Source organism: Physcomitrium patens, chromosome 9, assembly GCF_059467195.1.
Source record: "Physcomitrium patens ecotype Gransden chromosome 9, ASM5946719v1, whole genome shotgun sequence".
Taxonomy (NCBI): Eukaryota; Viridiplantae; Streptophyta; class Bryopsida; order Funariales; family Funariaceae; genus Physcomitrium; species Physcomitrium patens.
Genome location: NC_143418.1, coordinates 10,926,691 through 10,998,779, shown reverse-complemented (window position 1 = coordinate 10,998,779; position 72,089 = coordinate 10,926,691). Strand labels below are relative to the sequence as shown.

Sequence of the window (72,089 nt, the reverse complement as noted above, 5' to 3'; positions counted from 1 at the left end):
TGCCCTCCCCCCTTTTTATGCTACTTGATGAGCAAGCTTTAGCAAGAAGCTATCGTTGAATCGGCTTAGGTTTATGAGGATATCGTTGATGAAATTCTTGTACCTTTTTTGGTGCATTGGCAAGATTTTTGGCACGCTCCCACGTTCGTTCATTGATGTCGTATCCACTCCAATGCACTAAATACTCCAATTTTCTCCTATTACGCCGTGAATCTAGTACCTTTTCCACCTCGTATTCCTCATGGTTTTCAATTTCGATACTTGGTGGCGGACTTTGTACTCTTTGGGGAAAAGCTGACTCTCGATAAGGTTCCAACAAAGACACGTGAAAGACTGGATGTACCTTCATAGTAGTTGGTAACTCCAGACGATATGCCACCGGATTGATTTGCTTCTCGATAACAAATGGCCCTAATCTCCGATAGTCCAATTTGTCACATGGCCGCTTGGTCTTGATATTCCGTCGAAGAAGCCATACTTTACTTCCAACTTTAAAAGTAGGCGCCTCATTTCGATATTTATCTGCAGATGCCTTGTAACTCTCTTGGGCAGATTGCAATTGAAGCTTCAACGTCGCTTGAAGCTCCGATAGTTGCTTCACAAATCCTTCAGCTGCTGGGTTGTTATTTGCTGAAGAACTCAATAAATCGAGCTTGGGGTGGTATCCGTAGTTGGAGAAGAATGGTGTTTGTTGAGTTGACGCATGAAGAGTGTTGTTGTATGCGAACTCAGTAAGCGGTAGATATGCAGTCCAATCATCTTGTTGATAGTTGACGCTACATCGTAAATATTGCTCCAAAACTTGATTCATCCGCTCCGTTTGACCGTCAGTTTGAGGATGAAAAGCCGAAGAGAGCTTAATATCCACCTTCAATATCTCAAAGAGGGACCTCCAAAACTTCGATACAAACTGAGTACCTCGATCTGACACGATATCATCTGGTAGGCCATGATAACGATATATGTTATCAAGAAAGAGTCTTGCGGTGTCTTCACTTGATGATGTTTTCTTGCAAGGCACGAAATGCGCCATCTTTATAAATCGATCCACCACAACAAAGATGTTGTCAAATGAATTCGATGGCGGTAGGTCCGTAATGAAGTCCATAGAAACTGAAAACCATGGTCGGTGCGGAATAGGCAATGGCTGGAGAAGTCCATACGGACAATGTCGAGGGATCTTGGATCTTGAACAAATATCACAAGAAAGGACAAATTCCTTCACATCCTTCCACATTTGGGGCCACCAAAAATCTCGTGAAATGAGCTCCAAAGTCTTGTTGAATCCAAAATATCCCGCAGCTGGAAAGTCGTGGCGAGATTGAAGTACTCGGAGTCGAGTTGGTCCTTTCGGGATATACAACCGCTCCTCAAAATACAGAAGATCTCCCTCCACCTTAAACTTGTCATTATCGACACGTTGTTTGATGTCAAGAGCTATAGAATCCTCAATGGTCGCAGTACGTACCTCGCTGAGGAAGCCGTCATCGATAGTTGCAACAGTAGCAAAAATCCTGAATTTTTCTGGTTTCAACAATGTTGTACATTGTTGATCAAACGCTGCTTCTCCAGCCTTTGGCGCAAGATACGATCTCCTCGATAATGCGTCAGATAATCCTTGCTGTTTTCCAGGGCGGTAGGTGATAATAAAGTCAAATCGTGATAGAGACATATTCCATCGAGCTTGACGATGATTCAAAATTCGAGCTGTCATGAAGTACTCCAAATTCTTGTGGTCCGTATAAACAGTCACTGGATGTGCAGCTCCTTCGAGGAAGTGACGCCACTCTTGGAAGGCATCCACTATAGCAAGCAGCTCTTTGTCGTGGATCTCGTAGTTGATCTCAGCAGCAGAGAACTTCCGTGAATAGAACGCAACTAGGTGAAGCTTCTTGTCTATGCCCATCTGTGAAAGCACAGCTCCCAAAGCAAAATCTGAAGCATCGGTCTCTAAATAGAAAGCCTTTGCAAAGTCAGGGTGTACTAAGATTGGAGCCGTAGTAAATGCCGTCTTGAGATCTTGAAATGCTTTTGCTGCTTGTGATCCCCATTCGAGCTTGTCTTTGCTTGTTAGACGCGTGAGTGGTGCAGCAACTTGAGAATAATTCTTGATGAAGATCCGATAGAAGTTAACAAATCCAAGAAAACACTGAACATCTCTAACCGTCTTCGGAACTTCCCAAGATATAATTGCTTCTACCTTTTTTGGATCCATCTTCAAGCCCTCTGTAGTCGCAATGAAGCCCAAAAATTCCATCTCATTCTGGTGAAATTGACACTTCTCCAACTTGGCGTAGAGTCCTCGTTCGCGTAGTTTTTCAAGAACCAAACAAACGTGCTTCTCATGTTCTTCTTCATTCTTGGAAAATATCAAAATATCATCCAGATAGATGACAACAAAGTCATCGAGGTACTCCCGAAAGATGTCGTTCATCATATGCTGAAAGACCGTTGGAGCATTGGTAAGACCAAAAGGCATGACATTGTACTCAAAATGGCCATACCTTGTACGAAAGGCTGTCTTCCATTCATCTCCTTCTTTGATTCGCACAAGGTTGTAGGCTCCTCTTAAATCAATCTTTGGAAAAATCCTTGCATGTCCAAGTTGATCTAAGAGGCCGGAGATCAAAGGTAAGGGATAGCGATTTTTCTTGGTCACCTTGTTGAGTCCTCGGTAGTCCACGCATTTTCGCAGTGAGCCATTCTTTTTCTTCACGAATAGGATTGGTGCTCCAGCTGGCGACTTTGAATGTCGAATAAAATTCTTGGCTAGATTCTCATCGATGTACTTCTGCAATTCTGCCAACTCCGTCTGCGATAGGTTGTATATTGGACCAAAAGGTGGTTGCGCTCCTTCCTCTAAGTCTATGACGCAATCATATGGTCGATGTTCCGGTAGTATATCGGCGTTCTTCTTCTGAAACACGTCTTCAAAATCCCTATATTGCTCTGGTATATTCGATGTTGAGATATTCTCGCCGCTAGTTGGAGCTGCATAAATGACAAATGGTGCGCCTTCCTTGGACGATCTTAGCAACGCTCTCGCTCCAATAAACATGGATTTCTTCATGTAGGTTCTACCAACAGGTTTATTATTATTTTTTTCAGGAAATGTTATCCTTCGTAGTCTCCAATCAATGGACGGATTATGATCTTCTAACCAAGAAAGACCAAGGATAACAGGGCTTGATGGGGTTCTAATAATATTAAAAATAACGTGACTACTATGGTCCTTAAACACCACTTCTATAGGTTCTGATTCGTGGGTAACGTTGCCTGATAATAAGGGTCGTCCATCTATCACCTCTACGTGAACAGGTTTGGACTTCTGTACTAAACGGATCTTGTGGCGTTTAGCAAACTCTTCATCTAAAAAACAAGTAGATGCCCCCGAATCCAATAAAGCTAAAGTTTTTTTGTTTTTGAGGGCCTAAAAACAAAGGAATTGTAAAACAACGGGCAGATTGGACAGAGAAGGAGGAACCTGATTGTTGTCGTGATATTAGATTGTCCAGCCGCATGGTTCCTACTATGGCTGGGCGTCGTCGTTTTCCGGAATCATCGCACTTCTAGTCTTGACAGGGTGCCAATTTTGCTTCTTTGGGCAATTTCCAACCTTGTGACCTTCTTCTCCACAGTACAAACATAACCCTTCCTCCATACGCCGTTTCTTCTCTGTTGGAGTAAGAGATCGGACACGCACCGTGTCAATTTGCATGTCTGTTGCCTTCGAATGTGAGTTTAAGCTATTTGCAGACATAGTCACGTCGTAACGAGTCATTTGGTGTCTTGGACGTTGGTCTTGGCGACGCTGGAATAGGCGGTTGTCACACTTTACAGCTTGGCTAATAGCTTCGTTGAGCGTTTGAGGATCAGGAAGAGATAACAGCAAGTCCTTCACATCATCCTTCAAGCCCCAATAAAACTGACTCACCAACGCCTCTTCACCCCAATTAATGTTACTTGCCAATTGTCTAAAATCCGAGGCATAGATTGATGCAGAGCGTGTTCCTTGTCGTAGCGATCGGATCTTTGTTGTAGCCCATCGAACTTTATCATGCTCGCCAAATGCTTCTGCAATCGCCTCCAAGAACGTTTCAAAATTGCTCAGGATTGGCGATCGCTTCTCGAAAAAGGGAGTAAACCAAGACAGAGCTTGTGCTGTAAGCAAGGTTCCAACAAGCCCAACACGCGCTTCCTCCGTCGGATAACGTTCGGGCTGTAAAATTGTTATCAACCTGATTTGGTTGACAAAACCTCGAAACTTGGAACGAGTTCCATCAAACTTATCCAGAAGACTAACTCGAGGCTCCTTTCGTTGTAGGACTACTCGATCTTGTTGAAATGGAGGTAGAACTGCTTCTTCTGGCGCAGAAGTTTGAGGCTGATATGCTTTAGATGGCGCTATCCCAGATGCTCCATTGTTATGGAGTCTTACCATGACTCCTTCGATCTCTGTTGTCCTATGTGACAACGAGGCAAGAGCATTTATGATGGCGTCTAGTTTGGATTCCAAACTTTCAGCCATTTTAACGTCTTAACCTTCGGCTAACCTTCAGAAAGAAGAAAAAAGAGTTTTGACAAGAGGACAATATTGGTTCAGAGGAGAGTACTCCGCAACCTCTAAAACGCCTTAAGACTCTAAGATGAGGGGTAATCCACTCTCTCTAAGAAGAATAAGGCTCTAATATTGAGAAAGAAGAGATATCAGTTTAGAGGAGGGTAATCCGCAACCTCTAAAACACTAGCACACCTTCAAGAAGAGGGGTAATCCACTCTCTAACAAGAAGGAACTAGCTCTGATACCAGTGAAAATGTAGTCTCGACAAACTGTCACGGACACAAAATACAGACTTGAAATCTAACAAGAAGTTCAAGAAGAAGTGGCAGAACTAGATTAAACAGATGAGTACAAGAACAACACCAGAAAGGTGAGCTAGAACTCCAAGAGATGTGTTGTTGAGACTGAAGAACCCTTCAGCCTCGACTCCTATATATACTACTGAATAGGAAGCTTCTCGAGCTACTTCCGCTAACTAGGATGCTTCTCCAACAACTTCTACTAATTAGGAAACTTCTCGAGCAACTTCCTAGAATCTATCAGAATATTCTAAAACCTTCTAAGAATATTCTAAAATCTTCTAAGAGAATCTTTAGGAAATATTCTAAGAATCTTCTAGAATCTTCTAAAAGAATCTTTAGAGAATCTTTAGAGAATATTCTAGAAGAATATTCGAAGAATATTCCAATCTATGTCCATGACACTAGGTCAAAATTAGTCCCTGAGGCACAAAACCGAGCACCTATGTCAACTTTGGGATTCTTTTAGACATCAAAGAATGGAATTTGAAAGCAAAATTGATAGGATTTATTTAAGGATTTATTTTGAGTGATTTGAATGTGTAATGAATTTGTAAGAGTTTGTAAAGATATAGTTGTTTTGAGTGATTCTAAAATTTGTGAAATAAAAAGGATATTATGTTTTAGAGAATTTTATAAGTTTGATAGTAGATCTATGGTTTAGATTTTGAGAACTTATGTAAATAGTTATTTGAAGTATATGTTGTAATTTTGAGCTTTATCAAATAGTTGAATTGAAGGTTATTAAATTTCAAGTAGGTTGAAGTCTTGGAAATTTGACTTTGAAGGGCAGTTAGGATTTCTAAGATCTTTAGAAATCTACTAATCGGATTGGAGTGAAATTTATGTGTGAAGGTAATATAATTAATTTTTTATATATTTATAAAATTTAAAAACAATTAAATGGTTTAAAAAGGAGATATTGGCACTAAAAATTCAATATTTAGATTAAAATAAGATGTCAGGCAATACTAAAGTGGATTTTAGGATTTTTCTTTTATTTTATAAATACGATTATCTTCAAATTTTTTGTGCTTATTGCTAACTTAATTTTTGAAAATTTTATAAAATTTTAAGTAAGATCAATGATTTAATTGATAGATGTTAAGGTTCTAAATTATACTAGGATTATATTGAATTAGTTAGGTTTTGGTTAAGGTTTGGTTTAGAATTAAGGTTAGATTAGGATTTAGGATTAGAATAATGTTTAGAATTTGGTTTAGGATTTGCTTAAGATTTAGGATTTGGCCTAGGATTTGATTGAAGTCCATTAGGATTTTAACTAAGATTAAATTAGGATTTAATTAAGATTTATTTAAATTATATTGTGATTATTCTAATATTTCTTTAAAATTTCTTAGAGATTCTTTAAGAATTTATTATAGATTTTTTTTGAATTCTTTAAAGATTTCTTATTATTTCTTTTATAATTTTTTAAAGATTTTTTAAAAATTTCATTAAAACTTGCTTAGTATTGTTAAGGTTTAATTAAAATTTATTTAATATTCTATTAGAATTAGGATTTTGTTGTTATAATTTCTATTCTACCTTTCGTAGTTAGGTACTCAATGTATTCTTGAACAAGAATTCATGTAATATAACATCGTTTTAAATGATCAAATTCTAACTGAGTTCAAATAAATAAACTTAAATAGAATGAAGATCAAATACTTTTGATTATTTTACGTGGAACCATATTATTGAAAGAAAAGTTTAAGCTTCATGAGTATAAAGACTTCAATATATTCTTTGCAATATTAATATCAATTATAATATATTTTATATAGATATAAGCTTAATAGAATAATTTTAATATATGTTCTATTTGATATCCGATATTATCAAGGTCATGAATTTTAAAGAAAGAAATCCTCAATATACTCTTGTTTCACTAAAAAGAATTAGAAAGTCACTCAAAGATGATATAATATTAAATTAAAATGGCTATTATCAAAAATAAGAAGCTTAGAAAGTTTTGAAAGAAGACTAAGTACTAGAAAGGTATTAATAAGATTGAAGAAGGCTTTACTCTTGCCTCCATATATATTCTTAATTAGAAATTACATGACAATGTCCTATTGGACCTTCAAAATGTGTTGACTTTGCAAGACACATATCTTAACTTGCAAGGCAAGTTTTCTATATATACGCCACATATATAGCTTGTTCTACAAGCTACTAATATATGGTTAACTTTTTGACCAAGTTTCTAATCTATCAATCAACTACTAACACAAATAAAGTCAAAGCAGTGTCTATGAAGCTTCTAAGAAGTTTTTTTAGAAGGTATTATAAATACATTTTATTTTTATCTACTTTTATTTATTTCTAATTAATCATATAGATATTCACTAGAGTATATATGTATATCCATGATATTATTCCTCCTTTTAGGGACAAGTTCTACAAGAAAGATCATCATATGTTGATGAAATTCAAGATGTGGCAAATTATATTTGACACATATTTTGATCTTTGTTTTCTTTGAAGATGGTTGATAGGTCCTCTCAGCCATCAATAGTTATTCCTACCAAGGCAAAAAGACCACCTTATTATTGATCATTGTTGAGGCCTTTATAACTTCCTTCAAATAAAATAATTGAAATATCATCAAGAATTGTTCCTACCTCTAATAAAATCACCAAATATTAAATCTCTTCTAAGGTTATGATATCAAACAAGTTATATTTCAACATCTATTTGAGGAAGGATATGTCATTCTTAAGAATCTTCATCTTGATTATAATGTCTTAAAGATTGTGACAATTGTAATGTCTTATTTAATAAGTCAGCAAGTGAAAATTCTTGAGTCAAACCTATTGGTTGTTGGTTCTCTATCTCCTTAGTATCACAAATATATAGAAGTTACAAAAAAAATAGAAGATATAATGTTATTTTTTTTGAATATTATTTCTTTTACAGCAAAGCTTTGTTATTCTTCATCGTGATTTTGATAGATGACTTTGATAAAAAGTCTCAATTCTCTTTGTTGCATTTGTAAGAATCTTTGCTAGCTTCTATGTGTATTCACTAATATCATATTTGTGCCAATGAACAAGATGTTTTAACTTTTTTTTGGCATCACCTTGAATCTTCTTTAATCTTGAATTCTTGATTATTATCCACTTTTATAGAAAGAAGTGGCATTTATCTTCTTCCCAAGATATTCATTGTCTTATATGGCTTAAAAACAAACATGTGAAATATAGAGTGGACCTTCATAGAATTTGGTAGATATAATCAATAAGCAAAAAAATTAAATTGTTCATTCATAAAAAAAAGGTCCAAGCCGATGATAATTTGGCTTGTCACAAGGATAGCTAGTCTTAATATTACAATAAAGTAACTATATCTTGTCACCCATGATGAATGATTTACCAAATCTTTTGCTGCATGATTATCAACTTTTAAAAAGTCAAAGGCATCAAATCAAGGGTGATAACCATAATTGACAAAGAAAGATATTTGTTGAATGAAAGAATGTATCAAATTATTATATGCAAACTCTACCAATGGTAAAAAAATTATCCAATCATCTTAATGATAGTTAATGATACACCTTAAGTACTGTTCTAAAACTTAATTCACCTATTTTTCTTGCCCATCAATTTGAGGATGAAAAGCCAAAGAGAGCTTTATATCCATATTTAATATCTTGAAAAGAATTTTTCAAAAACTTATTATAAATTGAGATATAATATCTTTAGATAATCCATAATAGCTATAGATATTATTAAATATAAGCTTAGTCATTTCTTTACTTGTGATAGATTTTATATATAGTATAAAATGTGCCATTTTGATAAAATAATCTACTACTACCAATATATAATCATATGAACCTAAGACTGGAAGATTGATGATAATTACCATAGAAACGGAAGATCATGGTTGTTTTGGAATAGGTAATAGTTAAAGAAGTCCATAAAATCAATGGCAAGGAGTTTTGAATCTTAATCAAATATCATATGATTGTACAAAGTCAATGACTACCTTCTATATTTGAAGTGACTAAAAATCTCTCAATATTAACTCTAAAATCTTCTTGTATCCAAAATGTATGGTTGTTGGAAAGCCATGAAGAGTTTGAAAAACACATAATCATGCTCTACCTTCTAGAATATATAATTGTTTCTCAAAATAGAATAAGTTCTTCTTGAACTTGAATTTGGAAGTATCATGAGATTTAGAAGAATTATTCTTAATATCATGGGTAAGAGTATCAAAAGACATACTTGATTGAATTTTCTTGATAAAAGTTGAATCAAGAGCCAATATCAATTTTTATTGCTTAAAGGTGAAAATTCTCTAACTTTAAGAGAATCATTCTTTATTGATCAAAAGATGCATCTTCTACTTTTGGTACAAGATAAGAATGTCTAAAAAAGGCATCCAACAAATCTTGTTATTTTTTGGTATTATCTTATAACATGACTATATGATGAAAGATAATAATATGGATTTTATTATAGAAGATCCAAGTTAAAAGATAAAATAGAAAAATATAGATAAAATATAGGAAGGTATTAAAACTTTTAGTAGTAATGCTACTTTTTTAGAAAAGTGACTTCTATTTACTTTGTAGGGCCATAAATAAGGCAGAATAACTTAGATTAAAAAAATAAAAGATATGAGCATATATAGGAGAGATTTAGAAGTTTTTTTAAATAAAAATTACTTAAATAAACCAAATATTGATATCCAAAGAGGGCTGGTTATGAACCTGAGTTGAAAAAAATACCTAAGGTACAAAACTAAGTCTAGACAATGATTTGGAGGTTCTTTTGCAGATTAAAGAGTAAGGTTGAAAGAAACACTTGATAAAATTTTTATAGGCATTAATACCTATAAAAATTAATGCCTATAAAAGTTAATACCTATAAAAATTTGAATTTATAGGATTTGAATAGATAATGACTTTGTAAGAGTTTTACAAAGTTGATGTTATTTTTGGTGACTTTGATTTTTAGTAAATAAAATATAGCTAACATTTTGGATAGTTTCAAGAGTTTGGTAATAGATCTATAAGTGAAATTTTTTAGATTAGTAGGTATAGTTGTGCAAAATGTGTGTAGTGAATTAGGATTTGATCAAACAATTAGATTGAAAAGCATGAAGGTTTTTGTGGATTATGGTCTTGGAATTCAGGCTTTTAAGGATTAGTGAGGTTTTCATAGATATCTTTCAATCCGCTAGTTAAATTGAGGCAAAATTTTTTTATAGAGGTGGTCAGCTTAATATCTAATAAGTGTGTAAAATTTAGAAGCAAAGTAATGATTCAATGAAGAGTAATTGGATCTGGGAGATTGGCATCAAGGTCGGAGAAGGAAGCCAGTTGATACTTAAGCACATTTTTGAGATTATTGTCTATTTGATAATTTTGATCCTCTTTAATTTTTTTATCTTTATTGTTGACTTAATTAATGAGAAATATGAAAAATTTGAGTTGAAATCAATGGTTCAAATATTAGTTATTGAATTTCAAAATCTATTGTAAGATTGTTGAAAATTTATTTGAGATTTAAAATTTGATTAAGATTTGATTAGGATTTGGCTTGGATTAGGATTTGATTAGGATTAGGATTTGATTAGGATTTGATTAGAATTTAGAATTTAGTCTAAGATTTGATGGAGGTTCTTGAAATTTTATTTTTTATATTTAAAGATATTTTTATTATATTTTTAGGATTACTTTTTTATATATGTATTTCTTTAAAGTTAATTTATAATTTCTTCATGTTTTTTTTCTAATCTCTTTAAAATTTCTTTTGGATTTTATTAAAGCTTGATTAATATTATTAAGATTTAATTAGAGTTTATTTAAAATTCTATTAAAGTTGTTAGGATCTTGTTGTTGCAATTCTTTTTACCTTTCACAACCAAGTGTTCAATGCATTCTCAAGCAAGACTATACGTAATATGACATTGGATCAATAAGTGAACTTGAAATCAAATCTTGATAAAGATATGCTTCAAGGAGCTTGGCGATGATTCAAAACACATGTCAATATGAAGTACTTGAGGTTCTTGTAGTTTGTATATATGGTGACTAGATTCAAGGCACCTTCTAAATAATAATACTATTCTTGAAATGAATCCATAATTTGAACGAGTTCTTTGTCATGGATTTCATAATTAATCTCACCAACTATAAATCATCAAATTGGCTCACTTGTTGTTTTAGGATAAAAATATGTATTTAAAATGCTTAAAATTAAAATATATAGTAAATAGTGTAGAAATCTTTAGAAAAATAGAAAATTAAAATGTTAGTAGTGGAAATGGAGTCTTAGTAAGTCTTGGAGGTAATTATCTTTATTGATTTAATATTTTTATTCATTTTTTAATATTAAGGATTATTTATGAAGACCAATATTTATATTGGTGTTCTATCTATATGTAATACTTGTAAAAATTATAAATTTTAGTAGTTAGAAGAAGCATGAGAAAGAATCTAATGTCATTTTAGTTATTGCTATAAAAAATAGGATTTATAGTGGATTTAAATTAATTTTTATTATTATCAAAAATCACCACGGTAGAAAAATATAGCTTTAAATAGATATTAGAATTATAAAAAAATTATAGAATTTTTCAGAATTTATTTAGAATTTATTTAAAAATTTTAGAACAATTTTCAAGATCTTGATAAAAATGAGTTTTACCACTTTGGGAGCCTTTATGAAGAAATGGAGTTCAAATCTTACTCCATTTCTAGGATAATTGGATGTTTTTAAAGACCATCATGAGGTCAAAAATAAAAAAAGGTTGATCTTTCTAGTAGAAAATAGGAAGACTAGCAGCTGATGTAGTCCTTGTAGGAAGAGGGGTGCACAAGTCCCATATGGATTGTAGCACCTTAAAGATAGCTAGGAGGATAATACTAAGGCCTTGTAGCCTCTCTAAACACCCTTATATATGTGAGCCTTGGTGACTCTTGAATCCTTGATCTATAAGCAAGTTATCCTTGAAGTAAAATATTTTTACTTCACTTTTTAACTATTTACTTTCTATCTTAAAAACTTCATAACTTACTCATAATAATTCGGATTTACATGTTTATTACATCATTGAAAAGATAATAAAATTATCTATCTAAAAATATAATTTAAAATTTTTATTTTTATTTTTTATTAGATGAAAATATAGTAAAAAGACTATGACTTAGTTTTGGGTGTTGTAATTACTTGATTTCATTTCTTTCACTTATATTGTACTTGTCTTCTTTGGTTTTTTGCCAATTGCATACTTTACTTTATACCACCAATTAGAAGAAACTTTGAATTGAGGCCATCTTATAATTGAGGTGGAGGAATAAAATTTACACTCACACATGTTGAAAGTTTTCTAGAATGAAAATCTACTAGATGGAATTTGTTATCTGCTCCCATTTGTAATAATATTGCACCCAAAGCAAAGTCTAATACATTTGTTTTCATAAAAAATGTCTTGAAGAAGTCAACATGATATAAAATTGATGTAGAAGTAAACACTTTTTTTAAAGCATCAAACAATGCTTTAGCTTCCTTACTCTATGTAAGTTTGTCTTTACAAGTGAAACATATAAGTAGAGTTGCAATTTGAGAAAAATTCTTGATGAAGAACTAATAGTAATTGGCAAAGCTAAAAAAATATTGTACATCTCTTATTGTTCTTAGAATCTTCCAATCTATAATAGTTTAGATCTTCTTTAGATCCATCATTAGCTCTTCATTAGAAATGATGTATCCTAGGAAGTCAATTTGAGTAATATAAATTACATGCTTTTCTAACTTGACATATAATACTACATCTCTAAATTTTTGTAATATACAATAAACATAAACTTCATACTCTTCTGTATTCTTAGTATAACAAGATATAGATAAGATATTTGTACTGTTGACAAATAAAGATAGATAGTTAGAACCATATTTGAGAAGTTATAGATGTTTTTAAAATTGAGATTAGGTTAATGGACCAAGTAGGATCCACTATAGAATGTTCTAGAAAGAGTTTAGGGTAGTTATTTAGATAGAATCTTCTAAAAAGAATTTAAAGTGGTTATTTAAGTAGGATGCATCATCTAGGAACATTCTAGAAAGTTTAATGTAATAGAATAAAGTATAAATAGGATTGGCCAGGGCCTTTTGGGGCATTTGATCAAATATGGCTTCAGACCTTTTTTCTTAATATAATTGGATTTTATATTTTTTTATTTTATTCTATTATATTTTGTTCTATTTTTAGTTACTTAATTTTATCTTCTGTATCCTATTTTATTTAATTTTATTCAATTTTTTTCTAGTTCAGTTTGTCCTATGTTAGAATGAGGTTTTATATTGCTGTAGATTAGAAGGATCTTGAACACTTGAATTAGATTAGTCCGGTTTTATTGATATCAAAAGGAGTGCTTGACTGTTCATTGATAGTATGTCGATAGTCATCATCTAGTCCAAGATTAATTATTGTGGTCACATTGGATATTGTGTTGAGGCTACTACAACCTATACTTAAAAAGTCAACTGGGATGTGAGAAGGCATTACAATAGTAGAGTCTAGTGGAGAAATTACAACATAGAAGATATGATAGAGCAATTTCAAATGGAGGCTCAAATACAACACCTCTTAAGCTAGATAGCTACTTTGCAAAGGCAAATAGAAGCTTTGAGGACAAGAGAGTCAACATCTATTAGGCTGAAATTGAATAAGTTTAGTACATATTTTGGGACTTCAAGACAAGAAGATATATATCAATGACTCTTCAACATGCAACAATACTTCCAATAATCTGAGGTAAATACCACTGAAAGAATTATATATATAACTAATTATTTGAGAGATGTGGAGTCATTTGGTAGTGAGATCAAATTCAAAGCTATAAAATTCAAGGTCAATTTTTTGATTGTAAAGAGTTTGAGGCCAAGTTTAGGAATTAATTTTGGTCCATCAATGCGAAAAAGATGGCATGTGATCAATTGATAAATCTTATATAATCTAAGTTGGTACAAAATTATGTCTCTCGATTTAAGTCCTTATATTTCCAAATTGATAATGTTTCAAAGGAAAAGATGATGGATCAATTCCTACAAGATTTGAAACCTAAGATCCATTGAGAGGTGGAATTAAAGAATCCACAAACATTCAAAGAGGTAATTTAGATTAGAGAGAGTCGATGCTATAGATTTTAGAAATCATAGAATATGACCTATAGCATAAAGTCCTATATTGCTATCTAATACTATAATATAAGAACCAATGCTAATGAAGATTGATGTTCTATAAGGATTATTAAGACCACAAAAATGACAAATATTGGTACAAAAGGGATTATGTTTCTATTTTCAAGAAATAGGCCATCAACTCAAAGGTTTTTTAAAATGTCAAAATTCAAGCACCAGCAAAATAAGGTGAGTTTTTAGCCTCAAAAATCACCAAGTTGATAATGAGACAGAGCAAAAAAATAGGGCTGTCTAATAAAGGCACCAAGGACCAGTATTAAGGATAACTATTGTTTCTCAGAGATAAAATGGCATGACTTCAAAAAACTATAAAAAAAAATGGATTAGTGCATCTAATGGAACTACTAAGAAGACAATCATGTTGAGTGCTTGTAGATTGTAGCTCTATGAAAAATTGCATATCAACTAAAATTACTAATTGACTTGAAATTAAAACTAAGATAATTAAGAAAAGAAGTATATACCTTACAAATGATCAAGAAAATATATTGAATGAAACATGTGAAGAAGAAACCTTAAAATTAATTAATACATATGTCTTAAGAGAGAGGTTCAAGGTGAAATAGCTAAGATATTATATCATCTTTGGTATGCCATGGCTAGAGATGGAAAATAAATAAGTTGATTTAGTAGCAAGGACAATCTCCTTTAAAGATGATAGACACAAGGTGACTCTTTGAACTTTCGCATCAAGTGAAGAAAAAAGATAATTTGCAACTAAAGATTTATTCATAGAGACAGTATAAAGAAGCAAATATATCATAAGCAATCAGTATATATAGTAGTTTTAAATCTTACATCAATGGTAGGAAAGACAACTAAAAGAGTAGAATGGACAGATCAACTCATATGGAAATATTAGGACATCTTTTCAATTGACATACCTAGTGGCATGCCTCTTGTTTGAGGTGGTTCCTTTCAAATAGAACTATTGTCTAGAGCCAAAACAGTAAGTTGACCAATTTATCACCTAGTACGAAAAGAACTTGAAGAGCTATGAAAGATATTAGATGAATTCTAAGAGAAAGGCCTCATTCAAGAAAGCACATCACTATGGGAAGCACCTATATTCTTTGCATCTAAGAAGAATAGTGGACTTTCTCTTTGCATTAACTATCAAAGCCTCAATAAGCAGACTCTTAAGAATGCATATTAACTTTTATACGTGGATGATTTTTTTGACCAACTTTGAAGTACGACCATCTTTAATAAATTGGATCTTTGGAGCGGCTATTGGCAGACACCTATTACAAGAGAGGATATAAAAAAAACAAAATTTTTTATATGCTATGGACATTTTAAATGGTTAAATTTATCTTTAGACTTCACCATTGTTCTAGCCTCTTTCATGGATCACATGAACAGATTGTTTAAAGATCTTTTGGATACGTATGTAGTTGTCTTCATTGATGATATCCTTGTATATAATAAAACTCTTAAAGAGCATGAACAACACCAAAGAGACCTATTTCGGTGACTACAAGATAGTTTCTTCTATTATAAGCAATCAAAATATGAAGTTTGGAAGTTGGAAGTCAACTTTTTGGAATATGTAGTGTCTTTTGAAGGCATGCGTATGGAGCAAGATAAGGTAAAAGCAGTGGAGGATTGACCAACCTCCAAGGATACTTCTAAAGTCCATTCATTTTTAAGGCTTGTTGGATATTATTGCTGTTTGGTATGGTGATTTACACACATTCCTACCTCATTGACAAACATAATGGAGAAGGATGTCCCATTTGAATGGAAATTAGAGCAATAAAGTGCTTTTGATAGGTTGAAAGAGGCACTCATTACTACTCCAATATTATAGCCATATGATCCCAATCTTTCTTATATGCTTAATATTGATGTTTTTGACTTTGCTATTAAAGTGATCCTTCAATAAGACTTTAGTAGAGACTTTCAATATGTGGCATATGAATCATACAAGCTCAAAAGAGCAAAGTGTAATTACTTTGCACATGATCAAGATCAATTAGCAATTGTACATGCCACAAAGGTATAAGAAGACTATTTGTTGAAGAAACAAGTCATTGTTCAGAGTGACTGTCGACCCTTGCTATATGATTTGTATCTAAAAAATATGAAATTACAACATTATCATTGATAAGAATAGTCATAGCTTTTTTATAACTAGCTTGAGTATAAGCAAGGGTACTAAGATATTGTGTCAAATAACTTATTGTGGAGACCAAATTTAAGGGATCAAATCGAGAGATATGGCAAAAGTTGCTACCATTAGTAGTATCAATTCAAATTTAATGAAAGAGGTAGAATGGAAGGAAGCTACGAATTGAGATGTTTAGTTTAAGATAGTGATTGATCGAAGGTAGGAAATATATAATATCAAGATTATAATTTTAGTCATAGCTTACTCTATTTAAAGAAGTAAATTTATATAATTGATAATGATATACTCTAGATGCATATACTTTAAGAAGGACATGACATCTCAATATTTGGACATTTAGAGCAAAAAAAGACTCTAGAACGGATCTCAAGGATATGATTTTAGAGAAATTTGGATTGTGATGTTTGAACTTTTATATGCTCTTGTAAGTCATGTCAACATAATAAAGTATGCAACACAATATCTCTTAGATTATTGTAACTAATTTTGCTACCTATGATATATTGGGAGCATGTGAGTATGAATCTCATTACATGTTTGCCATAGATGCCTTATAATCACATCGTAGTTATCATCTTTATGAATCGACTTTCAAAACAACTTCACTTGGTCGCAATGTGTTCAAACATTGATGTTCCAACGCTTGTACGAGTCTTCTTTAATACTATCTTTTGTCACCATAGATTATCTCATGTCATTGTTTCAAATTGGGATCCATGCTTCATGGGTAGTTTTTGGCAAGCCTTGTTCAAGCTATTAGGCACACGACTTGTCATATCTACAGCCTTCTATCTCCAAATAGATAGACAAATAAAGCATGTAAATCAGATCTTGGAAGATATAATGTGGACATTTATGGTGGTTTATCATAATTATTGGGATTGAATACTTAACGCCCTTAGAGTTTACTTATAATGATAGTATTCAAGAAAATACTAGTCATTCACTATTTTTCTTTAACATTGATCAATATCTAATTATGCCAATAACTCTCTATTATTCCATCGACACCAACAATCTGACAATGGAAGAATTTATACAACGGTTAACAATGGCATTATAAGAGGCACAACACTACCTCATTATTGCACAAATTTGAAAGAAGCAGTATCTGAATAATCAACCATAATACAAGACCTTTCGAAAAAGTGATGAGGTGTTACTTTTCAATGCCAACTTGCCACTTGCTATATCAATCCAAATCCATAAACTAACACCTCGATGACTTGACCTTTTCACATTTTTGTAATGATTTTTGATGTTGCATACTGCCTTGAGCTTCGATCATATATTTGGATTCATCTAGTCTTCTATATTTTGCAACTAAAGGAATTTCATACCAAGCCAAAGCACTTTCCGGATCAATATCAACCACCACCATTATTAGTTATAGTTGATGACCAACAAAGAATATGAAGTGGAGAGCATTTTGGAGTATTGCTATCTTTGCCGTAGTAGTGGATGCCTACAACTTCAGTACAAAGTTCTTTAGAAAGGTTATTCTATCTATAATATAATTTAAGAACCTGTACAAAACCTCACTCATTGTTAAGAGACAATTTAGAAATACCATCAAGAGTAAAACGAGGATGTTTTGTTTTAGTGGAGGGGGATTAACTGTAATAGAATATAGATAAAATATTTGTATTATTGATAGATAGGATTAGATAATTAGAACCATATTTGAGAAGTTATGAATGTTTTTAAAATTAGAATTAGATTAGTGGACTAAATAGAATCCATCGTGGAACATTCTAAAAAGAGTTTAAGATGGTTATTTAAATAGAATCTACCAAAGAACCTTCTAAAAATAATTTAAGGTAATTATCTAAGTGGGATTCATCATCTAGGAACGTTCTAGAAAGTCTAGAGTAGTAGAACAAAGTATAAATAGAATTAGCTAAGGTCTTTTGGAATATTTGATCATGTATGGCTTTAGAGCCTTTCTCTTAATACAATTGGATTTTGTATTTTTTTTATTTTATTGTGTTATGTTTTTTTTTAATTTTGATTACTCAATTTTGTCTTCTGTATCCCATTTTATTTAATTCTATTCAATTTTGTTCTAGTCTAATTTGTCCTATCTTAGGACAAAGTTTTATGTTGCTGTAGATTAGAAAGATCTTCAACACTTGAGTTAGACTGGTCTTATTTCACTTTGAATAGATTAAGATATAGGCTAAATAATAGATGACAAAATTATCAAAAAATTCAAGAAAGACATCTTTTATTAGATGTTGAAAAGTAGCTGGTGTATTTGTGAGTCTAAAAGATATTTTAATCAAAATACCTATATTCAGTTTAAAATATAGTTTTTCATTCATCTCCTTTTTCAATATGTACCAGATTATATGCTCTTTGTAGATCTATTTTTGTATAGACCTTTGCTTGTTTGAATTAATCAAGAAGCACTAAAATTAAATACAAAGGATATCTATTCTTGATGGTGATCTTATTGAGTCCTCAATAGTCTATTTACATCTATAAAGTTCCATCTTTTTTCTTAACAAATAAGATAGTAGCCTCGATTGGAGATTTAGAATGGGATATGCAATTCTTAGCTAAGTTCTCATCAATACACTCCTTCAATACAGCCAAGTCGTTTTGTAATACACTATAGATTGGTCCAAATGGTGGTTGAGCTTTCTCTTGAAGATTGATAGAATAATCATAAAGATGATGCTTTGAAAGAATATTTATATATTTCTTTTCTAAAACATCATAGAAATCTTGATACTTTCTAGGAATACCACTTGACTTCTTTTCACCATTAGAAATGGATATGGCATATATGGCAAAAGATAATCTTAATTTTGCAGTATGCATGAAAGCTCTTGCACCTACTAGTAAGGGTTTGGATGTATTAGACTTAAATATTTCTACTTGACTAAAAAGATTTTGGATTAAACTATCAAAAAAATTAAGGTTATAAGAAATCCAATCTATTTGAGGATTATACTTTTTTAACCAAGATTTTCCAAAGATTTTATCTTAAGTATTGTTAATAAAAAATCTTTAACATTATCCTTCAATCCATATCAAAATTTATTGATAAGGGTTTGTCATTCTAGTCTATATCGCAAGCAAGGTTTTAGAATTTAGTAATATATATGGTGGCTAAATATGATCCTTGTTGTAAAGATAAGAGCTTTGTTTTCACTATCATTTTTTCTGAATGTGGCCATAAACACTTCTAGGAATGAATTCAAATCATAAAGAAGTTGTAAATTTTTTCCATTAAAGGCACAAATCAAAAGAGAGCATTTTTTAATAGAAGTGGATCTTTAAATTTGATTTGAATAAATCCATCAAGATATTCGAAAGGATGCAACCTTAGATAGAGCTTGACTTGTTACCAAAATCATAAATTTTTTTATTTTTTTCCATCAAATTTCTTAGGCATATTAATCCTTGTCCCCCCCCCCCATACTTATAGAAGCAAAACTCCCTAGATTTGGTTGTAAGGTTGATCTACTTGCTTCTTTTAACTGCTCAAGTCCTTGCCGCAGACTCTGAACTTCTTTTTTAGGCATAAGAATAATACTTCTATAATTCATGTTAGAAATATATTAGATTTTTATTTTTATATTATTGATAATCTCATAAAAACTTACAATAGTTACAAATCTATTCTCACTTCCACTAAAAGTAACATCCATAATCTTTTTTCTATTGACAATTCAAACAAATTTAAAAAATTAAATTAGAGGAGGGTAATCTTCAATCTTATCTTTACTAGATCAATATTAGAAAATAAGATTGTTTGTTTAAAGGTAGATAGTTCCCAACCTTCAAAATACAAGGATAGAAGTGGAATAATCTACTCACTTCTAAAATAAGATGACTAGAAAGTCTTGAAACAAGACTAAAGACTACATAGGTATTGAGAAGAATGAAGAAGGCTTCACTCTTATCTTCATATATACTTTTAATTAGAAGTTATGTGGCAATGTCTTAGAGGACCTCCAAAACGTATTGACTTTTGTAAAAGAAGAGATGGCCAACTTAATGCTCATCTCATTGGGAAGCAGGAGAATGAAATAAATCCATAGCAAATTGCTTTCTTTTTTAAATAAATAATTAGGTTTCTATAATTAAAGGTTACCATGGCTATTATTATGGATGGTGGCAATGAAGATTAGATTATCATGATTATGGATGAATGTACTTTCTTTTCATTGGTTGCAAATCCAAAAGTAAAAAAATGAATTTAGAAGTAATTATTTTTTCATGATTGTGACGATGGGTGGGTCGCTTTAGTATAAGATTAGGTCGCTTTATCATTCTCCTATTTTTATTATAGAAATAAACATAGAACAAAAATCCAATTGTTTTAAAGAAGGGAACCCACACAAAGGAGGGGACTCACTTCAGCAAATCCATCCTGCATGGGTTTGCATGCGGCGAACAACCCTCAGACCACACAAACACATACACACCTCGAAGGGCTAATACTCATCTTGGGATCGTCGTCAGCCCCGACACCGCCGAACCTCCCCTCATACAGTCCACTGCATCTTACAGTCCACTGCAGTAAGTCAGTCAGTTCAGAGTGTGCGGACTTGCGCGCTAGGGAGGCGGCGTTGTCGTTAGATTTGTTGCTGCTCCCCTGCATTGGGCAACTTCCACATGGACGCCACCGCTGTGCACGTTGGATCGCGAGAGCACGCCTCTCGGGACTGGTGGTTGTGCCGCAAAGTAGATGTGATTGTCAAGTGTTCCAGTCGCGGAGCCTGGCGCTGTTGCGTGGGGGTGTGTGAGGGGCAGAAGCGCAGTCGATTCCTCCCGATGTGAAGTATCCGGACTTATCTCTCCATCTCTTCCCAACCATTGTGTGGTCGTCACCACGGTTGAAAGTTTCTGGGCTGTGGGTGGTTCGAACGAAGATGCGCGTGATTTTCTCAGCGCTGGAGAACTGTGTCGTGCTCAGCGGATGCTGGGTTGCGTTGGAACAGTATTTTATCGTGTTTGGAGCTGATCCGTGTTTTGATGTAGATCTCTTGTACAGTTCACGATCTGAGAAGTCATTCATTCGTGCGGTCGTCGCGCGTGACGATTAGCCGGTGTCGGAATAAATCCAACGATTTTTAGTGGAAAAGTTTACCCCATAAGTAGAGTTTTGGATAGAGCCCACAACTGAAGGTGTTTTTCTTTGGTGTGATTCTTTCATCCTTTTCTATCATGATTCAGAACTTTACATGTCCTTCAAAGAATTTGGTGCATATGGTGTTTTCTTGCTAGTAAACATACAAAAAGCGGTTGCAATGTTGATGAACTAAGCGGATTACATGCTATTGCACTGAGTATTGAGATTGTGTCGTAGACAAGTCGGAAGGTAGGTTCGTGAAGCCGAACATCTTAGCAAGAATTAACGAGTCACGAAGGGGTCATCGTATACGGTCAATGATGAATTCGTAAGATATGATTCAAAATAATTATCTGATTACTTCATGTTAACATCAAATTACAGGAAAATTTTATAAATTTGAAAACTGGAACCCAATTCTTTTGTAAATTGAAGCATCTGATTCGGTCTACCTGTGTTCAAGTTCAGAAACGCCTAGTATTGAATTTTTCAGTAGGAACTTTCACCCCATGACCATTCCCTCTACGACCATATTCATTGCTCGGATAGCAAATGAAGTCATCCTTTGACAGTAAAATACAGTTCTCGTTGTTTTTGAGATCTCAGGGACCCAATTTACTAGACAGGATCATATTCAGGGTAGCAACTTTTGGTGAAATGGCAGCGTTCCACTGTCAATTTTGCAAACTCAAACTAAATTACAGTGTCGTAGACTCGTACCATGTGTACCGTCCTCTTTCTAACGCTCAAGCCTGTAAGAAGTTAAAAACAAGCTAAACCGCATCCGAATCAAACACAAGATAAACTTTTTTCCCACTACGTCCGGCAGGAGTTGAGCTCCGAAGTTAAATCCTACATGAGAGAGTGAGAAAATCTCATTGCAAGCACCTTTACTCAAACGTTGCAAAGTGAAGGGCAGGAAGTCTAACTGATGGCTACCTTTCCTGGAATATTGCTGTTCAAGCCCGAGGATCGCCGGAGTCCCCATCTTCGTCGCCGAGGCACATGCTGGTAACATTTTCTACACCTCTTCCCTCTGTTTGTTCCTCCTCCATCTCCATTCTACCGTTCATGTAATACATCATTCCAACGTCCAGCCCTGCTGTAGAGGAGAGTCGGCATATGTACAAAGAAAAACTGGTTGCGTGAAGACGAATGATAGGTGGAATTATCTGGTTAATTGCATTTTGGACAAACTTGACATGGACTTCTATTGAGGAAGATCCCCCCCCCCTGTGTTAGTTCCCGTCAGCGGCATGTGGTCCTCGCAGGATCTATCGTGCTCACCTCTTTTGCAGGCACTGGTCCTACCCTCTTTGCTCGCCTTCCGCTGCCTTCATCAGAAATAAATAGTATTCCGCATGAATTTGCAATAGATCCAACCACAGTGCTTTGTAAGGGTTGGGAATATTATATTCGGTTTCCAATCATACTTTTCGGTTCTGTTTTCTTTGCTTAACCACGAGGTTTTTTAAAAGAATACCCTATCGAAACGCAGAAAATAATTTGTGAAAACACATGATCAGACCAAGTAAACAGGATCGATCTTATATTATCATATTCATTTGTATTCTTTAGTTTAGTGGCTCTTGCAGAACTCAAACCAACTTAAAGCTTCAAGTTGTTAATCGACTTGAAATGTGATACGAATCGAGGATTTACATCACCACCGTGTGGTTCACATTTCGTAACCGGAATTTTTTTTTTATTATTATTATTATTCTATTTTTGTAACCATTCTCCAACATGTTTTCTTATATTATTCCCTTTAAATAAATAGAAAATATAATTTTATCCTTAAAAAAAATTAATTTAATTTTTTTTATTATTATTTAAAATAGAATACCAATATAGAGACTATATATATATATATATATATATATATTCCTTGATCCATTCAAATTAACCAAATTTTTCTTGATTTATTTTTTTCTTCTAATAGTCTTTAATAATAAGATCCAAACTTGGCACTTTTATAAAATCCAATAACTAAGATTTATCACCTAATATTTCTAAGATTACTCAAAATATCAAATCTAAAATATCACGGTTTTTTTCTTGCATAAGATATTCTACCTAAAGTTATTTGAGAGGCTTTATTTTAAGACAAATTTGATAAATCAGAAGAGGTGTGCAAGGAGTATAATTTCTTACTTTCTTCTATTTCTTCTTTATTCCTTTCCATTTCACCAGCATCACCTTCTATTAGACGTCTATTGCTTGGCAATATTGCCACCATCACTTCAAAAAACAGGAGTCAACGACTGATTTCAAAGTCCAAAAAGAAATCTCTAAAAAAACACTATTTGATGGCAAATGTGTTTGTAAAATCATTATAATTAAAAACTACCATAATGATAGAGCATTTGATTATATTAAAGCAAGAAAGTGAGAGAGCTAAGGCTTATTTATTAAAATAAAAATAAAAATAAAGGAGAAGCTAGAGAGAGATAAGATGGCATGTGAAAGAGAGAAATTGGCTGTAAAGTAGGAAAAAAGAGAGATGATTTGAAAACATGATAGAGAGGACAAGGTCTTTGATTTGGTCTAGTTTTAATTAATTTAAGGAAATAATATACAAGAAATAGAGTATATTATACCTCTTGAGATAAAAGCATATGAAAAAAAAAATTGATTTGTAAATTGAATTGTATTTATCATTTTATGTCTCAAATTTCATGGTTTGTGTTGCAAGATTGCACCAATAACAACTCTAAAATCTCATGCATTGGCCCAAATTTCATTGTATGGGATTAGCATAGGGAGATGTGAAGAAGCCTCAAGTGAGAGATCATGGAAGCCTCTATTACAAGATTTAAGGTTCCATAGATGTGAGGTTATGGAGGCCTTAGATACTGAATGTAAGGTTCCTTAAGTGTAAGATTATAAAGACCTTGGATTTTGGAGAATACATCCTCGTGAGCTATTATGCAAGAGAGTAGAAATTGACAATTTCTATTATGTATATTGAGATAATATATTTTATTTTGTACTAAATTTCTAATCTTACAAAATTCTTTTATTTTATTACATAACATTTTTTATAAAATAACCAATCTTACAAAATTCTTATATTTTATTACATTATATTTCTTATAATATAGTGAATCTTACAAAATTTTGGCATTTTAGAGCCTTTCTATAAAGAACCTAAAATTCAAAAATTCAAAAAAATTTATAGTAAGGTTTGAATTAAAAAATAACTTTGCTTTATATAAGATCTTAAAAAGTTGGAATTCTACTTTGTTGTAGCTAGAAACTTGGGCAATCCAATCTAATCAAAAGAAATATATCCTTAGAGTCCAACCTTTCTAAATTGCATAAAACTTCATCAACCTTCTATGCGATGAAGTTACTAATACAAATTACAAAGTCTATTCTAAAGAATTAGTATTATTCCTTGAATTCTCTTGTGACATAGACATCTCGACCAATGGAAAAGTAACTTGGTCAAATAAAGAATTCATTTTGATTAAAGATAGATGAATATGCCCTTGTGATTGAGGTGCTTTAATCAAAGGCTGGTAATTACATTCATACTTTGTCACAATGCTTTCTATTTCACAACGTTGTATGGAATCTATAAGATGAAAGATATTTCATATATCCTAAATCCTATTATACTACATTCCATAATTTTGCCCTATTACCAACACTTCTTCCATATCAAAATCACCAATAATAAAACATTTCTTTCAATTCAAGTCACCTAATGATTAATCCAATGATACGGCGGTCAAGATCACAAACAACCTTAGTATTGACAAATTACTTCTTCTTCTTGATTTAGGAGGAATTGTGTCTCATTGACAAGTCCAATGCAACCTTTGAATCCTAAAAGGCTAAAAGATTGGTTACTTTGAAGCCCTTAGGCAATATCTAGCCAGCATAGATATTGTTGTTCAAGTCAAAGAATGGTCTAAATCACTTGATTTGTAAAGATACATACTATATAATTACCAACACTCAAGTCCTTTTCAATCTTCTAATGCTGACTCCATTCTTATTTGACCTAAGATACTTTAGTGCTACATCCAATTCCTAAGCAATATCACTTTGTGGACAATGACTTCCATTTTTAAAAACAAGGTGGTCTTTGATGGCTAAAAGCACCATCTAAAAGCCCTTCTTTGACGTTTTTGTAGTTTGGCAAAATTAGCCATGAAGCTCATGTATAAAATAATTCAAAATCCAATTGTGTGATTTGGATATGATGTTTCAAATGAATATGTAATGAAAACCATTGATTGTGCTGTAAACCATTGCAAGTTCTTCTGCATCATCAAGCTCAAAGAAGTCATTTTGAAACTTATTGTCAACTTTTTCACACTAGCCAAGGCATGGTGAAGTTACAATGTAGTATGGAGTCAAAGAGGTTTAGGATTTGTTGTTTTTCAAAGAGCTAAGGCAAGCAACACAATTTTTGATATTCCACCCACCTCTTTTTTGATATTTTGATTTCAAACTCACCCACCTTTCAAAGTGAATGACTTGGTGAAGTATCAAGTGATATTTTGAAATATCACGAGATACTTTGAAATCTCATCACAAGTGAAATATCACCCAAAAAGGCCATGTCTGAATCCCCTAGTGAGGATTCTTTATAAAGCATTTCACAATAAAAACATTTCAAAATATCACTTGATAAGTGATAGACAAGGAGGCAGAGGTGGCAAAATGAGAGAAGGATGTTGGAGGCAGATGGCAATAGGTTGAAGGCGATGGAATCTAAGCAACCATTCCTGAGGCAAATGGGAACGGAATGAACTGAGCAGGTCCCCACGAGCTGAAGCTGTCATACAGCATGACAAAGAGTTCTGTTAAATTTGGATGAAAACATCCCAACTAAAGTTAGAAAGCATGGATCACTCACCCTGACAAAGATCTATAACCTATTTAATTATTTTTTCATATGAAACTCATGTCAATCAAATTATGAAAGTCATACTTTCTTGACCACAACTTCACGTGTTATAAATTCTTCAATTTAATTTTCACCCAAATCTTATGATTGGAGTGTAGCAACCCACGGAATTATTGATCACATTGCAATCAATTCTGAGTCTCATCATGACCACAAATCTCATCAATAAAAATTTTGGTACAGGCAAGAATAGCCTTGAGACCTTGTCAAAATGATACATTGAATTGTTGTCACTGACTGGAAATTTTAGGCAGTGTCCTTAGGGACATGCAAGACCAGCTAGTTCGTGTGTACAAAATGTTGAACCTAATGCAACTATTAGCATCTACAATTCTAACCATGCTGTCCACTTAGTGCACAGAATCTACTTACCAAGAATGTGTAGCACAACCAATACAAACATTAACTACAAGAGGGTTTTGTTACTTAAATCTCTTTATGGGCGGTATAGTCGCTGAGATATGGTGACAGAGCGACGGCAGAAAGGACAGCGGGTGACCGCCCTTGAGCAATTTTGGCACAAAACATGTCCACAAGGAATTACAATTGTATCCACCTCATTCGTCAAACAAACGCGACACGTCCATGCTGCACGGGCAGCTTCAGCTTCCTTAACCGCTGTCTCTGCCCTTCTCTGTTTTCCAAAAAACATTGCGTTAGTACAATGTAAGTGGCTAATGTGCGTACTCATTTGAGGAGTGATGCAAGGGAGTGGGCAGAGAATCTAGTCAGAACAGTTTCGGACCTTAATTGCACTAACGCCACTATTTAAAGATGTTCCCCGTTGATTCTCAGTAAAAATTTATCAAAGGCGGATGTGATCCACATTGATTTACACACGAATTTAAATGCCATCAACGCTGCCAACCATTACATAGAATTCCTACAAATTCACTTCAAGATAATCCGGCCATTTCTGAATGTCGTATCGATAATTGTATACAGCAGCATTATAGTCAGTTGAAGACAAACCTGCTCTTCTATAAGAGCTGTGTCGACTGCCGTTAACTGCTCCTGCAATGTCAAGGAGTGCTCCAGCAAGGATATCTGATCTGCACCCATAGGTAACCCAGCAGCAGCCAACATGTCCCTCACTGCTCCTACTACCTCAGCAGCTGGAACATTTCCTGCAACTTGTCCTCGAGATGATTCCTGTTTCATGTCCAAATAAAGTTTCGTTTAATACTCAACTGCTGAAATCTACTAGAATCTTAAAACCCCTAATTCTTAACAGATACGTGAAGGTCAACACGTGATGTTCTAAAGATAGGATGAAACGCACCTGCACTTCTGAGGTTTCAGGAGTAGTCTCAGAACGTGAGTCTCTATTAAGCCTATGAACAGGTTCCAAGATACTGGTGCTATTGACAGCTTCTGGAACGTTATCCTCAGAAACGAGGCTCGTCGCAGCCATAGTGGCAGCAGCTGTGCCTTTGAATGACAGAACTTGAGATGACAAAAGCAACTTTATTGTACTGGGTCCTGTTTCCACCTCAAGCCGATACATTGCCTGCCCAGCTGAAGCACGGACGTCATGTAGTACACGCCCGTATCGCAGCCCTCCTTGTTCATCCGGCCTCCATGCAACAATTTCCCCAGCATGAAAAGGCCGCAACGGATGGCATTGCACGAGTGCTGCATCAGCACCTACTAATTCCATTCCTAATACTCCACTATTTGCCATCGAGTTCTTGCCTCTGTTGTTTGCAGTCAAACCTAATCTGAGAACATTCAATACACTTAAATCTGAACCTATTGGCGCCATAAATAACGCACCAACTGGAAGGCTAACTGGGCTTCCAATAAGACGACTTAAAACGACTGCTAGCAGATCTGGTAAGGTAACACCCTGAGCTGGCACTGCAATCAAGATCCGACTTCTTGATTGGTCAACATGCTCAAAAACCCTGTGTCCTATATCCCCACCATGTTCGTCATCTATAAGAATAGCAGAATCTTTTTTATATCGTCGTGTGACATCTGTACGGGCTGGCAGCATAAGAAAACGTGTGTAAAGTCGTCTTACAAACCAAAGTCCGTCAGCTGCATAGCCCAAATATTTTACTAGCTTTTCCTTGCTTAACGCCACTTTGAGAGCTGGTATACCATCACTTGCTTCTTGCACAATAGCCCACATCGCGTCCGCAAAAGAAGAACTTCGCAACCTTTCGGCGATTGAATTTCGCGTAAAATCACCAATGCTATCCAACATCTCAAGCGACCTATTCTCGTCCAGTTCCTACAGCAATCGCAAATTCCACAACTCAGAAATGACCACAGAAAAAGTTGGATAAAAGTTGGCAGGGAACCCACTTGATATGAAAACACCAGGAACACGTAGTATAACAATATGTAGGAAGCCAGAATCTCTTATATTAGTCAAATGACCGTTCAGGTTCAGCATTAATCTTCTCATTTAAACCAGGTGGAAAAGATTTAGATCTCATGTTCACATATACCATCATCGAATGAGACGCTGGAGAATATGAAGAAAGCATTACTACCTCAACAATAACTTCGGAGAGCTTTCGAACACCCAGTTCAACACAAAGTTGTTCCGTAACATGGGGATGCACAAATCTCACACGAGATGAATCTATCTTTCCAACCAGACTTGCACCAGCAGAGTCTGGATACACACACGATTTTGCTTGCAGAAGCCTGCCACCATCATCAGGCACCACGGCATCTACAGCAGGATCAGGCAACGCGTGGCTCTTCATTGATTTAACCCTGTTAGCCTTATCACAGATGAAGGTTAGAATACGTAATACAGCTCGTAATTCATTGGGGTTTAGACGTTGATATCCACAGGTGTGCTGCAGCTGTAAAAGCAGCGCTCGCATACTTTCGAAAGTCGGCGAGTTTGTCATTCCCAATGATGTCAATACATCCACATATGCCAAGTAAGCACTTGGGAGCTCAAATACAAACGGAGCCAGATCCATGCCCAGGCGGGCAAACAATGAACAAGCTGCTGCCAAACGTGTGCCATTTGCGACCGGTATGAATTGCAATGCTCTTAAAGCATCTTTGTCTGCCAGAATAATACAAGGATTTAAATACGATGCAAAATTTCAAAATGAAAATCAATATAAACGTTAACATTGAAACCTATCTTTTTACGCTTAAGCAAAATATAGACTGATTAGCAAATTTATATACACTGCATTGATTAATTCGCACCAGAATCTGAAAGACCATCCCATGCGCTTGTAAGATACTTGAGCACGTCTCCAAAAGCATCCTCTACGGATCTCATGCCTTTTCCGTTTGGCCACCTTGCCAGAATATCTTCACCCCCATTGCGACCAACCATCTGCAAAATATTCAGAACCTTTGGTCATAACCATAGGAATAGACTTCTAACAAACTTTATAGAAATTAATCACACGGCATCCAAGTTGAAAATACAACAAGCAGATGCGATCACGTTATTTTCTTCATCAAACGAATTAATAAATAAATAAATCTAGAAACCATAATAACTTGAAGTACTTAATAAAATGGTTGAAACATACCTTGAGATGTTTTACCACAGTGGAGAAAGGGGGAGGATGTCGCAGACGGAATGCTCCCCAAGAAAACTCGGGAGGAACGACGTTAGACCTGGCGAGTATTGGAGCACAAGTCCAAGCTAGAGGCCAGTCTTTCACAAGAACTACTTCATTGTAAGCCGCTAGTACTTTTCTGCCACCACTAGACCCACCAATACTTGGCATGCCCCTTTCTGCTGGCACGAAGGCAATACGACCAAGGGCTTCACAAAAGCTAGTCCCATAAACTGATGCGAAATTGCTTAAAAGCGCTTCTGTTAGCATGCCTGCAGTAATCCAAAGCTCACTAGAAACGCCATTGTTGCCGGCAGACTCTGAATCAAAGTCATCCTTTAACTCTGAGTCATAAATAGATTCCTTTCCAAGGCTCTCAACTTTCTTTGCACATTCCAGTAGTAGCGGAGAGTCTATAGCTGACCGTAAGCCTGCAACCCGCAAAACTGCTAACCATGCACCAGTAGCAAACTGCCCTCCAGGAAATTTGCTTGGCTCATCAGCAAAGATGCGTTTAAGCAAAGTACTTTCTGGGTCCATTAGATCTGAAGGACGATACATGACTGGATCGCCAGACAAATTCTTAACAAACTTAGTTTCACTCAACACAGCAACCAGATTCTCGTGCTGCCTATGAGATGACCAATTACTCAAAAGATATCCCAATATTCGTTCCTGTTCGCGTTCAGATTGTGATTCGAACCCAGGTAAAGCGAATCTTCCCATCACTTCATGATCAGCAAGTTCTGGAATACCTAGAGCCTGGTAGAGTGCTCCACCTTCTGATATTTCACGGTATTCTAGACAGAGGTCATCGTCTGGTTGAAGAAACATACTCGGGGGTACTATGCAATGCATGTGTTGGTCCAAGGTTACATAGGTGCCTGTGCGAGTCTTGTAAATAGGGAGTAACCTCAGCATATTAAGCTCCTCCGAGCTGTAACCCAGAGCTGCAGATTGCGCAGATGGGGATGAAGCGAACAGTCTGAAAAGAGCATCACAGTCTGCAGGTGTAAAAGCTAGGTCTGAGGGGGATAGGCATCCGGCTTGCTGAAGTGCCAAGAATATCGCTACCACAGCCTGGGCAAGAGACTTCTCAGGAGGAGGCACACATACATCAAGTATACTGCAATCCAAAAACCGTCGATCATAGACGGGAACACCGCAATTTCGCAATAGCGGCAGCAGCCATGGGTGTTGCCTTTCAAGATCCAAATAACCTCGCGTACTGTCATCCACGTCGGCATCTGCAATAACATCCTCCCCTGCAGGACTGGGGAGCCGCTGTTGTGGTGATGGAGGTACAAACACCAATTGTCGTTGACCAACACGAACCAGCACAGGTGTAGATGTGACAGCAGGAATCAAAGGCCATTGCGAGAAGAGAGCGAGCTCCTCGCTTGAAGCAGCATTTATGTTCTTCCACAGCAACCGTAACCATTCTGCAGTAGGTCCTGTCATAGGGTTCATTGTCCATCCCACCCAAGGAGCTGCAGCTGCTACAGCCCCTCGTGGAATCCAATGTTTCGGAAGTGCAGCACCAAGATTAGCTGCCAAAACTTGAGAGGTGAATGGCTTTAGCTTCAGAAGATTCTGAAAAACATGATCATGAAAGAGATCTGCAAGAACGGTACGTTCAACACATAAAGCATGCACAAATCTTGAACCAGAACTAGGGAGAAGATCTTGCTGCTCTTTGCTCCCAACCCAAAGCTCAGTCATACCCAGCTTGGTCATTTGGTTCGTTGCAGTTGGACACAATAAACCCTTCAGATCAAGCACTAAGGATGGATCCAAGGTGGAATCGTCATCTGTTCCTGACACTAAGCCTGACGCATCTTGACCATCTCTACTAATATCATTCATTACACCTGTACCAAAATCAGCAAGAGCCCTCCCAATATCAGAAAACCATTCCAAAGGATCCCGCCCATCCGACGACATGGACGGCGCCTGATGTTCAGAGTGAGCTGGCTGATCTGAACGCAGGAGCCCAGGAGTCCTCAACCTGGGGTTGTTAAGAACCTGCAGTCCAGTAGGCTGTCGTAATGAGGATCTAATGCTGTGCACCTCAGTGGAATTCGTCTGCATATTTCCAGACTCGTCTGCTTCATTCTGTAGTTGAGAATAAGCCATGCTCGGATGTCTAGAAGTAGCTGGTTTTTCTGTATGAAGATCAGTACAGCAAAATTCCAAAAGGTCCACTTGAGTCACAAAAGAAGGAACGGCAGCAGCAACCGTTGGAATTTTAAGTAAACTCCTCAACATTTTGGGCGTCAACTCCTTTGCACTCACTCCAGCAGCTTCCATTTCTTTGGTAAGTTCCCAAGGAACCGCGAAAACACGGTAATGAGCTTTTAGAAAATCACAAACGGTTGCAGGAGGGGCCATGCCCTGTCGCTTTGTCCCAGGGGGTAACAAAAACATTCCGTCTGTGGCTTTGGCCATAGCACCCCCATGCAGCTGCCACATGGGCAGTTCCACCAATCGTGCATACATAGGTTTAATTAACCATTCAACCAAGCATTGTCCCTCGACTGCACGAAGATCCGTCGACGTGAATGCTCTTGATCTCGGCCAGAAAGAGTAAGCACGCTCTGCAGGGACTCCATACGTGCCATCGAGACCACGACCAATAGGTGGATCGGCTCGTGATGAAGAAGGATCCTGTCTCAACCGTTGAAGCTCTTGGAGCAGCTCAACATATGAATCTCGTACACATGACAAAAGTTCTTTGTTCCAAGCGGCAGCCACATTTTCAAATGAGATTCTTGGTCCAGATGATGAACTTATTGACAAATCTGGAAGAGCGAGGCTCTTGAACAAGTGACGAGTGGTGTCTTGACGAATCAAGAAATTACCAATGATGGTCACTGGCAGTCCAGTGACCACGGGAACTGGCAGAGGCGCCAATATGCAACCATCAATATCGACATCTGGAATTGATCCATTACGTGAAATATGAGCTGCTACACCCGCAATTGGTGTCAGATCATATGAAAGATATTTCCTGCAAAAGAGTCGAGAAACTCAATTCAGTACAATTGCCCTTTAAGTGCTCAAAAGCTTCTGTGCACAGATATTACATACAGAAAAGTAGAGACCCAGAGTCATTCTTCCACAACGTTATCCTTTCAAGTGATTTCAATGCTTGCAAGAGCAACTTGTGAAGGATAAGCGGATTTGATGTGAGCCATTTATAGAACAGAGAAGGAAGAGGTAGAAAGACAAAAAGAAGAAAGAGGATATGTCAGGTTTTAGAAACACCTGTCTAAGGCCATGTCACGGGTACGGCCGGAGCCTAGGCACTGAACCACCAGCCATTTATCGACTAGTTTAGTTCCATCTTCTGTGAGGAGGATATCAATGGTGTGCACTTTGCATGCTGAGCTAGATCCACCAAATATGCTGGTCAGCTGATATTTAAAATTACGCCATTTCTTTTCTTGAAAGGGATTTCGCAACAATGCTCGTGCTGGATCCACACGTACTGCAAACAGCCCGTGAGGTGCAATCTCTCCTTCCTCCCAAACCGTGACAGAAACCTAGAAGAGATATCAAAGGAAAAGGATATTACAACCAATGTGCTAGTTGCAAGGAAAAGAATTAGATCTGCTCCCACTTGCGGATTTGCTTAAGCTACTTAGAATTGGAATGCAAAGACCTCACACCAGCCATAACTAAGCAGACAACTTATGGAAGAGGGCAAATTTATGTGATCTCCAACACCGGCATCAGCTTCATAATAGTACCTAGCTACAATGCAACTGAGTGACTTACATCTTCAACTGCTTTTAAAGACAGCAGTGCACTTGAGGCACGACTCTTGAAGTTCTCAAGGATGCTTGCAATATCCGTATCCCTACACTCCTCAGCATCTTTGAATTTGCCATCAGCTACCTGTTCTTTCGAGCGCAATGGAAATCTAAATATTGTTGCATCAGTCCTTGCCCAGGATAATGATGACGAAATTTGCAAAGGGCGAAATTGATCGGAGAACCTTTGAGCCAAGTCCGTATCTGGTTCAAAAACAATGCAATGCAAACCAGTTTAAACCTTAAACCTATTTCGTCATAGCTTACGAGCAAAAAGGACAGGTTGAAGAGTCACTTGGTAATGAAAGTGTGACTTAGGATCATTGCAAACCATAAGGCTACAAGCTACCAAATCCAAATAGCTAGGCATGGTTCCCTGAAATGGTTGACAAAAACACACATTGTTTCAAAAGAATAAATGAATAAAATCAAAGCATTCTAAGCGTATCAAATGAGGCAACAGGGAAGATAAATAATACCTTTCAAAGCAAAAGCTTTCCCTACGGGCATCCCACCGGAAACAGTAGCTCGTGCATCATTTGGTGATGCCGCAAGGACTTGCCCAGGCGGATCAAAAAGGTACAAGCAACCACTGGAGACAATGAACAGGAGTTCTGTGACATAGTAAGCACCCAATAGGCCAGTACCGTACTGACATGACTGTCCACGTAGCTTAGATGGCATGCCTGTTTGAAGAGAGCAAATTTCTTCTGTGGTAAGAACTGCTCCTTCAAACGCAACGGTTAGAGCTGGACCTTGAAATACACCTGTAAAATGAACAATTATTATGTAAGTAACGAAAGCAACAACTTCATGCATGCTAACTATTACTACGAACGCTTTTCATTTGTCCATCCCATAAGCTACGGGCACGTCCTATTAATGTTCCGGATTTGATTAAAATTCTTTCAAAACCATTGGACTTTCAATATCCCAAGTGCGTTGCCAGCTCAACAAATTCTTGAGTACTAATTCCAACTGCAAGGATTAAAAAGATCCCATGTAACCCAAAAGATAAAGGTGTGAAATAACAACCTAAGTTGGGCTGAAGAAGAGATTGTCGAGGGTGTTCTCGTTTATCATACATGAAGTGCACCTTCCGCGCTTTACAGCAATCAGCAATTTCTAGAAGATCAAACATCAAAAGGCTTCTATTCTCCCTCTCTGAAAGGATGTCAGAAATGGTGGAAGTGTCTGGGCATGGCAAATTGCTTGTCATTTCCTGGTCTACCAAGGAGAGATAACGTAGGGATTTGGCACCTAATCGCTCTGCCAACTCATTATCAATATCTGGATGGACAAGTCGGCGCATCCCAGTCATTCCAGAGGCACTTTTAGTTAACCACGGAGCATCATTGTAGATTAAATCCTTCGCCAAGGCTAAGATTCCTGTGTCATCAGGCATCACAACTGAGGCTAAAATTGAATGCGCCTCTACATTCAAGGGAATTACTTCTGAAAGGGCTTCTAGGACCCTCAAACAGAATGTAAGTTGCTCTTTTGCCAGCACCCCTCCCTTCATGTCCAAGGCAATTCGGCGGAGTACATTTACATAATCAATAGCCTCGAACTTCTCTCGTACACCGAAGATAGTAAGCAACTTTCGAAACTCCACAATTTCACTGGGAACTATGTGAAGATATGGATGAAAATGAGCTGGTGAATCAAAAGCAAGTTGCTTTGGAAAAACAAATCCCTCTCCAACCCATACCCACGGAATCCCAGCAAGCACTTCTTGAACAAATGTCAAATCTTTGGTACCAACTTTCTCCTGCAGCAACTTGTAGAGAGAAGGCACTTCCCTGTTAAAAGTTTCATTTAGCTCCTGAAGGGCATTCGCTTCATTGACCACGGTATTCTGCCATTTACCATGCTGTTTCGATAGCTCCACTAATTGAGCTGCCAAAACGGTAGCATTTGGATGATCTTCCCAGCCAAGCTTTGCTGCCAGGCCTGAAGATCGACATTCTCCGTCCAAAATGAACATAGTTGCAGAAACAAGCCACATTTGAGATTTTGGACGGACCATCTTCGGAGCAGCAATGGGACTCGTGACTTGCTGCCACGGAAGCTTGTCATCTGGTGCCCATGTAAGGACAGGACACCAATTTATATTAGCCAGCTGCAACCAGAATCCTGCCTCCATTTCATCATTTGTTGGATGTTGTTTTGTCGTAGTGCCAAGTACCCGTTCTTCAAATTCAACGCCACGGGACTCATGTGCAATCTGAAGATCGTCCATATGAGCAAGTAGAGCTTTTGCTCTGTGAACAGCTTCAGACGGATTCTGACTACTTATCATAGCCACAGACCGTGCACTGTCTAAAAGACCACTATGACCCAAGGATCTCTTCAAGCCCAATTCCACCAATACGTCTAAAACGGCATCATCGGCAAAATCACCTGAAGGAAAGAACACATCCTTGTTGAGCAGTGTCTGAAGTTCAGGAACACGAGGATCGTACAATCTGGGGTCAAGCAACTTCCCAATCAGTCTACATCCATGAAAGCTTGTTTAGAACAAAGAGGAACTATTATCTCACACTAAACTGAGGGCATGAATCAGAAACTATCGGAAGGTTAAATACTAAGCCCTCAAAATTTAGATAATAACGTATCCATGATTATATACTAAATTTTGAAAAATAGAGACAAATGCGCAGCACTACCCCATAACCACTACATGACGTGTCTGAATTCTCAAAAAAATACCTATTTCTCTTGAATGGGATTAAAATGCGCGAACAAGCTACATCAATCAACAAGCTGTTAATTTACCTTTCTGGAGCTTCAAGAATGCCTTGTGCTGTGAGAACAAAAGGCAAACTAGACATTACATTCACGAGAGCTGGATCTTCCTCAACAAATTTGGAGTAGTCCAGAATGATAGCCAACATAGCTCGCGTTGTAACGGCTACTGGAATCTGAGCCATATTGCTAAAGAGGTGATCACGATAGAAAACTGCTCTGTTCAACTTAGTCACCCCCAGATATACTGCCAAAACCTCCTCTTCCTTCTGAGACTCCGCCCGAATAAAATTTTCCCCCAAGAGCTCCTCACTAACATCATGCGGTGCAAAGAACCTCTTGCCGTGTGGCAAATCTGTAAATCTACGCCCACTACGAGAATACGACTCGAATACGGGTAAGCTTCGCAGAACTTCAATATGGGATGCATTCAATTTGCCAGAGGCAAACCACTTAGATTGACATAAGAAGCTGCGAAGTTCGCGAAGCTCCCCATCTGACGCATTTCGCAATGAGTGAGCCAAGGATTGTAGCTGCCCACCAACCGCTGCTCGCAATGAATCTAAAATTCCAAACGCTGATGCATCATGCACGTATTCCCCCAAAGATGCATGCTTAATCTGCATATCAGACCTCAATATAGCACAACCAGCCTTCTGCAGAACACTTACCATGTTCTCACTCCATCCTTCATCTCTTATTACACGTGAATGTTTGACCAAACTGATCAAATGGCCATCGAAGGTGGGTAATAATGGCCATTCTACAAATACAGATAAATCGTTACATGATGAATCTAGGAAATTCCAGAGCAACTGCATCCATTCCAAACTAGGATAAACTCCATCACCAGGCACCCATGCCACTACGCTTTTACTTCTCCAGTCTGCAGGTACTAATCGAGGTAGCAACTCCTCGAGTACTTGACCAGTTAGCAGAGCCAAATTTGTAGTCCCACACTCAGCAATCTTTCGCAGTCTCTCAAAAACATCATTCGCCATTGTCGAATCGACAAGCATGTAAGGAACAGCGTTTTTCAAGAGTTGGGACTCTTCATCTGTTGTTACTAAAATCCGTTCACCTGCTCCAGAAATTGCGATTGTTGCTAAAGAACCGTTGCAAAGAGGTACCAGAGATAATCCCTGCAACTTTTCACCAGCATCCTTCTCTTCAACATCAGTCAAGCAATACTTTAGAGCCAAGACATTTGCAGCTGGACCATCCAAGGTACGTCTTGTGCCAGCAATGGATCTACGCAACATAGAAGGTGTTAAATGTCTCACATACGGGCAGACCTCCCGAAACTTGGCAATTACAGCATCAGGTGCACTTATAATAGGAAGGCCTGCATGAGCTAAAGCATCACCTAACTCACGTGCTTCAGCAAAGCTGTTGTCAGGGAAAACCGCTCGTTTTGGGGATACCCATTTTCCTTGGATTGCATTTGTATACAACACAGGAAGGTCCAATTCAACCACCGACTTGTATACTTGTTTCAGCAAGGAATACCAGGGTTCGTGAACAGATCCAGTGGGCCACAAAGCATGAAACATTGCAGTAGCTCCCAATTCGCGAGCAGCTTCAACTAGCAGCCGAGCATAAGCAGGAGCTGCAACGTCTTCTAGGAGGCAGCGATTCCAGTCTGCTCGTAACTTTCCTCCTCCAGCCATATCATCACCATACCATATGTCTCTTCGGTTACTAGATAGTTCAAAGTATCCATTTACATGAACAGGAAGACCAATTTTTACAGGTAAAGGAAGAAAGCAAAATGCACGACCTTCAAATTCCTCTTTGCTCTCAAAGTTGCTAGTTTTGTCACCCATTGAACCATCCTGGATTTTCTCCACCTTAATCACGGCATCCTTAGATTGGTTTGTAAACAAAGGAGCAGCTATTCCTGCCCATGGAATAAAGCCGCGAGGACGATTTTCAAGAGCAATTGCTTGGTCCCTAGCACGCTTACCACCCATAGCAGTACTAATCAGCCACTTTTGTGACTGTTGCATACCAGCCATTGTAAGCGATACTTCTACAGTCTGACAATGCCATGGCAATTGAGAATCGGGGGTCTTTGTAAGTTTTCTATAAAACTGGTCCTTGTCGATTGGGTTTTGCGGATTGCCCCGTACAAAATCATAGACGGGACTCACCATTGTAGTCACAGGGCGCCTCACTTGGTAAAGGAGCTCCATGTCTTTATCTGGACTGTCACGAACATACACCGAGACACTAGCCACATTTCTTAGAAACAACACCGCTTCTTCGGCACTGCTTTTAAAGGACCAAAAAAGAGCCACCACATCCTCAGGTGTATAAGCTCCTTGCTTGATCTCACTATTTGCTGCTGTTTTCTCAGTTCGCAAAGGAAAGCGGAAGAGGGTGCCTGGATATGACCTTTGCAAATCACATCCAAATATCAAATACGGCCGCAGCTGATCAGGAAACTGTTCAAGCAGACCTCGACCTACAAAACTGATTTTTAGCCCCGGATGAGAGGGCGTCACACCAGGAAGATTACAGGCATGGGGATCGAACATGACCAAATTACTACCAGAAATAAAGCCCGGTATGTCAGTAAAATGATAAACTGAATTGAATCCAAGTCCAAAACGTCCAATCGCGGAAGGCCTCTCGAGCTTGCTGTCCTGCCCGATTCGGGAAATCGCGTAGAGATCTCGTGAAGTGAATACAGAATCATTTTGGCAATACAGTGCAGGACCTTGCCAGTCGGCCATACTGGGCGATAAGACCGAAGACGTTCCAAACTCCGACCGATCTAACAAGAAATTAACCTCTCGAGCCCCTGCATCATCAGCATTCTGCACCAACTCACAAAGAATACCGGGTCCATCTGAGTACATCTCTACAATGTGCTTCAACCGTGTCGTTAAGGCTTCATGTTGACCAAACGCTTCGGCAGCATCGTGAAGGCCCAAGTCCATTGAGTCAGCACTTTCTGCAAGTAGCATCCGCCGTAACGATCGCACACCTAACCTCTCTGCAACGTCTGTGGATATTTTGGCATGGACAAATCTAGGGCCTCTAACAGATTTTGTGGGCCCCGTTAAGTTGCCACCTATTGAACCTTCTGAATTATGCAGCCAAGGGGCATCGTTGTACACTAGCTCTAGGGCAGGAACCAAAACAGAATTCGAATCTGGAACAAAAGCAACCACTTCCTGTGAATTAAAGTGGAGATCAGCTAGATGCTGTACCAACCAGACTGCTGCACTCAGCTGCTGAGGATCCAAAGATGCACCCTCTTTATCTTTCGCCATATTTGAGAGGACAAGAGCAAATTCGGTCGGTGTTAGTGTCTCCCTTACGCCCAGCTCGAGCAAAAGCTCTTTGAAGGCAGCCAAATCTGCAGGAATGATTCGAAGAAATGGTGCCAGATGCAGGGGCCCACTAAAAGCTACTTCTTGAACGTTGGCAAAACCATCGCCAACCCACACCCAGCGACTTCCCTCCAACACCGCTTTCACAATCTCCACTTCATCACTTCCAAGCATCTCATTCAAGAGAGCATAGATCCTTGGAACCACTGTCGCTAATGCTTGACTCATTGCAAGATCTTGAACGACAACATGATTCTTCCCAAGTTCCAGCAACTGTGCAGCCAACCTTCTCCCACTAGGCCGTGCTGACCAACCTAATTTGGAAGCTAATACAGAAGACTTACTGCACTCTCCATCTAAAATCCTCATGCTTGCAGACACTAACCACATATCCTCCTTCAAAGCCACATGCTTAGGAGGTGCAACTGAACTTCCCACTGAAGGCCATGGCAAATGGGGATGAGGAGGATGCATTAAAACAGGGCACCAACTCAAGCTTGAGAGCTCATGCCAGAATCGACTGAGTGTTGCATCAGACGCTAAATCGGGGGACTGGAAAATAGTTGAAACTTTCTGGAACATGCGGCCTAGAGACTTGTTTGAATCGTCCAAAGGACGTTGTGGAAGCCACCGAATCGCGTTAAGCTCTAAATAGGACAAGAGTTCCTGACCTTTCTGATGAGCCCGGTCTGCATCACTGGATAACAAAGTTTCAACTTGTCGAGCACTCTGTAGAATTGTCTCCGAAGATACTGAAACCCTCAAACCCAGCCCTTGCAGCATGTCCAAAACTATGTCATTCAGGAAAACTCCCGCTGGAAATAAATCTTGATTATCCAGCAGCGCAGTAAGTTCTGGACTACGAGGATCATATAAAGTTTTTGGGGTCACCAAAGTACCACTAGCTGTAGGTACGAACGCAAGTTGCTTCAAAGCTTCACGGAAACTACTGTCTACTGCGGTTAACTGTGGAAGCTCCTTCAAGATAGACAACATCATTCTGTCCCGCACCTCCGGTGTTATCTCATGTAGGCGATTAAAAACCCTCCACTTATAAAAGATGGGCCTTTCCAAATGCTTCACCTTCAGGGATCCCGCTAACCATTCTAGTTCTCTATCTGAATAGGTGCATAAAAACTCAGAACTGAGCAGAGCTTCATCTACGCCCACAGGAGCCAAGAATAACTTAGAACGAACAAGATCAACATTTATCTTAGTTCTAATATCCGCCCCTGAGTAAACCTCAAAAATAGGGAAGGCCTTCATAATGTTGAGACGCTCTTCATTCATTTCGTCACCAGCATACCACTTTGCGTCATATAAGAATTCGCGCAACTCAAGCCTTTCAGCAGCATCAAGAGTCTCAAATGCTCGGGCCAAATGTTGCGGCTCCTGAGAAGTGACACAAGAAACAGAATCTACAATGCCCGCTGCTGTACTATCATGCACATAAGCAGATAACTTCGGGTGCTCAATACCCATATCGCTCCTTAGAATTCGACACCCCAATTTAATCAATATGGATTCTAGACTCGCATCCCATACTCCAGCCTTGATTATTTTGGAGTGAATCTGAAGCTTGCAGAGGTGACCACTTGTCGTAGGCAGCAGAGGCCATTCCTTGAATATTGACAAATCCTTACAGTTTCGTTGAAGGTACTGCCAAACTAGTGTCAACCACTCTTGGCGAGGATGTCTTGGATTGGATCCCGGTTTCCACTCTATCTCTTCTACACCATTCCATTCAGGTGGGAGCAGACGCTCAAATAGCTGAGCCAAAATTACTCCGGAAAGACAGTACAGATTTGTATGTGATGTTGTTGCAATATTTTTGAGCCTCTCCATCAAATTTAGACCTATGCTCTGGTCGACCAGCTTATCAGGAAGTGTTTCTAGCAGCTGGTATTCTAGGTCCTTGCAGATCACAAAGATATTTACATCATTCCTCTTCCCAAAAACTCCCAGCGTACCGTTCGCTAACGGAATGAGTGGCAAACCAAGTAGAATTTCGCCAGCCTCGTCATCAATCACATCTCCAAGGCAATAATCAAGTATAACCAAAGCATTACTTCGCTCAACCAAACCAGAATGCTTCCCAGGCTTGCGAAACTGAGATCTGATTAAACTAGGTAACACCATTCTGGGATTCGGTACGCAGAAGTTAAACAATGTATCTCGCAACAATGTGCTTAACCGAACCAGAGGAAATCCCTCCGCAGTTAAAGCACTTGCTAGCCCCACAGCATCGGAAAATTCTTCGTCGTGGTACAGTGCCTGCTTAGGAGTAATCCATCTACCACCCCCAGCATCTGTGTAAAGCAACGGGAGGTCGGCAGCAATGGAATAAAACCGCTTGACCATAGCCAACCAAGGCTCCACAAAATTACCGCAGGGCCAGAGAGAATCGCACAGAGCAATGTGGCCGAGATGCTTACTGGCTTCAACAAGCAGTACTGAAAAAGCTGGAGCTATTACATCCTCCAGTAGACATCTGTTCCAATCTGACCTCAACTTCCCACCTCTGTCCATGTCTGCACCGTACCATATATCTCGGCGATTAGACGACAACTCAAAATACCCGTTTACATGCACAGGTAGACCTGTTCTTACAGGGAGCGGAAGAAAACAGAAAGCTTGACCTTGCAATGCCACTTCCTCTCGAGCCTGCAGTCAAAAGCCATGCCAATTCTTAAATTTAACAACTTGATGGTTTTATACTGCATCACTAATACACGAGTATTTTGAAATGAACGAGACATGGCACAAACGTCTTTACTTATGCTTACAAATCATGCAATACCTGACAACTAGCAACAACGTCTGAAAACCATCAGTATTTTAAAACGTAATGACTAGATCTTAAATTCAGCATTACGCTACCTTTGCGCAAATACCTTGAATTACAATTAAAAACACGCTACGACAGTACCTTGCTATAAAATCGCCTGCGAATCTTAAGTAACTCGATAAGAAAAGGAAAGCAAAAATTACCTTCTGTCCACTGCTAGCCACTTTAGCTGCTACACATGCCCAGGGAAGTAGATGAAGATCATAGTGATCCTTGGCATTTTTGGCCAAAGTTCCTATTCTGCTACCTGCAGCTCCCATAGACTGAACAATTAAAAAAGACTCAGCCTTTTTTTCTCCTTCATGAGGTCCCATAAGCACTTCACTGACAAACTCTAAAGTGTACACATCATTATGGTTTCCCGCGTTACTTGATTGAACTGCGGGTGACTTGGATAACCGTGTAAATGCTTGTCTATGCCACCTTAATTCAGAAGTAGGAGATTTTATACTACATGAATACAACTGTTGAGGTTCAGGCATCTCTGCATGCCACTCATAAATCTCTAAAACTTCCACACTTTTCAGAAAAAGCATAGAGTGGACGCCTTCAACAAAAAGATCCTTTAACAAGTTTTGCATGTCCTCCTCAGAGTATGACTGCCTAGACAGGCTGCTGACTGCCGCTTGAAGCTCATTGCGGAGTGGGAAACGAAACAATGTGCCTGGGTAAGGAGATTCCATATCACACCCGAAGGCGCAATACGGTGAAAATTGATCCCTGTACATTTTCAGTGCTCCGGTACTAACAAAGTCGATTCGCTTCCCTGGATTAGCTGAGGATACCCTAGGAAGAAATTTGCAATGAGGATCAAACATAACAACATATCTCCCACTCACAAACGAAGGGAGATCTGAAAGATGATATACGGAATTGAATCCAACCCTGCAAAGCCACAAAAATTCAGCAACTCATGATCAAAGACCAAAGAATGAGTCCTATTCATGTAAAAGTCCTTTATAACCTTCATAGTCACTTTCGAAATGCCAATACATACACAATACATCAAAATAAGTGCTAGGACAAAAAAAACCATTCATACCCGAACCGCCCTGTTTTCCACGCTTGGCCACGTTTCTTACTATCTCCAATTCTTGAAATGCTCACAAAGTCCTCCTCTACAAACGTTGCATTGTTGAACGCCAGCAAAGCCGGACCTTGCCACTCGGCCAAAGGTCCATATGCCAAGCTGTTAGTTCCATGCCGTCGGCGATCTAAGCAAAAACTCACTCTTGTGGCTCCAGCGTCATCCGCGTTCTGAATCAATTCCTTCAGAATGGTGGTTCCTTCTGGATAGTTTGCAAGGACTTCACGGATACGTTGGGTTAAGTCTACCTTCTGCCCAAAGTCCTCCGCAAATCCAAATTCCTGCGGATCCATTGTAAAATGGTGGCTTCACTCCAAAATAAAGTAAAAGCTATTCCTCAGCCAGCTTCGGTCTCCTTCCCAACAAAATATATACCGACTTTGCCAGCACTGTGTATCCTGAATACCACCAGCATTCTTTCCTCTTTTCTGCTGCAAATCACGGTAAAATTAATCAATTCTTAGAATAACCACGAGTATTCCTATGCCCATGAAGAAAATTGATGCAGTGTTTAATAGATAGAGTTTCTGCATGCCACCATATCATCATCTTGTCCACTTGAACCATAGTACTAAGAATCGGTTCGCATCACATGTATGACGTCCAGAGGGGTGAGCGACCCCAAAAATATGACATGCTTTATAAAAGCTCTATGTCTCGATAAGTATTTCGAATAGCAGTGGTGATTCCCAGTGTAATCACAGGACTCACAAAAATCGTTCTAGACAGACGCAGTGGTGCAGACTTATAAATTTAACCAAACCATAAAATGACGACGCCTAAACTTAAGACCAATACAAACTTTCAAGTCCTTAGAAGAAACTATGTTTTGGAGACTCTGTCTCGTACTACACAGCATAACCTAACACTCAATCGTGGTTTGATTTCTTCATTGAAAGAGCTAGCTATCTCTGAGGCTACTCAAAAAAATCATGGAAAGAAAAGATTCTTATTGTCTTTCTGAAGAAACCCCCAATCTCGACTGGGAAACCGAAACCCCAACCAATTTGCTAGTATATGCACCAGGAATGACGCAATAATCGTCCAATCAGACGCTGATCCTACCAAGATTGTACAATGCTACAAAGAAAGTAGTTGAAAATACAATCCCGACAAATTAAATGATCCGCCACAAAACACTTGAAAGCACCGCTACCATCTCCAAGGTTCTTGTAAATGGTTCGAAGTGAGAATTAAATCAATCGACCTGTAGCTACTGAACCCCGCAATCTCCCCTCAACAAACACTCCAATCAGAGTCAAGACGCGAGAGAGGAGGGATCAATTTAAAATTAGAAACAAAATAAAACAAAATAAACAAAAATCAATTGACAACGAGAATTTCCTGAAATTCACAAGGACTTCCATCGCCAGGCAGCAAACTTCAGATCAATCGACTACAACGAGCAATCAACTCACCAATCGGCCACGTCCAGCTCCGTAATCGCACAACGCCGTCCCTCCACAACTCACCATCGCCCGACATTCATCATCGCGCCCCTAGAACTCCCTCGCACGCAAACCCCGCTTCCGACCAATCCATGGGCCGCCCTCTCCACCGCTATAGTAAGAGCAAGCAGCACATGAGCTCCAAGAGGGTGACGTCTCGGGTTGTGGCGAGAGCGGGGCACTTTCCAGCGAGGCTTCCTGCGCCGGAAATCTGCACACGGGGAGTGAAGCAGCGAGCGAGAGCTTAGCCGGAGTTCAACGCCGATCCTATCTCCCCTTCCATCCCCTTCCCAGAGCGAGAGACAGACAGACAGACAGAAAACACGGAGAACAGTTGAATGCTGTTGCCCTACTTCCATCGGGGCCTGCAGCAACGCAGCCGCGCCGAAGGTCCCCCCGCCCCCCCTCCTGTATCCGTGGCCGACTGGACCACCACCGCAGACGCCTACTCAGCCGTGCTTTGCCATGGTGGTGGTTTTCCCGGTGGTGGGTCCGGTTCCCATGACCACGAACTTATTAACATAAGGAGAAGAAAGCTGGAATTTTCGTCGTCCGCAAAAATATTGGGAACGCTTTTGGGAACGGTTCTGGGAACGAAGCTGGGAACTTTGTTGGTAACTTCATTCACAGCAGCACTAAAGGAATATACATGGCTGATTTAGCCCTACGTATCGCCTTACAAAAGAATAACATGGTTTCTGTTTAAATCAATTTTGGTTTGGCACGATATTTGCATTTTATTTTTTTATTTTTATTAATATGATAATTGAATATGCAATGTCTTAGTGTGTCACATTTCAAGGTTAGTTTGCACATGCATATCTAGAATTTGTTTTCATTACTTTCTTGAATAGTATAACTAGATAATAAACATTCAAATATATATATATATATGTATGTATGTGTGTGTGTGTGTGTTATTACTATTTTCTCCTGTGCTTCCGAATTTCTCCTGTTTATTTTTTTTGAAAGTCTAAAAAAAACCATTTTTTTGCTATAGGAAAAAAAAATTAAAATATTAAAAAATTAAAATATTTTCATAGTGTTGTACACCAATTTTAATTTCAATAAGGGCTTTTGGAATTTATTCTTTTTGAATGAATAGAAATCGGTACTTATAACATTGGTGAAAACTTATAAAATTTTGGCTCACCAAATTTTTATGTAACTGATGACATTTTGATGTGCATATGTTGTAAGTCATAATAATTCTCTTGTTGTATTCTTTTGCCAACTACAACATACTTTCTGCACAGTTTGCTAATGATTCTAACAATTTCAGGAAAGTTCGAGTTAGAATTACATCTCAGTCTTTAATATTTGTATGAAAATAATAAATTGGATATATATATATATATATATATACATTTTAAATATTTTAAATATTTTAATTATTAATAAAACACTATTTAAAAGAAACTTACAAACATTATATGATTACATGTTATGTCATTATTTTGAATGGATTGGTAGTAATGATAAATATTTGTGATTATATTGATTTTATTGAGTATTTTTTAACGTGTTGTTGATGCAAGTATTAAAAGTATTTTAGCTTTTTGTTATAAAATTTATTTTTGAATTCACATTCAATATTGTGCAATTCGTCTTGAGCAATATTCATAATATCAAACACATGAAGTGAGACCGTAGTAATGTTTTAATAAAGATAGGCATGATATAAATGTTTGATGTATAATTTATTAAGTAATATTAATAAATTAGGTATTATTTAGATATTAATTTTATACAAATATAATATGTAGAAGATTGGTGATGCATTACTACAAATAAAAAAAGGATTGAACCATATACTTTGCTTAGTTTTATTAAATAAAAATTATATTTTTTTGAAATTTTAAAGATTATTTTAATACAATTATAATGAATTCATATTTATTTTAATACAAATATAAAGATTATTTTATGACATTTTAATTGAATTAACAATTAAAGAGTTAGTTTATTTTATTATCCAAAATATATTTAATATTTAATTTTAAAATAATTATCTTATAAATTTTTGTGTAAGTACATGTATATTTTATACTTGATAAAGATTTATTTTGATACAAACTTTGAATATATCAAGTAGATCAATATTTTATAGTATTTATAGTATTTTTTTTAATATGCAATGAAGAGAGCCAAAACTCACTCTAAAATCTTATTTATTATATTTTATTAGTTTATATAATATATTTTAGCACCATTGTAAATTTGTAACTTTTAAAAAACATTCTTATTTATTTTTGTTAGTATATATATATTTTGCTATAAGTTCTAAATTTATTTATACAACTAGTTTTTACTATCTTAAGAGTTGATTGCACAATTATTAAAAATAATATAACAAGAGATGTCTACAACTTATAGTTAATACTACTTGCTTGTAATTTTGTTTTAAAAAAATATTATTTATATAGATGCATTTTAGATATTTAATTAACATATAGACCGTTAACAAGAGACAAAATAATATAATATAATACAAATTTATTAATTTTATAAATTATTCTATTTAGAAATTATTACTTATACTTTTTTATTATAAAAAACACAAATTTATAAAAGACTTTGAAACAATTATCTACAAGTTCTATGTATCCAGAATTCTACTTTTAGATTATAATTCTTAATAAGGATTTTATTATAATAATTTATATGATGTTTTAAAAATTAAAAATCTAAAAAAATACAAATTAAAAACTTATAAATTATATGCACATGTATATGTATGCATGTATATATATATATATATATATATATATATAAAAAATAAAGAAATTTTAACTTATAATTATTATAAAATGTTTTGAATTTAATTTTAACTAGTATTTTTTTGTTAATTTTGAATTTTTACTTTTTTTAGCGTGTATTATTTTTAAGTAATTTTATGTATAGTCTAAAAATCCATTATATATATATACATATGTATGTATACACGTATTCTAGTAAAATCTTGTGCCATTGGGCACCGAAATCACCACACAGTGCCATCCATTTCTCATTTATCTATGTTCATCCATATTCGGCCAATAAGAAGGATTTTTTATGTCTTTATTTCATATCTAAGCTGTTTCATACATATATTTATATATGTATATATATTGTTATTTATTTAATTGAAATGTTTAATTTCTAATTTTTAGATATTTGATATATATATATATATATATATATATATACATTTTTAAAAGTATGAAGTTTTAAATGTTTAAACTATTAAAAAAAATCAATTAAAAAAATATTAATTAAAATTGGATTCATTTTATTCTTTGTAAATTTAATTTTTGTTTTAAATTATTTGAACTAAATTTAATCTGTAAATCTTGGTTTTACTGTTTTATATTAAAGTATAAGGATGTGAAATTGATTTACATATATACATATACTTATATATTTATTGGATTGGATTGATTTTAATTCCAAAAAGTTTTTTGTTAATTTATTATACTTTTTAGAATTATAAAAAAGAACATTCAATTTTTAAAAAATAAGAAAACTCATTATTCTTGTTTTTTTTGGAAAAATAAATGATCTAATCAAATATGTTAAAATTCATGTTTTAAGAAGGGACATGATGTTGGGACATCACCCTTGAGTTAGTAGGTCTTCTCCTGGGTGTGTGAAGCTGGTACAACATGTCCAAAAAAGATTTGCCTAAATAATAACTTTGGGGGCTTTAAATTAGAAGTACAATCATGTAAAGCTTCTACAAGAAATCATACTACAAGTGTATTTTTAAGTATAAACAAGCAAGTATCTTGAAATATCTAAAGGTTAGATGCATGACCAAACATGCCAATGGGGACCAATTCTAATTATTTCCAAATAGGACAACTATCATCTAAACAAGTTGTAGTAGCTTGTTACGTTTGGGGGGAAGGGGGAGGGGGGGGGGGGTTTAATGTCTTGCTAACACACAGGTAACATCCCTCTTACAAGTCCCTTTAAGAACTCAAATCATGGAATTAATTAATAAGAATGTAATTTTTAGATTTAAGTAGTCCTTAATTATAATAGATACTCTCATATTCTTGCATGTTGTGCTAGATTTTCAATTCTACCATTCAAAAAAACTGACATGAAAAAAAGTTTTTCAATTAATATACAAATTAAGATAAAAATTTGAGAAATTTTAATTATATTAGTAGTGAAATGTTGATTTAAAGCTACACAGTCTCAAAAGAAAACATTTAACATATCAATGCAAATATCAATCTACAAAACAAACCTAATCTTAATGCAATAAGTCAACCTCAAAGCATTTTCACTGCTCTGTAGTATGCAATTTACTGATCAGGTTTTGAAATAAAATGGAAGTTAATAATTCTTCAAAAGGACTAATGGCGTCCAAGACAGCTTTAGTCAAGCAGAGGATTCCCATCAAATTATTAAAATGAAAAGGACAATAAAGTGGCATCAGAATAATTCAAAGACTGACTGTACGAAAGAGTCAACGAGCAATATATGTGCGTAGGTAATTGCAGACAAGATACGTCTGCAAGTCAGAGCAGGGCAAATCTGTAACTAGGCCTGTTCACACAGGCTCAATATGGAGGAAGAAGACTAGAATATACCATTTTCAGACCTACACAAATGCCCACATGGGGGATAATAACAGCAGTTCGGCTGTTTGAAAGCATTTTAACTCCTGTTTTCGGCAAGCAATTAAGTATATTTTTGCCCAATTGCAGATGCAAGCCATTTCAGACCTTCCATCAATCCTTGTCCAGTCCTTGCACTACATTCCTGCACAAAATAACTCCGGCCTTGTACTTCGTGCAGATCAAGTGCCACGGTGACTTCAGAGATGGACATTGCCTCTGGATTATCCATTTTGTTTGCCAAAACCAACAAACATACGTTATTTTTGTCATCACTCAATACTGCGTGAAGTTTATCGCGAGCTTCATGCATCCTCTCGTTGTCGCTCAGGTCAACAACAAATATCAAGCCCTGAAAGAACAAACCAGTTGACCACATCATTGACCTGCAACATAAGTAGCAGTAGTCCTTACAAACACATAAAACAACGTTTCCATCGTCGAAGAATAAAACACATACCACTGCGTCGGGAAGATAATAAATCCAAAACGGATTATTTGTCCAACCACCGAGATCCCAGACTGATAAGTTGATATTGCCTAACTCAATGGTTTCAACGTTGTAGCCAATTGTCGGTATAGTCACTACCTCACGTCCTAGTTTCAGCTGGTAAAGAATTGTTGTTTTTCCTGCACAACATCCAGCAAAGAATCCAGTAAAATCAGCACTCAGAGCTCGACATCAGCAGAAATCAACGCAATGTTGTTGCAGTAATTTCTTTAGTGCCGTGGTAAAATAGACTTAATTTTATGAAAAAGAAAACCAATGATACGATGAGAAAGATCTTATGTACCTGCAGAATCAAGTCCAACCATGAGTATCTTGTGGGTCTTGGTTCCCCACAAAGTACTATCAAGCAGCTTCCCAAAGTATATCCCCATTGTTGATAGGAGCTGCCTCACAAGTATGAAGTAAAGGCTCCAATAAATATTTCAAGGTCATACAAGACACACTTGAAAAAGCCTTTACAATGAACGGTATCATGCAGTTCACAATAAGCACCGAAGCACAGATAGGTGATGTCCAGGCAATCAATGCTAACTGATTCAAGAATATCGCGCCTAAGTGTTTTCGCCAGATGACATATTTGATGACCTCATGACTAACTTTCGTTCAAGTGGGTAGCAAGAAAGGAGTGCGCTAAGTTGCTAAATTTTTTGTTCACATCACCAGCACTGGCGTACTTGTTCATACAATCCACAACCTCTGGTTTCAAAATTTCTGCAAAAACATTGTGATATTGAAGAAGTTAATACCACAGTCACGTTGAGACATCAGCGCCAAAAGGTTCACTCCATGTCTCCAAAAAGATCTAGTTATAGTTCTGTGGTTCGACATTCGATTACCTTTTCTGGTTGCAGGGTTACAGAGGTAATATAACGTTGCAATAGCCGATAGAACCTGAGTCAGCCAATTCCAACAAACAATCAACTACCTCAGATGTTGTGAAGTTTAACAAAAAATAAATTTCTCTCCGAAAGTCTACACTACAAAATAGAAATGCATGCTAAGTGAAATAGAAAGAAAAAATAGCATTGAAATGATTGGCTCATAGAACAATTATCGGACAGTCAAAGAAAGATTCATACCGTATTCTCAACAGGGCTTGATAAGCATTGAATAATCAGAGGTATTCCACCATTCTTCACTACAATGGAAGCATTCATGGAATCTGCGCAGTGAATGTATAGAATTCTACTTCTTAAAATTAACCTGACAAATTTATAAATAGTAAAAGAAAGGGAAATTGCACGAAATGATGACAATTGACAACTTAAAACAGCGTTGATTACAGAAAGGAGAGCAAACAAAAAGGATGCGAAACCTCACCAGCAACACAATTGCAGATTCCCCCCAGAGAAAATTCAACAAGCTTCTCATTAGGCTCCGCCAAGCAGTCTAGAAATAAGTCCAGAACGTTGAGCTGTGAAACAACCAAAGTTGAGTAAAAAGTAGCGTACAAGTCATAATCTAATTAAGTGAATGTTACTTCAATGCATCAGACAACAAAAGACGGAAAAGTAAGAATTAATTGCTTCCACGCGTTTAGTATTCATATTTATTATTCATTTTTACATACTGCGCGAAGATATTCGAAGTTGAATGGATCGTAAGCGAAGTTGGCCAAATGCGCTACTACTTGCTCTTTAGTTTCTGCACTCGACCAAAGAATACAGTAAGATCCAATGCAATTATACATGTGAAAATTACATGAACTTCAACATCCAAATTTATCACAGCTGATTATTTAGCTTCAGAATAAGGTTATCTGAGAATGAGCAAAGACATGGCACCACCAGTCGAACCTTCATGAACAGTTTGTTGAAATTCCGTTACAAGGTCCTGCACATGGCCAGCATGCCTCCTCAGCGAATGATTATGACAGGATTAACGTCGGCAAACAAATGAACAATTTTTTAAAATAAAAAACGAAATGAAGAATTTAGGGTTTAGGATTTAAAATTTGGAAATTCTACACAAAATATTATGAATTCAGTTGCGCCATGGCTGTGTGAATGATATATGTTTCACAATCATCACGGCAGAGGCTTCAGCTGTCAACAAAGCAGAAAATTGAAACTCGTTCGCCAGAAATTTGCACTTACGAAGGGTGATTTTGGCAACCCAGAAAATATTGACAGTCAATAAGCAGTCAATTTTACTAAGAAAGGATGATTTCGACGTAACTGAACACCAAGTTCTACACAGAATCTGAAGTGCGGTACAACAGAAGCAGAGACTAGAAGAGAAGGATAACGCGATAAATCGAACGCACTTGCAAATATTGGTCGCGAGCGGTGCCATATTTGCCGGTCCGTTCCTTCTGACGAACCGCATTGCTGAACATGACTTCCTCCGCCCACTTCTGGCCGCCTCGCAATCGGTGCCAAGCAGTCTGTAAAGCTTGATAAATACGTAAACTTAACCTGGAATGTTTTGGCTGGATGGTGGAATTCGAAGCTCCGAAAGCTCCGAGAGGTCGGTAGCCAAGTTGCCTGAGGCGAGGAGGATGAGCGTGCTTTGGAACCGTGGTAATAAGCACCACGGTCATGTGCACATTTATCGACGGTTCCAGGCTCACACCGTCGACAACATTCAATTCTTAAGGCTTCTTTTGTTCAAAATGATATGAGGATGAAATGTTTGATATTTTCAGAGAACCCACTGTAATAAAGCAACACGCGTAACACCTTAACAACCTCATTATTGTTAGGAAATTTTGATGTCGTGCATGGAAGGCACAATTAGTTTTCACAATATAAACTAATGTAAAAACAATACTAATATGAATATGAAGATCAATGGATAATTTCAAAACAAAATATAAAGACAAAATAAAAAGCACACATAATTCACAAGATTGTTGCACCATCCAGAACCCCGAAGAACTCATGCTCACACCAGAACCATCTGTGGAGATCAGCATTCACACGACCTTGCTCATAGTCGTGAAACATTTGCTTACTGGCGTAGAGAATATATAGCCGTGCATTGAGGTAACCAATTTGCAAATTAGAATTCTTGAACAAATACTTCACGCGATGTTTTAACCACCATTATTTGATCTCACTCCCCACAAGGTTGAAAAACTCATTCTGGGAGGACACAGGGAAAAGGAGGATAAAAACGAATGAAAGAAACCTCGATTGCAGAGGAAGAAGGAAGAGGAAAAATTGTAATTGGTTAGGGGAGAAAGTGGAACACCCAAAAATCCACTCTGCAAGCTTACAGCGTGTATTTCTAGTTGGTAAATGAAAAATTTACTTTTGAAATTGTTGCATGATATCTTAAGTCTTCACGCCGACTACCCCTGCTATACAGATCCGGACTAAAACCTGAAATTGGTGACGTCTAGAATGAGTACGTTGCTCAGCACTACTCCCATTCGAATAGTAGTGCCCGTTCTTAGAAAATGTAGTGAACAACGTTCATAGACTGTAACTTACACTGCCATGCAGCTCTGTGCATTAACAACCTAATCTTATTAGTGCTATGCTCAACCACCTCTAACCTCTGCAGCTAAGGATCATTTAAGGTAGAAGTTACCAGACAAACAAGATACTCAACTAGCCTGCAGAAAAGTTCATCTACGTATCTAAACTAAACTTAGTCTCAAAGGGTCAATCTCTACTAATTATTTGTACTTGTTGCTAGCTACAGTAAGCAACTTCACATACTAAGTCCTCATGCTACAATTTTGAAAACTACAAAACTGAAGAGGCCATAAGCAGGAGGAAAATACATAAGTGCCCTGGTTCGTGTTGAAAATCAATGAGGGAGGCGAGGTCCAATGACAGAATGCTTTATGGGTTTGGCGGATAAAAGAGACGCAGGGGTCTCCCTCATAGTCGCTTCTTGTTCCGCCAGAGCTCGTGTAGCCTCAGCTCTCCACTCTGCCTGGCGTTGTGCTTCTGCTGTTGGCAACCCTAACTGCCATGCCCATTCTCAAGCCAACCCACACACGCCGCTTCCTTGGTCAAGAAGATGGTACCAGTTCTCTCAGACAAACTGGGATGACACGGTATGTACGTACTCTCAAATGACCCTTACAACCAGAAGACTTGGCAGCATAGGAAAAATAATCTGTACCTCTAAAGAACAAGCTCGTAGGACATAAAGCTAAATGGAAAACTTACCGCAACACGGAATGCATCCATGCGTGCAATCTCACGCTCTTCAATATTGGCGAGCTTATTTCCAGCTGCAATAGTTCTCTCCAATCTCTGCATATACATAACAAAGAAGCGTCAACCTCTTGTTGGAGCAGTCTTCGGTTGTAGCCCATGACTTCCACCTTAGCCGGAGCCTAACAGTAATCAAAGTTTCTATACAAGAAAAGGATTGGACAGGAACGTAAGTGAAGTGCTAATATTAGCCCTCATAATTAACTTGACCAAAGAATAACAAAGGCCGCAAAACGACTCAATTCCAGAAGCGAATATAAATATGAGATTTTGAAGCAATATAGTTACACAGAGGGCAACCCGTGGCATGACAAATTGTCAACGTTCATGACATAAAAAAAATCGGTGCTGTTCAATGTATTCATCCAGAACATAGAGTTTAAACCTAGCTCTCTAGGTCAAAGAATACCTTCTTTTCTGACCGAAGTTTTTTTCTGGCCCTGCATGGCTCAGAACCACCAACCCTGATATAAGTACTGATTCAAAAAATTTGTCCGTAAAATCTGAACTGCTAGAATCCTAATAGTACACAAGCATAAATCACCACTCATTCCTTTAACGGCCTAAAAACAAAAAATACACTTGATCCACCACCAAATGCCAAGTATATTAAAAATGGTCGCTTCAGAAGCAAGGATTGGAATTACAACTTGCCAATCATTATCCTTGATCCAAATAATCATGAAAATTTTAGCCGTCGCAATGACTAAAATGTATATTTTACCTCCAATCAACTGCACCATACAACCGCTGCATTTCTGCTTGTTCTTCTCTTGCTCTCTGCATGTCTCCGCTTGCTAGCCTTGCCTGAAACACTCAAAGCGATTACGAGCCTAAAAAGATATTTGTTCAATAAATTTCACTGAACAGACGCTCGGACAACAGGTCACACACAGGGAACGAAGATAGATGTGAACCTTGGCCATTTCTGCGTTGTGCCTGATCAGTGCCTTCTGCTTTTCTTGGGCATCCATTTTTTCCTAAGTAATATTCAAGCAGGAGATATGATAAGCTTCAGTTTTGTAAGTGCACCATATTTGTAAATACATCGAACGACGCTGAAAATGTTTGGTCCTTAGAAAGTCAACATGTGAATAGGCATTAAAGCAACGATATGATGTACTCAACTACACAACACATGATTATCAAGAAAGTTGATGCCACCCGAAAATCGGAGTATGTATTGTATGCTCAACCTTAAATGTTTAATCCAACTGATACAAAAAGAGCATGTGCCAATCATATAAGAACCAAATTTGATATCGAAACGTACCTGAAGAGGCGTTCGCGAGATTTTAGATATGATAAAACCCTCTTGTGGAGAAGGAGCAACCTCTTCCACTTTGTCTTTCGAATTTTTCTTGCCTTCCTCTTTCCTATGCTTACTGCGTCTGTCCTTATGCCTACTTTCCACCTTATCTCTACTCTTCGTCCTATCTTTTGTCTTTTTTGAAACTGACTCAATATCCCTGTCCCTCGAATTACCACTCCGATGTGATCTCCTCTCCTTTGACTTAACTTTACTACCCGTCCTTTCTTTCCTACGCCCTGATTTCTTTCCTCGACTTCCTGATGATTTGTGCTTGCTGCAAGGATGGACATAATCATAACAGAAAGTATTATTCCATAGTCCAGATATAACTATCCTATTAAGTAAGGTCTACATTCACGAAATATCGTCAGAGAACCAGGCAAGCAATCGTAAGTCATCGTGTTCCGTCCCTCAAGAATAAATTCAATATGTACATTGATTCCTGCTTGTTTTTTCAGGTAAAACAGATCATACCGGCTTATATCTTCTGATTCTGAACTTGAGTCATCCGACGACGACTCATCCGAACTTCTGAGCCCACTCTTTTTAAGAGCAGATCTTCGCCTCTTCCTCGATTTCCTAACATCGTCATCATCAGAATCGGACGAAGGCCCTACAGATGTACTCCAGTCCGTGTCCTCCTCCTCACTTGAAGATCCCGAGCTAACAGTACTTGCCCTTCTTCTCTTCTTGTTGCTCGACCTCGACCAGTTCGATATCATCCTCAAGTGCTTGCCACTCCTACTGCTATCATTCCCGTTCAATTTCGAGCCATTCTTCGACTCAGTCGATTCCAGCCTTTGCCTAGCACTTTTCTCTACCACCTCCTCACCTCCACCTCCACCATCCGGCATAGACTTCATGTCTCCACGATAGAATACGTCCACAAGCCTCTTTGAGGTACCAATTCCTCAGATTCCTTCAATTCCACAAACCCTAATCTTAACTCCTTCCGAAGAAGGCCAGACCTAAAACTGAACCAAGCCTCAGATCTGAGTCCAACGTGACCTTCAAAAATCCTTCAAAACAAGGCAGACGCCACGCTTCCAGGACTCCCGCAGAGGCTCCAATTCTCTTGATAATTCCGCAAAATTCCCGACAATTCGCCAACCAATTTCCTCAACAGCTCGCTATGCCAGTTGTGGGGCACGAATCCTGTGAACAATCTTGCGTCTCACGTCCGCATGCCCCTATCACCGCCTATCTCATCGCCGTCGAGTGTATTGGTTCAACAGAAAGAACAAAGCAGGCCCATGACCCGACCTAAACCCGTCCATCTCAACGCAACTCGACCAATGTGCATTGCAAGAAACGATTTCAAATCTCACAAATACTTGCAAAATTTAAATAGTTTTCAATCAAAACACATTTCCAAAATATTTTGGAGTTTCTGAAGACCATTTCCATGACCCTTTTAGAATTATTATTTTTAATATATTTTTATATTTTATATTCATTTATCAACCATTTTGCAGTTGAAAATACTCTTGAAAATTAAAAAATATTGCATTTGAATAGTTCTATGGAATTTTTATTTTAAAATTTTATAATATAGAGAAAAATAATACTAATATATAAATATAGATTATAATGATTGGCTAATTCTATATATATATATATATATATATACATATATATATTGGTTCAATGATTGTTATGGATATATATAGGTACTCTAATAAATATCTATATGATTAGGTAGAAGTAGATAAAAATAGGTTAATTTCATAATATCTTCTAAAAAAGCTTCCTAGAAGCTTTGTAGATATTGTTTTGACTTTATATATATTTGTAATTGATTGATAGGATAGAAACTTGGTCAATAAGTTAACCACATGTTGATAGCTTGCGGAAGAAGTTAACTATGTGGCCATATATAGGAAACTTGCTTTCTACATTGTCGTATTATGTGCTTTCCTGCTCGAGAACGCGCCGGGCGTCTGGCTGTAGAAGGTAGTATGGAGATTCGCCGATAGTCAAGCAGTCTATCAGTTTTTGACTGCTGGAATATAAACGACTGCAACAATGTATCGTAAATCTATACGGATGCTCTTCGAATGCTTGTCGAAGTCTTTTTTTTTTGCCCCAGCCGATAGGTCTCTAGACGTTACAGAGAACCCCGAACAACCCAAACTGTTAATCTTCAATACCCCCTTGTACTTACGATCTTGTATCCACTGACTGTCCTGTTAGATTAACCCAATAAATTTCATTCACTCCGCATACTCAATCCTATAGACACCCCTTTAATCCTTCAATCACAGACGTAACTCGATTTTACAAAACAGTCAAGAGTATTCAAACCCACTTCATTTAAAAATCCCGATTCACCATTACAACACTGACTTCAGCAGCGATTGTCTCAGTCTTCCCAAAACTCTACGAAGAAGAAAAATCCAAATTCTATGTCTTTCCTTCCCCGACCCGAAGCATGAAGCTCCTCTCTCTAATTCCCTTGATCTTCAAAAAAACCTCCAATGAAAACCGAATTGGTAACCTTGCAGAAGCTTGAAAACTAGCTTCCCCCCCCCCGATTCCCCGAAAAAAAAACCTCCTTCCTCAAAACTATATCCCTCCTAACCTTATCCTCTGAATTTCTTCAATCTTCCGTCTTAGATCCGGAATTGGCTCCCACCTCAAGCTTGGATCCAAAATTGGCTCTCGCCGTCAAGCTTTCTCCTCCGTTTTTACCTTTAAGAAATCCATTTACCGAAAACAACGTTCCCTGAAACGGCACAGAGAACAGGACAGCCTGAAACAGAATCGAACCCCGTAATCTGGACCACATTGAGTCGCCCGACCAATTTAGGTCCTATATTGGGAAAGATGCCCGTAGTAACCTGGATGTTCCCGTAATTGGGTCAAATTGGTCCTCGCGTCAGATTGGCTAAGACCCGAAGTCAGACCTGGATTTCCCATAATTAGACCACATTGAGTCGCCCGACCAATTCAGGTCTCATATTGGATAAGAGGACCCGGATTGGATTATCGAAATTGGATCCAATTGGCTCCTCAAACCTGTCGTGTGAATTGGTCCTTCTCTTCCTGCTGACTCCCGTTATTGGAATCGAACAGAGCATTTCAGTATGCCCCGGCTGACTGTAACGGAGTGACTGAACCTGACCACTTAGTATTTGTACTGGAGTTGGTCGATGCTTCCAATATTCGAGGTAACTGAATATTAATAAAATTCCCCTTTCTTTTTATTTTCACTGTATACTCGTGTTACAACACGACATCCACCCCCTCTGAACCTGTGCATCCTCCGGTATGCACCAATTTACCCAATTGCTGTTTGATTCAGAATATATCCCCTACGTCTTTGTCCAGTTCGTCTTCGTCACCTTCATTATCCATATCACTTTCATCTTCTTGCTGCGGAATCTCTGTACCTTCATTAAGGTCTTCCATATTCATCTCTGCATGTCTTCGTTTAAATATTTTTACTCGCTTCCCTGCAATTGGTATTTTCAATTTTGTACCATCTAACTCCCGTAATGAGTAAGTCGCATTATCATGAACAGTTGTTACAACATATGGTCCAAACCAACGTTTTGAAAATTTCCGCAAAGTACTATGTTGATTATCCAGACTATTGTCATAAACAAGTACCCAGTCACCTTCCTCGATTGCTTTTGGTCTCAATCGATGTTGCTTATCGAATCGCGCCTTGTTTTGTAACCTTGCTCTTTTTAACCTTTCCAATGCTATCTGGACATCTTCCGTTCTTTGCTCCAATTGTCGAATCCTAATAGCCAGAAGTTCTTCTCTTGTCAATCCATCTTCCCATGGTAGCATACTCCAAGTAAGTACCTTTTCTTCAATCGGCATAATTGGTTTTTGACCTGTCATAAGTTCTACCGGCATATATCCTGTCACCGAACTATGTGTTGTTCGATCAGCCCATAATGCAAATGACAAAAGCCGTGGCCACTCTTTAACCTTCCCATTACAAGCTTTAACCAATGCTTTCACAATCGACGGGTGACCACGTTCGCTTTTTGCATTCCCTTTCGGATTATAAGCAGTAGTCAGTGATAGTTTAACTCCACATTTTTCAAAGAACTTACGAGCTTCTTGTGCATTTAATTCTCCACGATCTGTAGTGATTTTTCCTACGCACCCGTAATGGCAAATGACATCTTCAAGCAAAAACCTACAAATCCCCTCTGTAGATTTTGTCCTCAATGCTCTTCCTTCTACTTGATTTGATAAATCTTCACGAGCTAAAACCAAATATCTCATCTGCCATAACCCAACCGGCATAATAACCAAATTAACAACCCATTTAAAATGAATAGCCAGAGGATACGTAGGATGAAGACTATCTCGATGTCGGATATTAGAATACGATTGACAGATTTCACATGACTCTACAAATGAGAGCACATCTCGATACATATTTTTCCACCAATATCGTTCCTTGAGTTTAGCAAAAGTAGCCCAGATTCCTCTATGCCCTGCCCATAAACTATCATGAAACTCCTTTAATAATTTTAGTTTTTCTTCCCTTTTGCCTATCACTCGTTGTGGCATCCCAATTCCTTTCTTCGGTCTCTTCCATAAGAATCCATCTCGAAGTAAAAATCCATATGCTTTTTTTCTTATTTGTTTGAATTTTTCTGTAGACCAATTCCCCTGCTTAGACAAGGTATTCAAATAATGACCAATATCCAATAATTCTCCTTCATAAGATTCTTCAAGAAATAGCTTGTCTTCTCTGTTGAGATTTGATATTGAATAGAATTTCAATCCGACATCATCAATGTCTTCAACCATTTCGTCCTCCCTCTCGTATCTTGCTCGAGATAGCATGTCTGCTACTAAATTGTCCTTTCCAGTGATATACTTAAATTCTGGATTTAGTGACTTAATATAAGCAATCCATCTCAACATTGCAATATCTGGCGTTGAACAGTTAATAATCATTCCAAGCAATGGCAAGCAATCTGTTTCAATTACTACTACTGCCCCAATCAAATAGTCCTTTTCAGCTTTCATAGCCGAAACAACTCCCGAAAGTTCTCTTTTGACTTGCGAATATGCACGCTGACGAATACTTAAAACTTTAGCCCTAAATCGAACTGCAAATCTACTCCCATTCGAATCATCTTGACCCACCGCCCATCCAACGGCAATTGGACTAGCGTCTACAGTAAGAATCACTGGTCTATTGCACTTATAATCAACCTTCCTCAATATTGGAGGTGACATCAATAATTTCTTCAATCTTTGCATTGCCTGAATATGCCTTTCTTTCCATTCAAATCGGTAACCTTTGCGTAACAGTTCATATAATGGATCCGCTATGTGAGCAAAATGAGGGATCTAGATTCGATAAAATATACATGCACCCAAAAACCTGCGAACCTCTGTTAAAGAACCACAATCCTCTTTCATCTTTCCAATTGCATCAACTTTAGTCGGATCTGGTTTTCTTCCGTAAGATCCGCATAAATGTCCAACAATTACAACCTCTCGCACTCCAAATACGGACTTCATACCCGATAATGTAAGATGAACTTCTCCAAGCCGAGTTAAAATCTTTTCACAATCTTGTATATGATCAACAACATATCTGCGACACCCCCTCCGATCTAAAGTTTCATCCTTGTCTCCTTCTCTGCACCTTTTTATAGGAACATCATCCAGAAAAGGCATAGTCTTTTCCGAAATAAAATCTCTCAATACCTTATTCATCCCATTCATCATATGCACAACTGAGTTGGTCGCACCTTGAGGATGAGTGCACATTCTAACCAATCCAAGCGGTGTCCTCATCGTTGTCATATCTCTACTTCCTTCGGTAAATTGAAATTGATCATAACCTGAATACAAATCACCCATTGAATAGATCGCCCTTCCAGCAAACGCCTCAGCAAATTCATCCACAATAGGTCCAATTCCTGCATTCTTGACAGTTACAGCATTCACCGGCTGCATATCTTGAATAAACCGTAGTGACCCATTCTTCTTAGGTACCGTAAACCATCGACTAGAATACGGCGCAAATGAAGGTTCTAATATTTTCATCTTTATCTTTTCTTTCAATAGTTCCACCAATTTAGGTAAATGTGCCCTCGGTACTGGAATCGGTCTTAGATTCCAAGGTACATGCGGTACAGTGAAGATAACCATAGGTGTTATAATATTTGGATCCGCACACCCAATTTCATGAGATTCGAAGGCAAACAATCTACCTTGTTTAGCCAACATCTTTTTGAAGCAAGTAATTTCCTCCGGCAATAAAGAACCATCAGAACCAATCTTCAATTCTTCAAAAGTCTCTTCAGTAAACTGATGTCCAATACTCATTGGATCTCTTAAACTTGCTTCTTTTGATGCTTCTCCCATTTGTTCTTTAGAATCCTCTGGTAATGGTCCGGCAACAGGCTTTACCTTCTTATCTGCCGTTTTATATCTCGTCTCTACTGTGACTTCTGGTCCTTGAAAAGATTCAAGCATGGTATAAACCTCTCTCGAATGAATCTCAACAATCTTATCATTATCCCCTAACCCAATAGATGTAATCAATTCCAATGAATCTCCCAGTCCATTTTCTTCATAAACACCCAAAATCCTCTCATCATCTTGCAATGTACCTATCTTGCATAACTGTCCTTCAATATCATATAATCTTTTTCTTTCTTTTCTTTTAAAATCATCAACTTTCTTATACATAATATTTCCATTCTCCAATATACCAATAAAACTCGCATCAAAGGCACCTTCATCTCGCGAGAATACCTCCTCTTTTGTACCTCCATAATCTCGCTTTACAGTGGTACCTCCCCAAAATCCTTAAATCCTTCAACAATCTTTGGCAATGGTTTCTCCCTCAACCTATCTCGATTCCGTTCATGGTTAGGAGGTACTGTTAGAAATTATACAGCTTTCCTCCCATCTTCGCTCCGTACCCTTGCATAAGCAGAACCATCGTCAAGTACCTTTGTTTCCATCCATGTTGCCGTGATATAAGGTTGTCCTAAAATCAACGGATAAGACGTTGTATCTTGAATGAAGAAATGTTGCTCCGTCGCAACATCCCCAATCCAAATTTTGACATCTGGACAAGCTCCATATAATTCGCCTCGTGTGTTATTAGCTGCTCGTATTGCCCATCCATGTTCCATATCAATTGGCCATTTTTGCTTCTTATAAAGATCTTTAGACATGAGATTTATTTCAGAACCATGGTCCACCAAGGCAACTATTGGTTCTTCTATATCTCCTACCTTCACCAATACCTCAGTAGTTGCCCTTGCCCAATGCTTTCGAGTATAATGGCTCAAAGTTTCCATTTCCTTGTCACTAGAATCTTCGAAACGTACTCGCTGATTGTACCCATTCTTTTCATTTGTTGGTTGCTTGTAACCAATATCAACCTCTTCTTCATCTCTACTTATTCTTGCATCAATAGCATGACTCATTCCAGTTTCACTCATTAATTGCCTCTTTCGCTTAATGCTGTCAATGATAACATCATGAAACTCCTTCTTTGCAATTTCCAAGACTTCTTTCAATGTGAATTCCACCTTAGCGTTTAATATACGTTCTTCCAACACCCCTTTCAAATTTGTTGCCGCTTCAATGTCAGAAAGTAGCTTATAAGCAATTGATTTGCCCTTATCTTTTGTCTCCATTGTTTTTTCTCCCAATGATGCTGAGGTATCCTTTACAGGCAATTCTTGTGAAGCTGCCTCTCGAGCCTTGTCTCCTCGAGTTTGCCTCTTAAAAGAATTTCCTTCTCTAGTATCATCAAAATTTCCTCGTCTTTTTTCTTCCATCAAAGCTTCATGTTGGCTCTTAGCAATATATGCATGAACTGAAAGAGACTCAACAGGATCCTCCCAACCTGTTCTTCCTCGTATTGTAGCTACAGTTCTCAATAACGCTTCTCGAGGTAATTTCCCTTCTTGCATTGTAGAAACGGCAGAAGCCCAAAACTCACTAGTTTTCGTACTTCCACCAATTTCATCATCTACTCTAGCACCATAACTTGCACTTTCTCGTACTACTGTTTCATGCTCTTTTAAGTAATCTTGAACCAATGCTCTCATTCCTCCCTTGCCAAAATTGGTTTGAAGAAGATCCTCCCTATCTTTCAATGCTATCTTCCCATCTTTCCAGTAAATAATTCCCTGCCGTATCATATTATTAAATTCATTGCAATCTTTTCTAGTGTGTGAAGCATCATCACACCAAATGCATCTTTGTACATATCCTTGTTTTGAAACATTCTTCGAATTGTTTATAGAAGTATTCTCTTCAAGTCTTGCCAATTTGATTTGAAGATCTCGCATTCCTCGTATAATTTCTTCCATACCCATATCTGCTTTCTTTGACAAGGATGTCGAAGGTTGAACTGTAGGCATTGTCGGTGGTGTTGTACTTACTGGAGCTTTGGATGCTTGTACTGTTTTCGGAATATTGCTCCTATCCTTCCTCCTTTCTTTTTTTGTAAGCAACCCCACCGCATCTTCAACGTTCTTCCACTTCGTTCTCAATCCTTCATCTTCTTCTTTGTCTTGAAGAAGGGGTTCTAATTTCTCTTGCAATTCTCCATCAGCAGCTTGAAGAAATAGATCAACTTTGTTCGGCTCCAATGTCAATTTTTCTACCTTCGATAATTGAGAGTACTGCCTCTCAAATTCCCTTGGTAGCTCTGTTGCTTGCAAATTCTTATTGGGCCGTTCAATCCATCCCAGAAACAGCTTCTTAGTAACGCGATCAGCATCTTCCAAGAAATATTCGTCTTTCAATGCATGTGAAAAATCCTCCCATGAATTCCCACAACGATCCATAATCGATGTAATGTGGTTCCTTATCTCCGGTATCGTGGCAAGTCCAAATACTGCAACCATTTTCTTCTCAGAAACTCGATTTAATTCCATTTCACGAACATAACATCTTAAATACCTTGAAATATTCGTCCCATCAAATTGATCAATTTTATTGACCACTGCTTGCAATGCTTTGGTTGCCAAAGCTTTCTTTCGATCATTGCTTTGTTGTTGCTGCATTGACAATGAGAAGGCTTGAAACAAACTAGCAATAGACGGATCCATGTGCATACCTTGTCCTTTAGAAGACTCCCCACCAGAAACTTCTCTCAAAAATCCTTCAAAATTTTTATTTTCGTTTTCCATAAAAATAAAGATAAAATCAACCAAAATCAAATACCTTCTACCTCAAGCTTTCACGTCGGGTTCACCACTTATGTCGTATTACATGCTTTCTTGCTCGAGAACGTGCCAGGCGTCTGGCTGTAGAAGGTAGTATGGAGATTTGCCGATAGTCAAGCAGTCTATCAGTTTTTGACTGCTGAAATATAAACGACTGCAGTAATGTACCGTAAATCTATACGGATGCTCTTCGAATGCTTGTCGAAGTCTTTTTTTTTGTCCCAGCCGATAGGTCTCTAGACGTTACAGAGAACCCCGAACAACCCAAACTGTTAATCTTCAATACCTCCTTGTACTTACGATCTTGTATCCACTGACTGTCCTGTTAGATTAACCCAATAAATTTCATTCACTCCGCATACTCAATCCTATAGACACCCCTTTAATCCTTCAATCACAGACGTAACTCGATTTTACAAAACAGTCAAGAGTATTCAAACCCACTTCATTTAAAAATCCCAATTCACCATTACAACACTGACTTCAGCAGCGATTGCCTCAGTCTTCCCAAAACTCTACGAAGAAGAAAAATCCAAATTCTATGTCTTTCCTTCCCCGACCCGAAGCATGAAGCTCCTCTCTCTAATTCCCTTGATCTTCAAAAAAACCTCTAATGAAAACCGAATTGGTAACCTTGCAGAAGCTTGAAAACTAGCTTCCCCCCCCCGATTCCCCGAAAAAAAAACCTCCTTCCTCAAAACTATATCCCTCCTAACCTTATCCTCTGAATTTCTTCAATCTTTTGTCTTAGATCCGGAATTGGCTCCCACCTCAAGCTTGGATCCGAAATTGGCTCTCGCCGTCAAGCTTTCTCCTCCGTTTTTACCTTTAAAAAATCCATTTACCGAAAACAACGTTCCCTGAAACGGCACAGAGAACAGGACAGCCTGAAACAGAATTGAACCCCGTAATCGGGACCACATTGAGTCGCCCGACCAATTTAGGTCCTATATTGGGAAAGATGCCCGTAGTAACCTGGATGTTCCCGTAATTGGGTCAAATTGGTCCTCGCGTCAGATTGGCTAAGACCCGTAGTAAGACTTGGATTTCCCGTAATTAGATTGCATTGGGTTGACCGGCCAATTCAGGTCTCATATTGGATAAGAGGACCCGGATTGGATTATCGAAATTGGATCCAATTGGCTCCTCGAACCCGTCGTGTGAATTGGTCCTTCTCTTCCTGCTGACTCCCGTTATTGGAATCGAACAGAGCATTTCAGTATGCCCCGGCTGACTGTAACGGAGTGACTGAACCTGACCACTCAGTATTTGTACTGGAGTTGGTCGATGCTTCCAATATTCGAGGTAACTGAATATTAATAAAATTCCCCTTTCTTTTTATTTTCACTGTATACTCGTGTTACAACATGACAACGTTAAGATACATGTCTTATAAAGTCAATACGTTTTGGAGGTCCTATAGAACATTGCCACATACTTCTTAGTTAAAAGTATATATAGAGATAAGAGTGAAGCCTTCTTCATTCTTATCAATGCCTTTTTAGTCTTTAGTCTTGTTTCAAGACTTTTTAGTCTTCTTGTTTTTGGCAATAGCTATTCTAGTTTAATATTATATTATTTTTGATTAACTTTTTAGTTCCTTTCAGAGACACAAGAGTGTATTGAGGATTTTCTTTCTTTGAAATTCATGTCCTTGAAAATTTGACAAGAATACTAACTAATTATTTTTATCTTATTTTAGAAGTGAGTGAATTATCTCACTTTTATTGTTATATTTTGAAGGTTGCGAACCATCCACTTTTAAACAAAAAAAATCATATTTTCTAACACTCATCTTTTCCTTAAAAAGAATAAATTATCCCCCTTTGTGGAAATTTTTATTAGAGGTTACGGATTACCTTCTTCTAATTTAACTTTTTGAATTTGTTTGAATTGTCAATAAAAGAAAAGATTATGGATGCTATTTTTAATAGAAGTGAGAATAGATTTGGAACTATTATAGATCTTCATGAGCTTATCAATACTCTAAGAGTAGAAATCTCATGTATTTTCAATGTGAATTATAGAAGTACCATACCTATGCCTATGGAAGAAGTTCAGAGTCTGCGATAAGAAGTTGTGTAATTGAAAGAAGCAAGTAAATCGACCTCACAACCAAATCCAGGGAATTTTACTTCTACAAGTATGATGGAGACAAGGATTAGTATGCCTAAGAAGTTTGATGGAACAAGATCAATATTTCAAAGATTTTTGCAACAAATCAAGCTCTATTTAAAGTAGCATCTTTTCCAATATCCCAATGGATTTACTCAAGTTGAATCATAGGCACACTTCTATCAAGAAGTGTCGTGTCTTGGTTTGCATGTTTAATGGAAAAAGATTCACAATTCCTTTATGATTTGAATTCATTCTTAGAAGTATTTATGGCCACATTCGAAGAAAATCATCAAGAAAGAGTAACAAAAACCAAGCTCATATCTTTACGACAAGGATCACAATTGGCCACTATACATGCTATTGAATTCCAAAACCTTGCTTGTAACCTGGACTAGAATAATAAAGTACTTATTAATCAATTTCAATATGAGTTGAAGGATAATGTCAAAGACTTGTTATTGATAATACCAAAGGTAGAATCTTTAAAAAAATTTATTACTTAAGCTATTGCATATGATAATTGATTATTTGAAAGACATCAAGAACAAAGATTTGGCTAAAGAAGAATAAATCAAATAATGACTGCAACTCCTAAGTTTTTAGAAACTTATTCATCAAGGCCAAAACCAATGCAAATTGATATAGTACGTTTTAAATTCCTCACAAAGAAAGAAAATAGTTGATGGTGTCAAGAGGACTCATGCTTATATTGTGGAGAAGCTAGGCACATTGCTCAATATTATCCAAAGAAACAACGTAATTATAAAGTGAGAAGCACAATTACCAAAGAAGACAATGTGTCAAAAAATGAGTTGCTCTAGCTACAATAGGAACGATACGACTGAAATCATGTATAATATCTAATAAAAGTCCTATTTTCTTCTCAGATCTTTTACCTTATTTTATAATAGAAGTTTGTTTAGGACTAAAAAATCACAAAGTCTTAGCTTTGTTGGATTCAGGAGCCTTGGCCTGTTTTATAGATGAATACTTTGTTAAAAAATAAGATATATTCTTAATTAAGAAAATCAAACTTGTGCATGTAGAAATAAAAGATGGACATTCATTTTCTTTTAAAGATGTTATATATGAAACTATTTCTATAAAAATAGAAATTAGTGGTCATAATAGTTTAGTAATATTTAATGTAATTAAATCTATTTTTAATCTCATTATTTTAGAATTATTATGATTAAAGAGATATAATTTACAAATAGATTAGATTTCTTGCAATCTTGATTGTTTCCATAGTTTAGTCTAAGATCCTACTAGGTAAGTAAAAATCTATAAATTTAATATATTCAAACTATTATTGATAAGTGCAAGAGCTTTCATATATGCTGCAAATGAAGGGCCATCTTTTGTTATATATGCCATGCCCATTGTTGATAGTGAAAAGATATCAAGTAGTATTCCTAGCTAGTATCAAGATTTCTAAGATGTTTTTGAAAAAAAAATGCAAATATTCTTCCAAAGCATTGTCCTTATGATTGTTCCATTGAACTTCAAGAAGGAACTCAACGACCATTTGGACCAATGTATAGCCTATCACAAAATGAATTGATTGCATTCAAAGAATATATTGATGAAAACTTAGTTAAGAACTTTATATGCCATATCTAAATCTCTTGTGGATGTATGGATTATCAAGATTTAACAAGAATAGATATCCTCTACCTTTGATTTTAGGACTTTTTGATCAAGCAAAGATCTATATAAAAATTTTAGGACTTTTTGATCAACTAAGATTTTAGGACTTTTTGATCAACTAAGATTTTGATCAAGCAAAGATCTATATAAAAATAGATCTATGAGGACTATATAACCTAGTCTGCATCAAAGAAAGAGATGAATAGAAGAGTGCTTCTGAAACTAGGTATGGATATTTTGAATATAATATCATGTCTTTTGGACTTTTAAATGCATCATTTACTTTTCAACATTTAATGAATGATTTTTTTTGTGAATTTCTTGATGATTTTGTTATTTGTTATTTGGATGATATTTTAATCTATTTTAAGAATAAAAAAGAGCTTGAAGTTCATATTTGTTGTGTATTAAAAAAAATTAAGAGATGCTTGATTATATACAAAGCTAGGAAAGTATGTATTCTACACTATTCAAGTTGATTTTTTGGAGTGCATCATTTCTAATGAAGGCCTTATAATTGATTGAAAGAAGATCCAAACTATTATAGATTAAAAAATCTCAAGAATAATAAGAGATATATAATGCTTTTTGGGCTTTGTCAATTATTACAAAATTTTTATCAAGAAATTTTTTCAAGTTATAGTTCCACTTACATATTTGACTTGTAAAGACAAACTTGAGTAGAATAAAAAAGTCGAAGCATCAATTGTTACTTTGAAAAAGGAATTTACTTTTGCACCAACTTTGTATCATATCAACTTTTTAAAATCATTCTTTTTGGAAACATATGGAAATGTGGAAGGCAATAAAAGACTTGTCCAATCATGTGATATTTGTTTAAGATCAAAAACTCCTCATCATCAATCTTATGAACTTTTCCAACTATTGCCTATATTCAAATAACCATAGTCTTTCATTTCTATGGATTTTATTACAGATCTTTCACTTTATTAAAGATGGCCATACCTAGAAGTTTGTTAAGAAGATTATTCATGCATTCTCATACTGTAATTATTTATAGTATGTAAAAATTAGTTAAAACATATTATATATTCATAAGTCTTGGTATATGTTAGAATGGTTAATAGATTAATTTAAAGAGAGTGGATGTAAGAAATTTTATTTTGAGTTTTATTTATTTTGATTATAGTATTTAAAAAACTTATAAGACCTAAATGTTTAGGATGAAGCCTTGAGAAGAGATTAGAGCCTAAAGATAAAAATTTTAACTAATAGGAGGCTTATTGGGAGAGATGAAAGGAAGGCATGGTCGGATGAAGGCAAAAAATGGAGATCTTCATTCCTATTGGTCGAAGGCCATGCCCAATAGGCTTTAAGGACGTTGCTTGAGGATCAAAGGTAGTAAGTGATTTTATTCATAGTAATGGTTGGAGCCATATCTTATGTTTTTAAACGAATTTTTTACTCAAATCTTTAGGAAAAGATAGATTATTGTGTTAAAAAGCTATATATATAAATTTTGTAGCATTTGAATGCTTAATTTATGAAATATGAAGAAAATTGCATGCATGTGTATAAAAAGTAGGATTTGAAGCTACTATTAGGATTTTGGTGATATCTGAAGATTTGCAATGAATTTACAATTGAAATTTATTATAGTAATTGTTAGAAGTACATCAATACTTCATGTAAAATTTGAGTATGTTTGAACAGTCCGATTGAAAGATATGAGTTGTTGAAGTTTGAGAGTAATATCTCATAAGGATATATAAGAATTTAAAGTTTTTATCATATTTTAGATATTTTTGGGAACTTAAGACTTATATATTTAGTATAATTACTCCTAAAAGTATTTTGTATATATAAAAACTTAGTCTTTTTTATTTCAAGACTTGATTGAGCAATTAATAGTAGCTAAGAGCCCACTGCTTTCTTGAGGCAAATTCTCTCTATCTTGATAGCATAGAAGTGGATATGCATTCTTAATAGTTTGCTTATTGAGGCCTTGATAGTCAATGCAAAGACAAAGTTTACCATCCTTCTTGGGTCCAAAGAATACAAGTGCTCTCTATAGTGATGTACTTTTTTAAATGAGGCCTTTTTCTAAGAATTCGTTTAATGTCTTTTACAACTCTTTAAGTTCTTTTGGCGGTAGGCAATAAATTGGTCGATTTGCTTGTTTGGCTTTAAGCAACAATTCTATATGAAAGGAGGCACCTTAATTGGGAGGCACACTATTAGATAGGTCAATTGGAAAGATATCCTGATATTCTTGTATGAATTGATCTGCCAATTTTATTCCTTTAATTATCTTTTCTACTATTGATGTAAGATTTGGAACCACCATATATTTTGGTTGCTTATGTTGTATTTGTTTCTTTATAAAGGTTGTCTCCATGAGTAAGTCTTTAATTACAAATTATTTTTTTTTCTTTACTCAATGCAACGGTATAAAGAGTTACCTTGCATCTACCATCTTTGAAAGAGATTGTCTTTGCCCCGCAATCGACTTACTAATTTCCACCTCTAGCCATGGCATATCAAAGATAACATCATATCTTAGTTTTATTATCTTGAACTCTCTCTTACGACATAAGTGTCAGTCAACCTCAAGGTTTCTTCTTTACATGTTTCAATCAATTCTTTTATTTGATCATCTGTAAGGTATATACTTCCTCCTTTAATTATCTTAATTTTAATCCCAAATCAATCAATAATTTTAGCTAAGATGTAATTTTTTGTAGAACCACAATCTACAAGCACTTAACATGATTGTCCTCTTAATAGCTCCATTAGATACACTTGTCAATTTTTTTTATAGTTGTCTAATTCTATTGAAATTTTTTCAAAGAAATAATAGCTATCTTCATTATTGGCCTTTGGTGCCTTTACTAAGCAGCTTCATTTTCTTATTCTATGTCATTATCGACTTGGAGAGTTTTAAGATTTTGAATCTATCTTGTGCTTGAATTTTGATATTTTAGACAACCTCTCATTTCATAGCTTGGCTCTTGATAATAGAAACACAATTCTTTTTTCACCAGTATTTTTTGTCTTTGTAGTATTAATGATCATTGTAGGGCATCAATCTCTATTAGCTTTGATTGTAGTACCATAATATTAGATAGCAGTATAGGATTTCATGCTATAGATTATGCTTTAAAATTTTTCAAATTTATAGCATCAACTCTTTCTACAATCCGAATTGCTTCTTCAAATGATTGTAGATTCTTTAGTTCAATTTCTTATTGGATCCTAGGGTTTCAAATCTTATAAGGATTGATCTATCATCTCTGCCTCTAAAATATTACTAATTTAATGATATAGAGACTTAAATAAGCAGATATAATCTTGTACCGACTTAGATTGTGTAAGATTTGCCAATTGATTGCATGTTATCTTCTAAGTATTGATGGACCAAAACTAATTCCTAAACTAGGTCTCAAACTCTTCACAATTATAAAATCTACCTTAAGCTCCATAGCTTTGAACTCAATATTGGTA

At 36.8% G+C, this 72,089-nt stretch overlaps 3 protein-coding genes across 4 annotated transcripts; all 3 read right to left on the bottom strand.

Moving 5' to 3' along the window:
- Positions 1 to 26,372: 26,372 nt before the first annotated feature.
- On the bottom strand, positions 26,373 to 45,367 carry LOC112287015 (uncharacterized). Its single transcript, XM_024529593.3, has 14 exons — positions 45,034 to 45,367; positions 43,571 to 44,046; positions 42,672 to 43,413; positions 36,370 to 42,344; positions 34,627 to 36,059; positions 34,071 to 34,358; positions 33,557 to 33,795; positions 33,044 to 33,321; positions 29,747 to 32,786; positions 29,412 to 29,544; positions 28,730 to 29,262; positions 27,508 to 28,464; positions 27,198 to 27,377; positions 26,373 to 26,859 (listed from the first exon to the last, which is right to left on the bottom strand). The coding sequence occupies exons 2-14, from the start codon at positions 43,906 to 43,908 to the stop codon at positions 26,662 to 26,664; spliced, it is 14,334 nt and encodes a 4,777-aa protein (XP_024385361.1). The 5' UTR covers positions 43,909 to 44,046; positions 45,034 to 45,367; the 3' UTR covers positions 26,373 to 26,661.
- Positions 45,368 to 49,429: 4,062 nt separating this feature from the next.
- LOC112286705 (uncharacterized) lies at positions 49,430 to 52,767 on the bottom strand. Of its 2 annotated transcripts, none has more exons than XM_090253158.1 (10): positions 52,451 to 52,767; positions 51,981 to 52,017; positions 51,755 to 51,828; positions 51,505 to 51,598; positions 51,264 to 51,346; positions 51,021 to 51,075; positions 50,859 to 50,895; positions 50,468 to 50,567; positions 50,134 to 50,303; positions 49,430 to 49,892 (listed from the first exon to the last, which is right to left on the bottom strand). In XM_090253158.1, exons 1-9 carry the CDS (start codon positions 52,724 to 52,726, stop codon positions 50,277 to 50,279), a joined length of 783 nt encoding a protein of 260 aa, XP_090109284.1. In that variant the 5' UTR covers positions 52,727 to 52,767; the 3' UTR covers positions 49,430 to 49,892; positions 50,134 to 50,276. The 2 variants fall into 2 exon arrangements, with proteins under 2 accessions (XP_090109284.1, XP_024384622.3); XM_024528854.3 differs by having other exon boundaries at positions 49,430 to 50,025; positions 52,451 to 52,766.
- A 645-nt stretch (positions 52,768 to 53,412) lies between these two features.
- On the bottom strand, positions 53,413 to 56,800 carry LOC112286703 (uncharacterized). The gene is made up of 7 exons (XM_024528852.3): positions 56,146 to 56,800; positions 55,633 to 55,945; positions 55,277 to 55,339; positions 55,084 to 55,166; positions 54,769 to 54,799; positions 54,312 to 54,398; positions 53,413 to 54,105 (listed from the first exon to the last, which is right to left on the bottom strand). Exons 1-7 carry the CDS (start codon positions 56,532 to 56,534, stop codon positions 53,944 to 53,946), a joined length of 1,128 nt encoding a protein of 375 aa, XP_024384620.1. The 5' UTR covers positions 56,535 to 56,800; the 3' UTR covers positions 53,413 to 53,943.
- Between the last annotated feature and the right edge of the window lie 15,289 nt (positions 56,801 to 72,089).

Coding starts and splice junctions, on each gene's coding strand:
- LOC112287015 (XM_024529593.3), bottom strand. CDS start 43,908: ATGGATCCGCAGGAATTTGGATTTGCGGAGGACTTTGGGCAGAAGGTA. Junction 33,796..34,070: donor GAAAGCTTTTGCTTTGAAAG/GTATTATTTATC, acceptor TTTTTGAACCAG/ATACGGACTTGGCTCAAAGG. Junction 27,378..27,507: donor CTGAAACCTCAGAAGTGCAG/GTGCGTTTCATC, acceptor GACATGAAACAG/GAATCATCTCGAGGACAAGT.
- LOC112286705 (XM_090253158.1), bottom strand. CDS start 52,726: ATGACCGTGGTGCTTATTACCACGGTTCCAAAGCACGCTCATCCTCCT. Junction 51,599..51,754: donor ACTTCGAATATCTTCGCGCA/GTATGTAAAAAT, acceptor GTTGTTTCACAG/CTCAACGTTCTGGACTTATT. Junction 50,568..50,858: donor GTTGTGGATTGTATGAACAA/GTACGCCAGTGC, acceptor CTTGTGAGGCAG/CTCCTATCAACAATGGGGAT.
- LOC112286703 (XM_024528852.3), bottom strand. CDS start 56,534: ATGAAGTCTATGCCGGATGGTGGAGGTGGAGGTGAGGAGGTGGTAGAG. Junction 55,340..55,632: donor TCTCGCGAACGCCTCTTCAG/GTACGTTTCGAT, acceptor AATATTACTTAG/GAAAAAATGGATGCCCAAGA. Junction 55,167..55,276: donor ACAACGCAGAAATGGCCAAG/GTTCACATCTAT, acceptor TGAGTGTTTCAG/GCAAGGCTAGCAAGCGGAGA.